This window comes from Crassostrea angulata, chromosome 1 (genome assembly GCF_025612915.1).
Source record: "Crassostrea angulata isolate pt1a10 chromosome 1, ASM2561291v2, whole genome shotgun sequence".
NCBI classification, from domain to species: domain Eukaryota; kingdom Metazoa; phylum Mollusca; class Bivalvia; order Ostreida; family Ostreidae; genus Magallana; species Magallana angulata.
Window position 1 is genome coordinate 39374471 of NC_069111.1, and position 72089 is coordinate 39446559.

At 35.3% G+C, this 72089-nt stretch overlaps 2 protein-coding genes and 1 long non-coding RNA gene across 9 annotated transcripts; 1 reads left to right on the forward strand and 2 right to left on the reverse strand.

The window, feature by feature from the left end:
- The first annotated feature begins 1932 nt into the window (after positions 1-1932).
- On the forward strand, positions 1933-43531 carry LOC128180706 (uncharacterized). 5 transcript variants are annotated; one of them, XM_052848852.1, is made up of 6 exons: positions 16796-16929; positions 19391-19520; positions 20469-20508; positions 39760-39811; positions 41867-42085; positions 42502-43205. In XM_052848852.1, exons 4-6 carry the CDS (start codon positions 39760-39762, stop codon positions 42852-42854), a joined length of 624 nt encoding a protein of 207 aa, XP_052704812.1. In that variant the 5' UTR covers positions 16796-16929; positions 19391-19520; positions 20469-20508; the 3' UTR covers positions 42855-43205. The 5 variants fall into 5 exon arrangements, with proteins under 5 accessions (XP_052704830.1, XP_052704812.1, XP_052704820.1 ...); XM_052848870.1 differs by lacking the exons at positions 16796-16929; positions 20469-20508 and adding an exon at positions 1933-2395; XM_052848860.1 differs by lacking the exons at positions 19391-19520; positions 20469-20508 and having other exon boundaries at positions 16802-16929; positions 42502-43531.
- Positions 16622-23096, reverse strand: LOC128180666 (uncharacterized). The gene is made up of 4 exons (XM_052848803.1): positions 21197-23096; positions 20615-20816; positions 17778-18019; positions 16622-17071 (listed from the first exon to the last, which is right to left on the reverse strand). The coding sequence occupies exons 1-4, from the start codon at positions 21267-21269 to the stop codon at positions 16752-16754; spliced, it is 837 nt and encodes a 278-aa protein (XP_052704763.1). The 5' UTR covers positions 21270-23096; the 3' UTR covers positions 16622-16751.
- A 3218-nt stretch (positions 43532-46749) lies between the features above and the next one.
- Positions 46750-50985, reverse strand: LOC128193197 (uncharacterized). Of its 3 annotated transcripts, none has more exons than XR_008244604.1 (3): positions 49206-50985; positions 48277-49042; positions 46750-47644 (listed from the first exon to the last, which is right to left on the reverse strand). It is a non-coding gene; the product is annotated as an uncharacterized LOC128193197 (long non-coding RNA). The 3 variants fall into 3 exon arrangements; XR_008244603.1 differs by having other exon boundaries at positions 48277-48662; positions 48866-50985; XR_008244605.1 differs by having other exon boundaries at positions 48277-48336; positions 48461-50985.
- Positions 50986-72089: the final 21104 nt, after the last annotated feature.

Below are 72089 nucleotides of genomic sequence, written 5' to 3' on the forward strand. Positions count from 1 at the left end.
CTATATTAAGGTGAGTTGTAGGAAAAGCGATTCTCTCTACCATTTATACCTATATACTTGTTAATTTTTTTTGTGGAGTTTATCTTTTCCCGAGGACAAATAAAAATACTGTCCGTTTCTTGTAATTTTTGGGTAGGATATAAACATGATCATGATGACATCATAAAACTGACATTTTTGATTATGATTATATCGGAAGCAATATTTGGTGAAAGGTAGAGAAAATACTGCCATACATTACTAATGGAGGCGAATAATACGAAATGCTTGTTTTCTACATCTAAATTGTAACACGTGTAACAAGAAATTCTTTCCAAGATCACTTAGTAATAATTAAAGCTGCATTTTTGTTCTGAAATTAATTAAGAAGCAACCAGGGCGCTGATTGTAATATAATAAAGGTCGAATCGATATTAATTGCTTCTGTGACGTGTACAGAGATAAGTGATTACTACAAACCATTACCGGCGTCCCTTAGAAAACCTGTTAGTCATGTAATCTACCAAACGAGTGGATCAGTTTGATGTAAGACGCTTGGTAATCATTAAAATTGCAGAGTTATTTACAGTGCCACATGGATTCAATCCGTTTTTCGTCATTAATCGTTACCGGAAAAACATTGCTTCACATGCATTACACTTATTTTTTTCTTATTAATCACGTTTCACTTGCAACCGGCAGAATAAACGATTACCGTATAATTTCAAAAATGATACACTTAATATATTTTTAGTTTCATTATATGAAAAACAGTTAATGTTTCTTGCGTTGCGTTCAATTGATATTACACACCCGATTCTTTTACGGGAAACGAATGCGTAACGTCTACACCTGTACATGGCATTACGAATTACGGCTTAAAATAGGTGCGAACACTCCATACATACTAAGAGCCAGTCGTGATTAAAATTAATCTAATAGAAGATAACTCTAACATAATACTCTTTTCAGAAAAAGTTTGCATCAATTTCCTTCGGAATTTTCATGTAATTTTAAGAAAATGCCTCACTGATATGACGCAGAATATATTTTCGGAACAAGAGAAAAGCTGTCACTGTAAAAGCAAACCGGGTTTTCCTTTGTTGAAGCGGTATCCATAACCCATTTGTCAACCCTGACTTAATAAACACTACCTATCCATAGAAAGGGGTCCTCTAATTAGCCTTAATGACGAACTTAAACAGGTGGTATTTGTTGCAAATTATTAAAAATCAAAAGCTCAAAAATGTGCAGATATCTTATCTATGTACAATTAATTGCAAAACAAGAAGTCTCAATCTTGAAAACTGTAGGAGGATTATCCGTATAACAGGGGTACCATATATGAAATATTATGCGCAAATACGAGGAAAATCAACAGATAGTATTTTTTGCAAAAATTATCAAAAATCAAAATCCAAGTAATGTGCACATCTCTGATATAAGTACAATTGAATTGCATAACAAACACTTCCTAACTTGAAAAATATAGGAGGAGTTATCAGTACAATAGGGGTTCCCTTTTGGCAGCCGTCCGCCCGCCAATTTCACTTTTTCAATAAACGGATTCTTCCTTTGGAAAACACGGTCAAAAATTGTCGAAATACACTTTTGATCCGATTCGTAGTTTATACTTTTTACACATACTCGCTAAATTTTGAGGTACCCCTTAACGTTTTTAATGCAATCATGAAAAATCTTATATTGATAACTAATACTATTTACAGCAGTATACATGAATATACTATATTAAACTAGTATTTTTTATGTAATCAGTAGATGAATTAGTCTTAGAATGAAAAATACCTAACCAGTCGAGGAAACTGTTCTGAAAATTCCGCTAACGCCCATGTATAATGTACAAATGAGTTAAAATAAATTTTGATACAGAAATAAACAGTTTAACATTAGCATTACGTGCTTGGATACTAATCACTAGTACTTTACCTTATAGATAACACAAAAATTAAGGTACAGCACAACCAGGGAGGCAATGAGCCCTTCAGCTGACAGAAATCCTAATAGGTTCCTATGCATGACCCCGCCTACCCCGGGGGAAAAGTCGTAGGCACAAATCCTATTTCCAGGATAAAACTTGTATTCGGCAGCAACTCCGAAGAAAGGAAAGATCAGCTGAAGTAATGTAAGACACAGTGTGGCAACCATGAACACGTGAATTGAAGAGCTTGAGACATGGGCTCTGTAATATAGCGGCTTTATGGTGGCCAAATATCTACATCCTGCTAGAATAATGACAACCCAAGCCGACCAAATCATCATGGACGTCGCAAACCAGCCGAGGACGTTACATAGATTTCGCCCCATGAGACATCCACATTTTATCCATCCCCCGATCCACATAACGGAATACAGGAGTGCTGTTACAAAGTCATTGATGGCCAGAACTATAACACAGGTATGGTCCACACTCACGCACTTTGGGCGGATTTTGATCAAAATGTAGACAGCCGCTGCGTTTAAAACTAAAGTTAACAAGAGAACGATTGGGAGCTCGGCTTTTGATAAGTCAAAGTGACACTGATGACACGAATTTATATTGGTCTGGTTCCAATGTAAAATCTTCGTGGAATTATTCATCCCCAACAATATCTAACGGCCTATGTTCTCTGACATAAGCTTAGTATGTGCCTTTACATCAAATTATCGAGCACACACCTTTCACAAATTGGAATTTATTGACAACGGTTTTTTTTTATAGGATAAGCTTTTGTCTGTTCATCAAGTCTTAAGGCATGGCTTTTAGTCGATCGATTATTATAAATATCTCATCAGCGAAATCTTTGCAACCAACTTTTCCATGATACGACAAAATTCAACGTTCGTATGTCCTTTTTTCTTTTTATTGTTTGATGGTTATGCATTTATTAGACAGAAATAAATTTATTTTCTTCGGATATATGTGTATATTTAAGTACAAAGGAATTATTCTTTTAGTATTATGAGGTGATGAATTACGTTCAGGGGTGATCAAACCAAATAAAGAATGGAGGGCTTTATGATATAAAGCTATTTGACTATGCCCGATCATATTTAATCAGCTCATTATATTCAAAGATATATTCCTTATTACTTATATATTTTATATTTTTCAGCAATTCCACGATTAAATATTTAATTTGATGGTAAACGTAAATTGTGGACGAATATTCATTAGTGAATAGTTTAATCGTTCTCGAAGACTGCCTGTGGCGTAATATCGCGATACCGTTAGAACTAAATATGCTGTATGTCTTCTCTTTTCTACATCTTGAATCACCAATAAAGCAATTCACATACTGTGGGTATAATTTCTTTACAAGTAATTAGCTTTCCAAAAAGCTTGCCTGACTAAACAAAATTATTCAATGGAAGCATGCATGTATCAATTAGGCTATCTTATCAGTATTGAATTTTAATTTTTGCTGCTGATCATAAATTTATAAACGGAACGTGCAAATTCAAGATGAAATGTCAGCGTTTTCTTCGACCTAGAACATGTACATATATATCACTTGAAATTCAATTATTTTATTAATTTAATTTTTTTTAGGAATGTACACATATCATATAAATGCATGCAAGTTTGAAAGCTGGATTTTAAAAAGTCATTTTTTAAAATTGTATTTGTTATATTAAGATGCAAAATCAACTGAAATGCATTTTTAAAAATTTTCAACCAAATGAAATATTAAAGGGTACACAAACACGTATTGTTTTTAAATGTGTGTGATCAGCTTCATCAAAATCATCTTGACAAGCATTTAAAAAAGGGTGAATTCTCAAATTCATGAAAAAACTGTAACTTCAATTCAATAAGAATTACTTGTTTGCAGTTTCATTTATTACATGCTCCTACAAAAGTGGAGGGGAGGGGAAGCAAATCCATGATATTTCCATTTATCATATAAAATTAAGAAAAGTGCCAGCTGCAAAAAAAGGTGGGGAGGGGGACGCAACCCCCCTCACCCCAACCCCCGATGCTACGTGCCTGTGATGTAAACACACGATGTGCTCTGGGGTATTCGCATGATCCCAAAGGACTCGTCCACCAATCGGCGTGCAAAAACTATGAATGAAACATTATGGCGCGAAGTCCTGCTATTACCCCCTCCCCATGGATGAGTTCATTCGTTTTGTGAACGGGTCAGATGAATTTTTTGACATTTATTTTGTAACAGCTACATGCATGTATATTATACTTTGGATTGGATGTTTTGGAAGAAATCTATCCAATTAACAAACACACATGATTAGTAGTTGTTAAATGTAGTAAAATGTAGTAATTTGTAATTTACACTTGGTATGACACGCGAGTTATGACCCCCTTTCAAGATTAATGAAATCGCCCAACTGAACACAAATCATTTGTCATTGATATTTTCCATCTTTCCAGGTTGTTTTAACTCATCCCTCCTAGCGATGACCCCCTCCCCCTTTTTCACCGTTCAAATATGGTGGAATGCTGATCTATTTTTAAATCAGGATTACACACGTGGTGAACATCCCTTTTACTTGAAAATTATTGCTCGCTATTGTTATTATATCCCATATAACATTTTCATCAATTGTGAATGTAAATGCTGACACCTTAAACATGCATCAGTTAATCTTTTTTGTGAAATATCATGATATTGCTTGATCCCAATGTCTGCACTGTTTCGGAGAATGTAACTTTTAAACCTTAGATATGCCTGACGTCATGACGTCAGGCAATTAAGTCAATATCAAATGAGACAATTTTCGTCTTTAAAATCACTGAGGATTTTTCTGTCCTCAATGTCCCTTTATTCAATTTCCTAACTTTCGCGAGTTTACATAAATGATATCATTTAGTTACTTCTTGGAAAAAGACTATAATTATGTGATTACAACCTATTCAGCAGTTCACATGCATACTTTATGTAAATGGCACAGCTCATTACAACCACTGTTAATGTTTATATCAATTAAACCAAAACGTGGTATTGGTGAATATTACGATATATAAATTTTGTGTATATAATGTGATTAATCCACTGTATTCAAATGCTGAATTACAAATATTCTATATGCGTATAAACAAAACTTAAGATAAACTTACGTCACCTTTACCGACTGTGTAAGTGTTGGGTAAATTGTCCTAGCTAAACACTTTCCTAGTTACAAACTTGAGTCAAAGAATGTACTCACTCAAATGCGATAAAAATTCCACTAATTGGAACGAAAAACTACTTATTCTAAATTGTAGCCCTACTACTGTGGTGCTGAGGTTCACTTTCAAACAACTAGGTCAATGACCTACTTTTTATGCCAGTGACCTCTAAATGTTTACTGAATGTTTATTGAAAAAAATGTAAAAATTGTCCACCCTTTCTAAGGTTTTCCTTTCTTTTTTTTTTTGTTTTTGTAATTATTAGATATAATAAAACAATTTGTTGGTTGCAAAATGATAAAATATGACTAGCTTTACTAGTTTCAGATTTTAAAGAATCGTTTTAAGCTCATATTTTAAATTTCCCTTAGTCCGAATTTTCTCTATCAATTTTCAAAATTCTACCAATTTTTGCTCAGAGTATTACCAAACACTGACTAATAGGAGCTCCAAACCATTGATTGCCTAAAACAACTTTTATTGTCTGTATTCTTTTGACATGAACATTATATAAAGTCAGTGATCATATTTTCCAGATATTCTATCTGGAAGTAATTTTAAGTATTTTAAAGATTTTTCCCATCGCGTGCCAGCTAATGATAAAAAAAATACACGATATAATAAAACAATAAAATATGTAAAATGATATGGAAAAATACGTAGAAACTTAACTTTTGCAACTACATTGCTACAGAAAGTTTTTAAGAGAAAAGTTTTTGAGAGAAAATAAGAACATGAAAAAATTAGTCCGAATTTCCTCTGTTTTAGTTTTCATCTTCCTTTTTAATAACATATCTTCCTCAAATTAACAAAACATGGATATCAATATTGATTTTTGTTAATTAAAGCTGCTTGGTCCGATTTTTTGGTAATTACAGTATAAAAATTTTTTTCATACAAATCATTTATCTTAGAAAGTTATGGACTTTCTCCTATTTACACCAGCAAACTCAGTCTCCTTTCAAAGTTAGAAATATTCAAAGTAAGTAAAAATAATTTCTCTTTGGGCAAACGAAAAAACAAACCAAAATGCATCACGGGAATGTTTAGAAAAGGAAACCGCTTGGTTTCGTCCCCCGAATGATTGGGGTTATTCAACACGCATGCTATGCATCGATTGTAAAGAAAGCAGACTTTAGAAATATTAGCGAACAAAACGTACAAATGTTTATTTGTAATTTGTCTGATCATTTCGACCTTTTATTCGAAGCGATGTCAAATTCGTAATACAACCATACCCGTCTCGTCGTCAGGGGTAAAATTTAACATGAGGCGAAATATTGCAGTACCTTTTAATGACGTTTGTTTTGTTTGCAAATTTTGTACGTATTTTTCTTTATTGAAATTTGGCATAATTGACGGGTAAAACTACTGCAATGTCTCTTATTATACATATACTAAGCATAGCCATCGTTTAAAAACGTGCATAAAATTTGATATAAAATCGGACCAAGCAGCTTTAATTAAATAATTATTGTTATTTTATGTTTTTAAAACAACATTTGACTTCAGGTATTGAACTTCGTAGAAATATTTCTTGAAATCTCAAACCCTGAGTAAACGTAATCCATAAGCACTATCTTGTAAGTATCTCCCAGGACGTTTGGGTATAGTCAAGATGGTTAGGTGGTTGAAATGATTTAGATTTTACCCTATGTCTTCTGTACTTTTACGTTCTTTTATTTATATACACGCGCCACCTTGAATATTGTATCGGTATATTTACTTCTACTCTCATGAAAGGGATCAAGCACTTCATTATATAAATAAACAACATATTAAGTAAAAAAAAATGATTTAATACCAATCCATTTATATTTGATCAAAGAAATAAACAATTTATTCTTTTTTACCTTTTAACATTAGTAAAGACATTTTTAACTTTGCATTCTGTTACAGTATCAGACATATACTTAAGCAGGACTTTAGCAAGTCTGCTTAAGTCCTCCTTAAGACCCTACTGAAGTAAAAATGCTTTATGTTACGAGCCCCTGATGAACTCGGCCATATATCATGATTTCACATTTTAGGTACATGTAGAGGGCTTCGGCAATATCGTAACCATGTATTCAGTTTATCTACCCTTGCTGTGGATGTAGAGAAGATTTTCTCAGATTTATACATTTTCACTACAGTCATTATTGGCCACGTCCTATGGCCTGAACCCTTGACCCAGGAGCAATGAATTTCTCAATTTTGGTAAAGTGTTTCATAAACTTTCAGCTTATTTCCAAGTAGAGTCAGGTGGAGAAGAAGATTTTCTATGATTTAATACATTAAACTATATGGTCAAGTGTACTATCTGATTATGTTAGATTGCGAAGATGTGCTCAACACCATTGAAGGTAACAAGGGACAGTTTCGAATAAAGTACCCGTCAATAATTTTGTAAAATTGAGTTGTTGTACTTGAAGGATTTTGAGTGTTGATAAAATTCATGAAATGATTTTTAATGATTATCGTTAGTTAGAGGGGTGTCTCTTGTTGAAATTGATATGCAATATGTAGGCCCCTTATGTTAGGTACATGAGAATCAGAAGTAAAATGCGAAACCTGCGGCTGACTGTTGTGCTGACTTTACACAGTGAAATTGCAAGTTACAGACGGGAGGTAAAATAACACGAAAAGTAGGTGGATGTAAACTATACACCGGTAAGTTTGTGACATGTGATAGTGCAACATGCACGCGGTACGGAAGGTCAACCCTCTGCAGGGAATTAGGTGGGGGAGGTCTAAAAAGCTGAAAAATCGTGAAAAATTAGCAAAATATGAAAGGGTCAAAATCTCATAAAAACCAGTATGTAGAGAATTTTACAGGCTTTGGTTAGTAATTTTCTTCAGAAATTGGTGAATGGCCTTATACAGAGTGAATTAAAGGTATTTGTGCTGAATGGGAACTGAGGAAATTCTAGTTACAGAGTTCCGAAGGCATGCATCCCTTGGCTACAATGAATTGTATCAAAAAAACTGTGCCTGCCACCTGAAGGTACATAAATTTATTAATTCGTACATAAAACGGATACAGACACACATTAAATCACGACAAGTATTCGTACAATACACGACACTACCATCCTCCCCTACTTGGATATAAAATTACATACTAACCCAATTTTCTTGATGCACAATACAGTTGAAAAGAATAACACCGTATTCATTTTCCAAAATAAAAGGTTCAGGATTTAACCTCAATTAATCTCATGAACAGATAATCAAAATAATTCTCACTTTACAGTCGACAACATTCTGAACACAATTGTCATTTCCCCATCACATACACCGGGAAACGCAAAGGAATATTTCGCGTTCTTTGCGGTCTGCTTGTAGTCTCTATGTCATGTTCACGTTCCACAATTCCAGGTTTCGCGGTATCACTCGGCCACATTTCGATCTTCATATCATCATCTGTAATTGCTTTGGATTCCACATCATTTTGCTTGTCTTCCTGTTGGTCATGTTTTTCAAGGAACTTTTTAACATGAGTAATATTTAGCTTGTGTTCAACCCCATCTGCGTCCAGAGTTAAATTGTTCCAATATTTGGCCTTCACAGTCATCGGCTCTGGTCGGAAAGTTGGAGTCATTTTGTCACGGTTTTGTGTTTGCTTCAGAAGAACTTTATTTTGAGGTGAAATATCGGATTCTGTACTTCCACGCTCAGTATCGCTGTATTCTCTTCCTTTTTTTAAGCTCTGAATCTCTGTCACGAACTTCAAAATCATCAATGTGAAAGTCAAATACTTGCGGTATTTTGGTTCTAATCTTCCTTCCAAACATTAACTCTGCTGGACTGATTACAGTAACTAAATGTGGCGCTGATTGGTAGATCAACAAGCAAGTTTCTAACTTCTTCCAGTTCTTCTTTTCACTCTGTGCAATTCTTATCCTCTTCATAAAGGATCTATTTTGCCTCTCAACTTCCCCATTGGCTTGAGGCCATACGTTTATACTGAATTTGATTTTCGTGCATGAAATATGAAAATACATCACTGACAAATTCAGGACCATTATCAGTGGTAATAGATAATGGCAGTCCATAAACACTTAAGATCTTCTACAAAACAGCTGACAGTTTTCTCTCCTGTTGTGGATTTCATTATTTCAACAATCTTGTATCTGTAATAGTAGTCAACAAGAACAAACAACGAATCTCGTGAAGGTAATGGACCCCAAAAATCTGCTGCTAGGTGCTCCCATGGTGCACTTGTTAACTGAGTTCTGTTCATCGGTTATGGTTTCGCTGGTACATATGTATGCTGACTAGCTGACATCCATAACATGTACGGCATTCTTTTTCAACATCCTTGTCCATGCCAGGCCACCATACTTTGAACCTCAGATTTCTCTTCATAACAACTATGCCGGGGTGTCCTTCATGTCCCAATTCTAATTCTAGTACTCTACTCAGTGATCTTGGAAAAACAATTCTAGTCCCACGTAAAATGACTTGGCCAATCGCACAAAGTTCATTTTTCACAGGTAAGTACTACTTGAATTTAGAACGCTCCTACTGGCCTGAAAGAAGACATCTACGGACATCACACAGTTCTTCATCCGTTTCTGACGCGCATTCAATTTCCTTGGTGGACAGCGCTTTCGGAGTAGCTGCTAACGCAATACTGTGCACACAGTCTTCGATTCCATTCTGTTCTGACGAATTTTCCGTTGGTCTAGAGAGCAATCTTGACAATGGATCTGCAATGTTTCGTTTTCCTGAAATGTATTTCACTACATAGTATATTGATTGTAAGCGCAGAACCCATCGTTCAATCCTAGCGCTCGGCTTGGACCTTGATGAGAAAATACACTCAAGAGGACGGTGGTCTGTCCGTAACTCAAATTTGGATCCTATGAGATAGATATGGAGCCTTTCACACCCCCAGACGATTCCCAATGCCTCTTTCTCTGTTAGCGAATATCTCCTCTCCACAACAGACAAACTTCTACTCGCATACATTATGACTCGATATTCTGAACCTTGTTTCTGAACAAGAACACCTCCGAGACCTACCAGACTCGCATATGTCACTACAATAGTTTGTGCAGACGGATCAAAATATCCCAAAGTTTCAGGCTGGGCTAATTGTTTCTTCAACTCTTCAAAGGCCTTAGTTTGTTCATACTTTCACTTAAACGGAACATTGTTTCTAGTCAGCTTTCTGAGTGGTTCTGCAGTAGTCGCCAAGTTTGGAATAAAACGACCACTGAAATTGACTAGATCTAAGAAACTCCGCACCTCTGAAACAGTCTCTGGTCGACGTGCGTTCAAAATATCGTCAAATTCGTTATGGCCATTCCAATACCATGACTCGACAGAATGTGTCCCATGAACTCTATATGTGTCATGTTGAACTGACACTTATCGGCATTCAACTTAAGTCCTCTTTCACACAATCGCTGAAGAACATTCTCTAATCTCTCTTTGTGTTCCTCTGTTGTTTTACCATGAACCACAAGGTCATCAAATATACTTTGCACTCCATCACATCCATCCATTGTTTGCTGTATAATCTTGTTATACATCTCTGTCGCACAACTTTCACCAAACATAAGTCTCTTGTAAAGATACATTCCCTTTTGCGTCATGAATGTGGTGATGTGGTGACATTTAGGATCCAGTTCTATCTGAAGATAAGCTAGCTTAATGTCTAGTTTTGAGAACACGGTACTTTGATTGAAATCTTGCAGAACTTCTTCCACGGTAGGTATAGGTATTGCTCACGCATGACAGCTTGTTTTGCTTTTCTCATGTCCACAAATAATCGAATGTCATTTCTCTTAAGCACAACAACAACTGGCGAGACCCATGGACTTGGTGCCTCAACCTTCGCTATGATATCCTGTTGTACTAGCTCATCAAGCTTATTCTCCAATTTTCCCTCAGATGACATGCGATTCGTCTAAGGGGCTGTACCACAGGTGTCACCCCCGGATCAATCGGAATCAGTCGATAGTCCTTCAGTTTTCCAATGCCGGTAAAACACAATGGAAACTTTGACATCAACTCAGTTTTTCTCTCATTCACACTGTTACCATTAGCTAACTCAAGTTTCAAAAGTCCAAGTTTCAGAGCTGTGTTTTTCCCCAGAATACCAGGTGCCTCCTCTTGAATCACAAAAAAGTCTGTGTTTACACTCTTTCCGTTGCACAAGCTCACATCTGCTTGGAAGCTTCCAATAACTGTTAGAGGTTTTCCACCATACGCAAACAATTCCTTCGAGGACCTCTTACTAATGCACTTTACTCTGTTGACCTTCAGAGATTCCCATAACTTATGGTCCATGACGTTGACTATTGTTCCAGAGTCAACTAACAAATGCACCTGCACTCCTCCTGCAGTTACATGAACAAAACTGTCCTTTGATCCACTGCTACTTGTACTGAATGCATAATGTTCCTCTGTATTATGGCTCACATCATCAACAGATCGTACTCTATACCTTGATGGCTTCCGTTTGGAATGTTTCTTTGAGTTTCCAGTTTTGCACATTTTTTTTCGAAATGTCCGACCTTCCCACACTTGTTACACGATCGCTTCAATGTCGGACATCCAGGGTCCTTCTTCATGCGTCTTCTCCTCTCACAAGCATAGCATATTGGGTTAATCATGTGTTTATTCTTGTGCTCATGAGGCATGATTTTCTGATGACTGTTGAGAATCTTTCCCCTCCATGACCTGAGCTTGCTTATCTTCAAATTCCATTGCCTGGGCCGTTTGTCTCAATTTTTCTAGTGTCAAGTTTTTGATCTCTAATAATTTCCTACGGAGTCTGTGTGAAATACACTTCTCAATCACTTGATCTCTTATCATTTCATCCGTCCTCCTCCGAAGTTACAGTACTCTGCTTGCTCGCGTAAACGAGTAATGAACTGTTCTATGGTTTCGTTTATCTGTTGGCCCGTTGATCTGAATAGTGATCGTTCGCAAGGAACATTTGTCATAGGTGAAAAATGGTCTGTTAATAACTTACACGCAACGTCCTACACAGTCTGGTTTTCACCTGGATCCGTTTCCGCGAGTGTGAAGTAAATATCTTGTACCTCATTTCCTGCTGAGTGTACAAGGAGAGCTTTCTTCTGATCTGCCCTCGTCACGCCTTTCCCCACTGCGTACAGCTCGAAACCGCGCAGCCATTTCTTCCACCGAAATTCCACATTGTTCACATTCGGGTGGAATCTCTGGATACCACCAATTTCAATCGATTTCATCTTCACCTCAGACAATTTGGTTTATCCTCGTCGCCAATGTACGATCTGATTATGTTAGATTGCGAACATGTGCTCAACACCATTGAAGGTACATACATTTATTAATTTGTACATAAAACGGATACAGACACACATTAAGTCATACGACAAGTATTCGTGCAATACACGACACTAAATCAAGGGCCATAAAGTTTTAAAATTGATGTAGAGGGCTATATGGACATCATAGTTATGCATTTCAGTTTTTCTCAAATGTATATAGGGAAAAGATTGATATGTTCACTATATGGCCATATTGGCCAGTCCTATGGCCTGGACTCCTGTTAATTCTAAAGTACATTATCAGGCTAATTTTTAAAAGTAACAATATTTTGGATTTTCCATATAATAGCATGCAAAAAGCAATTAATGCTTGTAAATAGTCATATTAGTATATATTTTCCATTGAAACTATTTATCTAAATAGGAAAATATCTTGGAACATCGGATAAAATTGTTGAATTGCGTAGTGGAAATCTTCACATGGTGGAGATAAACATTTTTTTTTAAGAATAAAGGTTGCGTCTTACCTTATCAATAAATCAGTAACTGTCTCTGAATAATTAATTCAATAATTCTAAAGCAGAAAATTAAGAAATTTATATACACTTTGATAATTCATGCGGGTTATGAATTTATTTTACATAACCTGCGTTATTTCTGCGAAGTTTCAACATTCATACCTGCAGACTTACGAAAGAAAACCTTTAATTGTTTAAATATAATTACATAGTACACCATGCATTATCTCCTCTAATACTTTTTTAAAAGCAAATCGATTGGGATTTAAAGGTCAATAGATGTGTGACTCTAACAATTGTGGGGATTGATTCCATTATATTTAGGAATGTATTCATTTTGCAAACGGTAGAAAAATATTTTTGTCCAAGAGATAATATTAAAACCCAAATATCTATTTATACAACATAACGAGATGATGAATACTTATATTGTAGAAAAACTAAAAATATTGTCAAGATATATGCTCTTCCAAAAACAAACTTATACTATGGAGGGTAATCGTGTTCAAAAATCCAGACCTGTAAACTTGTAAATCCGATTACGCAATCGTCTGGGTGTGTGAGCCTGAGTATGAATGAGTGTAATTTTGATCGTATAACCTATACAAGTATAAGCTTTCTAAAAGGCTTGCCTGACTAAACAAAAAAATTATTCAATGGAAGCATGCATATACCAATTAGGCTAATCCTAGTAATGCGTCAATGACACACTCACGATAGTTCTCGGAAGAAGGTTTTCCCCGTCTTACAATTGGGTGCAGGTTACCGTTTCATAGTCAGATGTACCCTTTAATTAACATCATTAGGCCTTACTTTCAACAGCTACTGAGAGACCGGATCAAAATACTTTGCCGGAATTCGTCTCCAATTAGAATGACGTTTCTTTCGGATAATGGAGAGCAGTACATCTTTAGACAAAATGTCTGTAATAATGAATTTATTCATAGAAAAAAAACACGTCGACCATTGCTACCCAGACACATCGTCATCCATTAGAAGTCACAGCATCCTCCAATTAAACATTGTGATAATAATGAAATAAAGGTATTTGGTCGTTATACATCATCGCTAAAGGACAATGATGCACACAGTCAACCATTTATTATGCACACATTCAACCATTTATTATGCACTGCAACCTTTACAGGCATTCAAGAGAGAGTGAGCGAGAAAGTGTACAAAGCAGAGGGTCAAGGTCATTGGTGATCATTGACTATGACATGAGTTACAGTAGACTAAATATTTGTTTAATGACGAAGATGGAAGTTTTAAGGAAACACGATTTGCAGAATTCGACACCTGTACTTTATAAAGGTACATAATTCATGCAAGGGTCCCCTGAGATCGTCAATGATCATTTTGCTCAAATTTCAATCATTCCTAAACCATTATTAATCACCAAATCAGGCTTTAAATTTCAACTTTCAACGTTGTGAACTGTACATGTAGTTTAAGTTTATTTAAAAAACTTACCAGAAGGAATGTAAAAACAAAAACTTTAAAAATGCTTAGAAATCATCTTTTATGAAAGTTACGAATACATTTGGTGTCAGAACCTATATATTCAATACGTGTCAGATTGTCCAGTTATCAGTGTTTATTGGTGTTTGCTAAAGCAAACGATGTATGTATCAATTATAGACTTAAAACTACAGGTAAGGGCCCATATCTATGCGTGAAAGTATGAATACCATCGTAATGTCAAAAGTACTTGATTTCCCTTTTGGTGCTCTTCCACATAATGTCAAAGAACGATTTGTTTGCATAGTTTGCGTTCAAACATTTTGCTGCAGTTTGATTCTCGTTTGTATTTGTATTTGAACTCACTTTGATTAAACAACGATCGATAACTCATATACAATTATGTACAGTATCGGTAAAATTAAAGGAAAAATGTTTTCTGATGTTCATTCAATATTCAATAATGATTGTATGTATCTAACTGTTAATCAAGGGTCACCCTAAGGGAAATGGCTTAACAAGTAAGAAGCAACAAAAAGTAACTGTTTAATAATAAAGAGCCCTTTAATTAGATAAACTGAATGTGAACCGTAACGGTTATGACAGCAAACAAATAGGGTACTACAACCATCCAGTAGATTAAAAAGTAGACCTTCTTATGCGCTTGTAGTGTACGCTGATTGTTAATCTGTCGTAAATAAAATCAAAAATGTTTAAAACCTAAGCATCCAGATAAAATCTTTTAAAAAGTATTATACCTTCTTATTGGACTATACTGCAAAGTAAATTGCTAATCGATCGTGAGTAAAATTCAAAATGTTATAAACCTATTAGAACCATCCATCTAGGTAAAAATTATTTTAAATGTAGACCTTCTCATATGCCTGTAGCGTAGTAAAATATAATCTAAAGATAAATAAAAGAAATAAAATTATATTTAACCTTATAATAATATACTCGACAGTATACTTTAATATAATTTAAGGTAAACGTTACTCAAAATGACAAAAAAATTCCAATGATGCGATGAAAAATCATCTATTGTATGTGAAAGACCTATCATGGTAGTGCTATTTTTCACTTTCAAAAAAGTAGGTCAATGACCTACTTTTTGAGATAATGGCCATTGAATATTTTTTGAAAATTTAAGAAAAGACCCTAAAAATTTTACACTATGATTAAGATTTTCTTAATTGTAAAAATAATAATAAATGCTAAACTCTTTTGAAAATAAAATACAGTTTATGAATAGCAGTGACACTTAACAGACATAAAACATTAAGTTTTCATTCACAATTTTTATAAATATTCCAGTCCGAATTTCCTCTTTTAGTTTTCAAATTCCTTCCCTTTTTCAATTTCACAAAAAACTGAATGATTATAATCCTAAAACATTTATAGCATTAAACTAATTTGTTGACCTTACTCTGCAGGCATAAACGATATATGAGGTCAATAATCAAAATTTTGAGAGATGATGTCTTATCGTTTTTAAGCATTTTTCAATATTTTTGTAGTGTGCGCCATTAATATATCTAAACGAAAAAGTGAGATAAAACCAACAGAAAATATACAAAATTATGTTAACTAACAAATAAAATCTTAACTTTTAATATTACAGTTCTAAAAAATATATCTCGGTGAAAAAAATTTTTGTTTGAATTTCCTCTGTTTTGCTAAAACTTCAACTTTGTTTGAGCCTAATACCTAATATAGTGAAAATATCGAATGGCTTGTCATTAATAATTCATTTCATAATTACTTTAAGTGTTTAGAACAAATTTTACTCATGACATTGAACTTTAGAATAATCCGAATTTGAGAACACAAACACTGAGTAAACAGCGTCCTTAAAGCTGAACACCGCTCGTAAATAGGCACTGTCCGCCATATTTCCCTTTAATCACTGCTGTCCCTACAACCCTTATATAAGGGACAGACCTCTAAACAGTTCAAAGTACTTCGCTGTAGAGGTCTCACCTGTGTGGACGTACATTTTGTCTCGCCGTGTTACTCGGTCGCGATGAAATTATCAAAATTTACGCACCTTTTTGAAGCCAGGAATATACTAACATCAAATAAATTGGTCAATGCATTATTTACGAACAGAAAATGAACATAAGAAAAGAAAAAAATGCATAAAATCTAAAGACCACGAAAGGAATACTACATGTCGGCCACGAGGTTCAGGTGTGCAATCGGGTGTAACGAAATCAAAGGGTCTATATACCAGGTATATGTGTGACGGTGCCGATTTACGAGCGGTGTTCAGCTTTAAGCACTAAAAAACATTCCATTTGACTATTGATTTATGCCAATATATACTCTTAGCGAGCTATTTCCCTACAATTTCAACAAACTAAATATTAAAAAACACTTTAACGGCCAGATGAAACATATTATAAATTTTTGCTATTTCCTGGTACAGCTTAAAAAGTTAATCACTCTGATGGAGTCTACTATAATCACTAATCCAAAGGTCACAGCCAGGAAGCATGCGCCGAGTACTCCAATCGTCTGCGAGGACGAGCGGTCATCCTCGGCACAAGTGAACTTGCGTATAGTACTCGAGAGGGTGGATTTCTCCACAGTAAGATTTTTCTTCATTTCGTTTATTTCCTCTTTCTCCTCAGCCGTTAGATTGATGTTCAGATTCGGATGGTAGATTTTAGAACAATGACAGGGGCAGCTGTTACCAGGGGGAGACTCTGTGGTTGTCTTGGGGGGATTTTCTATAATATTAATAGTTTAAACGATTAGAGAGTCTTCAATGTACTGAAAAACATAGTTATCGCGAACACGTCTATAATAAATACACACACTAAGTAAAGCCATTTTCACCAACCCCCACCTTCCATGTTCATTGAATGTTTTACTGTGGTTTCATTAAAATTCTTCAGTATAGATTTTCGGGGTTTTAATAAAATAATATTTTCATAATACGTAAATTTGTGGTCAATAATCTTAAGAGTAGCATACGAATTTAGAAATTGCACTTTAATGAACGCATTACTTTGTGGTTCATCTAAATAACGAAATTCAAGGAAATCAATATTAATTTATTAAGATAAAACCACATTTAATTTTAATCTTATCAGATAAACAATCACCATAACAAATAAGTATTACGTTTTTATCGATTCAGAAGCGTAAAACTTTGTCCTCGATACTATCCTATGACATGTACGTGTTAATCAGCTGAAATTATATATCAAAAGCGCCTATATAATCGCGTAGTCAAATTTCTCCATTTATTGTTAAAGTAACAATTTTAGATAAGTAAAAAAAAGTGTCTCAGAAGCAAAGAAATCTTTCATTTAAGAACCACTTTTTTTTCTTAATAAGTGATAAATAGTCCAGTAGAATCGTTTGCACCCATTAAAGTATTTTAGTGCAAATCGATTTCTGATCAGTTCTTATACATTGTATCATACACACCTTGCATATGTGTTCCCTGAACTCCTGCGGAATTCGGAATAGTTGAACATACTCCAAAGTGGTTAGAATTGCACGCTGTATCGTAGTAGATTCCAGAGCTCCCGTATATAGTAATGCAAGTTTCTGATGCACTGCTGGGCTGTGTACTTGCAAAATTTTGAAAATTTACAGGGAGACCCTCTAACGTCAACAGGTTGCCACTAGTTTCTGTCATGCCTAAGTAATATTCCTCATAAGCGCCTCTACAATATGATAATGAATAATTGCTATATCGCCAATAATTTAGACTGAACTATTTTTTTTCTATTTTCAAAATAACAATAATAATATTACTAAAGTAAGACAAACACTTTAAGTCTTTATTTAAAATAGTTAATATTTCTTCATTAGTACAGCTAAAATAAATTATTATATCATAAATGTACTCCCTTGCACTTATTGAAAAGGTGGAATACTCAAATAGGAAATATTTTTCTCATATTTCTTAAATTTCAACATACCTGTTATGTGAATATGTTTTAATTGATAAACTAAACATGGCTTGAAGACTCGTTTATTTAAAACAATCCTCTACCCAACTCCAGCCACGGACCAGACAAAATCTTACCCTTAAGCATAAAAAATGGTAAACGGCCTTCACGTCTTAAAGGGGCATGGTCACGATTTTGGTAAAATTCTTTTTTACAATGCTTTAGAAATTCATTTCTAATGATCAAATACAATTTGAGAGCCATTCGTAGAGTTATAAGCAAGATACAGGGCTCACAATTCTTCGTCATGTAAACAAAGCTCGTGCCCTATTTTTGTTTACATAGGTTAAATATACCAGTAAAAATCTTTTTCCACCTTTTTTGTCTATCTTTTTATTCATTTTAAGCATAGATAAGCAGTTCCTATTGTTTAACATTTTCGTGTTAGGTTTAAAACTGACATTTTTACTTCACGTTCAAAATGTAAACAAACGCTTTGTTTACATGGCGAAGAATTTCAAGCTTTGTAACTCATAACTTAACAAATGACACTCAAATTTCGGTTGCCTATTAAAAATGCCTTTCTGAAGCATGGTAAATATTAAAATCGGAAAAATAATTTTTGACCAAAATCGTGACCATGCCCCTTTAATTCCATTACTTCAGTTTTTCAATTTTAAACCTTTAAAAAGTGTGACACCAAATGTCGAATGTCATTGTACATGTACTTTAGATTATTGCCTAGGCAATTATTCCTTTACTTTTTAACAAGTTTATTTGTTTATTTACAGACTTCAAAAACTTTTTTATTGTTTTGTTTTATATAATAACATAGTTACTTTGTTATTGAATAACTCTTTTAATCAATTTCTTAGATATTTTATTCACAGTAATTAGTTATCAAATATGAATCAATCTTAAAAGTTTAGTTTAGAGCTTCTGGTCTATATAAGTATAAATTCAGTTTTTCTTAGAAGAGATTAGGGAGTAGAGAAAAATAATATTTTTAAAAATTGGTCCAATTTTAACGATTTTTGCCTTGTCCCTAGGGCCTCTATCGGACAATAAGAACTGAATTTACAATTTATGATGCATCATACTAAATTTGAATAAAAATTGACACATTATGTTTTTAATTTTCAGTTCTTAGAGCACGACATACGAAGAGAGATGCGAAAACCAATTGCAAACAGAACAACAGACCAAAGTCGTGACCGTGCTCCTTTAAAACGGCCATAAATGACCGTTTCTGACAGGCAAGAGCCGCTAGAATGTTAGTATTTAATTGTTTTTGCAATGGGATGTACTCACGTTTAGTTTACTGTCGAATTCGTTTTCGACATTGTTTTGAATATTTTGCAATATGTACACAAAATATTATTTTAAAATAAACTCCTTTTTTCAAATGCTATGTTATTTTCATGGCACCCCAAAACATTTCGAAAGAGATTAAAGGGGCAAGGTCACGATTTTGGTCAAAAAATATTTTTCCGATTCTAATATATACAATGCTTCAGAAAGGCTTTTTCAATTAGCAACTGAAATTTGAGTGTCATTTGTTGAGTTATAAGCGAGTTACAGAGTTTGAAAACCTTCGGTATGTAAGCAAAGCGTTTATTTAAATTTTGAACGTTAAAGTAAAAATTACAATTTTAAACCAAAAAAGAATGTATTGAACGTTAGGAACTGTTTATCTATGCTTAAGATAAACGAAAAGATAGACAAATAAGCTGGAAACATTTTTTTACTGGTATATTGAACCTATGTAAACTAAAACAGGACACGAGCCTTGTTTACATGACGAAGAATTGCGAGCCCTGTATCTTGCTTATAACTCTACGACTGGCTCTCAAATTTTATTTGATCATTAGAAATGCATTTCTACAGCATTGTGAATAAAAATAGAATTTGACCAAAGTCATGACAATGTGATTTCCAGTAGAGATCTCGTTTGCGATCGGTCAAGATTACTTCATCATTATTATCTACAATGTACTTAAGAGCTAGGTGGCAATCTCAACGGCTAAAAACCGTTTTCCATATCCAGAAGTTTAATTTATCTCACTATTAATTTTTATTATAATTTTGAGGGCGCATCGTGTCAAAATGTGTTTGAACTAAAGTCTTATGCACATCAGGCACTTTACCGATTGTCACTCAACAAACATGGAACCACGCATCATATTGTATGAATTAAACCTCTGCTTTTCGTTTATTTCAGACGATCAAAAATGTTTGGGTGAAGTTCAATTCAATTTAAAGTATGTGTGAGCTTTCTTTTAGTTTTAAAAGTAGCAAAGTCTTGAATTAGACCGATATTAGTACATGTATATATAACATTAAATTTAAAAATTAAGGCGATCTTACCCATATATATCTAACAGAAATCGGACCGTAGAGAAAATGTCCACGTCAGGAATGTAAGCTAGATAACCATTTAATGCACGGCAGCTGGCTTGGTGTTCTGTGAAATTCTTTGCAGTAAATGATAACCAAAAGCAGGCTGTTGTTTCATCTTGAAACACGTGAAGTTTGCTGGGTCCGAACGATTCAGCACATGGGTTAATCCCTAGAGCACCGTTAGTAGAAAGTTTTCATATAGTACAAGCAGTGTTACAGAGGATACAAAAATAAATACGTCTATTGAACCATTTAAAATATAGAGACATTACATTTGATATTAGAACAATCTTTTTTATAAGAAAATATCCAAGAAATAATTTTAATTAAATAAATGCTCTTCACCAAGTTATCCATTGAAATATGTTTAACTTGTTTAATTTCAACATAAACGATAATGATTTAAACTCACAAAATAATTATTTTTTTTTCCAGATAGCCCCATTTATCTAGTTATCATGAAATTGTGATTAGGAAAATTAAACTTTTTTTTCCTTTTGTATTAATGCACATTTTATAGTTTTGATTACATTAATATCTTAGCCTCACCGTGAACTATATTAATGTATTCCAAGGTCCGTATGGATATCCACATAAACGCAAAAGCCTTTGAATTGGTCATTGTAAAATCCCTGCGACTCTTTCCGATCACTTTTCCATGGTTTTATTTTCAAATCAAAATCATTAAAATTTACGTAAAAAATTGATCCGGTATCCATTGTTTGTCAAATGATTACTGTAAATTGAACAGTCAACAAGAATTGCGTCACAGGTGAAAATTGTCAATATCAGGCTACTATGTTCTTCAATAACCTATTTCCAGAATATAAACTTACCGAAAACTATCACAATATAAATTACATAACTATAAATCTAATGGCAGAAAGAACAAGCAAGAGACCGTTTTTGGATTTTCAAAAAAAATGAATTAGGAACACTTTGATATGTACACAAACATGAAACATGCTTCAAATTTATTTGCAAAACAGATGTATTATTCATCATAATAAACATTAGTTCGATCATTTCAACAGAGAGCACAGATAAACAATAATTGAAAATAAATGTTATTGCAAATTTAATTCAAGTAAAAGATTAGTTTTATAAGGAACCGACAGAGAAAAGTTTTTCATTCTCTTATGGGCTCAAACTTTATTTTTGAGGATTTTTTCTATAAATATATATTTAGCCAAATTTGAACGCGTCAAAACTTCCTCTTCTTATACATTTCATTAACCTGTGCTCATGTTTATTTTATTCACTATATTACGGTGATTTTCAGAAACGTTTTTAATTGGCAGCCTAATTCAAAAAATCTTCACAGGCAGAAAATAAATATTTCTCAAAATTAGGAAAATTCTAATCAGTGGTGAGAAATGAGGAGTGCGTAGTATGCCTTCAGCTCTTTAGCTGCTCAATGATATCTTTTTTTCACTTCCATTTGTTACATGCTCCCAAGGGGGAGGGGGGGGGGGGGGCTCAATTTTCTTTATATGATCAGCAACTCTATGATAAAGCTGACAAAAATTCATAAAAGCATTTGGTCGCCATATTAGTTTCGATCGCTCCTCTACTGCCACTGGGGTATATATACCCGTTGAGAAAGTTACTGTCGGTTGCTTTCCGATCGACGCATTCAAGTTGCATGGACTTCTAAATGCATGAACTACACACTGTAGTAAAATGTAGTAATAAAGAAAACAACAATCAATGATATACAAAATATATTTATTCTTTGAAAGGATGTCAAAGGTATCCGTATTTTTTTGCACAGACAGTGCTGCCTAACTTCGCATGTACATCGAACACGTGTGTCGTTCATACAGAGTGCATAACGTCTGCATCTTCGGCGACACTACATCCAACACAGTAGCTAAATGATAGTAAATCCAAGAAAGTAACAACGTTTCCATTCGTTCCTACACGCCCCTTTTCCGTATCTAAAACACCCCTGCGAATGTGTTCAGAATGTTTTCTGTATCGTTGCTAAGTATATAATAAATCCAGAGGTGCTCGAATGAAAGTTCACGAGACTTCACCGAGATTTGTTCAGTTCCTGTGAAATTTCGAGCGGAAGTATATGTGTTCGGATAATATTCTCAAAATACGTAAGTTTTAGTCGTTTTTCATATCATAGCATACTTTGATTTATGTTAAAACATGAAAATCGTGTTAGATGTATGTTTTATTTCACCATCTAGCAGTTATTTAAATTAAACGATGATATTCAGAACAGAGATATCGTTCGTGTTCAACCACGTGTAGAGTGGTTGAAAATATAAACATTAGGTTGCTTAATAAAATCATAGCCATGTTTTATGCTTGTTGTGTGCAATACCATGTTTTCAAAAAAATAATTGGTGTCTGTTTTGTATAAAAACTTAGTATATCGAGCCTTTTTCAAGGAACATTCTGCATAAAATAGTATACAATTATTTAATGCTTGAGCAGTCAATAGACCAGAATATTTTTCCCGAGGTTCAGGGAACAGCTCAGTACGATCTATTGCCCGAGGCCAACGGCCGAGGGCAATACATCATACTGAGCTGTTCCCTGCACCAAGGGAAAAATTCTGGTCTATTGACTGTTCAAGCATTAAATAATTGTTTTATTACCTAATTCCTTCTTAAGTTTTCGGGGTTTACAATTTGCATATTGCAGATGGTTTTCATGCCATTATGCAATGTATTAAGATTTTTTTCATTTTTTACATGCACAAAACCTGTTGCATGCATTACAACATCTCAATTTAATATAAGTTTACACAAAGAAGGGGGGGGTCTTCAACATATTATCTTTTAAAAAGTCTTTTACCTTATCTGAGGCTTTAAAACTGTTAATTAGTTGATTATTTGATACTCCATTTTAAATTTGGTTTCACCAAGTACTAAAAACAGCGTTTATGTAAAGGAATATACATTCCTTGAGAACTATCGAAAGGATGTAACATTAATTAACACACCCGCGTACTGAAATACGTTGCCGGTCCAATAGATCGCAGTCTATTGACCGGCGGTCCAATAGATCGCAGTCTATTGACCGGCAGTTCAAAATAGAATTTGTAATAAAACAACAAAATATTTTTGATTAGGTAATAATATAGTCTGTTTCACTATTGATCAGAGGCTATTACTAAGTCAGGCGCGGATCGAAAATAAACCCTTAGGGGGATATCTACTAAGCATGTTAATTGTTGCAACAGCAGAAAAAAACTATTGTCACATTAACTTCTAGAACACATTTATCCATCAATTAATGAAGATAAAGTTTAAAATCAATAAACCTCTAGATTTTATATTTGACTGCAAGTACCTAGATTCTATGAAATAGACTATGAACACGAGGCACGAGTTTTACTGTGAAACTGAAAGGGTCAAATAAAAACACGTGGTCTAAAATTTAAATGACAATAACATTCGCATGGGGTGTAAAATCCATGCGATAATTGACATTGCTCGATATGCCACAGTGTGTGGTTTGCGCATGTGCGATGTTATAACATACACAGGGAAACGGTCTACAATTATCGAGGAATTTTCGAAGTACCTGCGCCTGGATTTCGGTCAAGTCTTTTCGTACAATGTAACGTGTTGGGGTGTATGAAATTCCTGAATGCAGTAAAGCATGAATAGTGCTCTCGGCCTTATATAGGAGGTGTGTAGCAATGAGCAGAACATAGAAATTGACAACTAATATGGCGGTAGTCGGAGATAAAACGGAAATAATGCGTATTTATGAATTCATGTCAGCTTTAAGTCATTTTTTTCTATGTAAGTTTTAAAAAAAATACTGCTACAAGAAAAGAGGATAAACTGCAATGAACATTATGATTAAATCTCTATTATTCAACAACATTATATCTGAGATAAATTCTACTGATAAATAAATAAAAAAAATCTAATAAATTATGAATAATGAAAATTCACTGAAAAAATAGGTATGTTTTTATTTCGAATTCAAATTCATTTAAGTTAGTACGTTACGTTGCTACTTTTACTTTTATTGATTCATCATAATTCATTACTTGATCACATGCTGTGGTCGCCCCAACAGTCGCATAGTAAAACATATTAAAAACAACGCCAATTAGTTGAATATTGTGGCTTTTCCTCTCTCATTAAAGACAAAACCCAAGACAATTACGGCAAAATTAAATCATGTAGCTGGATTTTTCACCAAAGAAAAAATCCTGTGAAAACATGTTGTAATTAATGATAATTCTACAGGTACATATAATTTAAACCTTTATGATAAAAATATTTAAATAAAAAATGATACCTCCGCTTAATATGGAGATCCAAAGATATCAATATTTTATCTTTGTAATTAACCATAATATGCACATCTGTTTTCTGAATGCGTTACTCGCTAAATGTAAATAGAGAAATGTAAATATTACTCTATTATATGTTCTTCGAACAATGTATCTAGCCATTTGTAAATCGTCATTTTTCCAAATAGATATGACAGAGTACACGAAGGCAATAAAAAAAAAACGTGAAATATTGTTTAAGAGAACGACATTAAACACTTTATACTGCTTTACCCCGACAGAAAGCATGGCTGCTCTTGTAAGCTAAATTTAAAAAAAAATAGAGTTAGCTATAATACTACTATAGAACTAGTATTATTATATAATCAATCACATCAACTGCCTTATGTGGATGATATTCATGTTATACTTCTTCAGTTAATGCTAAAATTTCAAACTTTCTTGTCAATACTTATAATTACCCGCATATATTTACACCCACCAAATATGGTTCCTTGCATTTTTTTACGGAAGTTGATTCTGATTCATAACTTTTTTGAAAATGATATAACTGAAATCTACACGCCTTGTTTTTCGATTTGTCGATACTTTCATCGACCTAAGAAAATTCACGGGCTGGACTAAAAAATCATGATGATGTCTTATTTAAGACGATTTGCTTCTTTTCCTGATGTATATTAACAATAATTAAGCTAATTTTGCTTACTTTTTACATCGATTTATTTATTTGTTAAAATAAAAACAATCAAATGCTTTCTTTGAAGACATATGCGTGTTATGAAGGGAGCGGTTGTTAAAAATAACATAATCCGCTAACGTGGATTTTTAGATGAAAACTGAGATAAAAATATCATTTATCCATAATTGATTGTTTTCAAAATAGACCATGCATTAGAAACTGTAACTGGTAAAAAGTCACAAATTTTTAGACGGGGTCACGTGACCCCGTCTATTAGTTTACTGTCAACCGAAGTCTCAAACCGGAAGGCATGCGTAGAACACATGAATTGAGTCTACGCGTAAGAAAATAGTGCAGAAACTTTTCATTCATTTCAGTAAATATATACTATAAAAACACGCATTAAATCGTTTTAAGTCCTCTATGTATATACCAAATTCTATAAAGAAAATAAACAAATAGCTTTATTGATCAAAATATTCTAGCTCGGGTTCAATAGTTGTAGCGATTTGATTTGTTGGAATGAGTTACGTAACTGAATGCACAACGCCGTCGCCGATTCAGTTGGTGGACCAGCTCATTAATCAATAGAAGAGGCTGACGGATGAATCGAAAGTAAAGTTCCCACACGCAATGTGACATTTTTGAAAAGTTGTGAATTCTATTTTAACAACCTATCTCCTGAAAAATACGCGAGCCGAGGGGGTCTTACTTATTAAAGAGACGGTACGGCGCATCTTATCGAAAAACCGACTTGAAAAAATTTTCCAATCGGGTTCGGTATTTTTGTGCTACTCATGAATGTATAAACTTTCAGAAAATTACAAAGTTTTCAGTGCAATAAATCTAATTCTTTCATTAAAATTAATAATTACGTATAACCTATCACATAAATACATCGCAACGTGTTCGGGGTTTAGCCTTCTATACTATTACGCATGCGTATTCACTGTAAACAAAACACGTGCAGGACTCGCGAAGAATCTCCTGGACAGGTTTGTTGATAAAAATATGTCTTTCCTACTTCTCATAGGTAATAACTGTTCAAAGTTTTTAAAATAACCACAATTATTATTTTGTAAGCATTTATTTTTCGTGTTTATCATAGGAGTTCTACAACCGAAATTTATTTTTATAAATCAGGCCCCTTGAGGGGTTATTTGACATATTTATGTCTATTCATTTTAAAATGAACCTAAATTGGTAAACCATATTTAAATTATCGAGTAAGTAAGGATGTGTTTCATTAGAGAACCGTTTTAACCTCGTTTTCCATGATGACCGTAGTGGGACGAAGATCTATTAGTTTTCAGCACGTGTCAATTACTGTCAATCAAAGTCCACATGGTGCAAATAAACGATATAAGATTATTCCGGTTTGTACAACCCTTGAATTTCCGAAAGCTCATAATTACGTTAAAGGGATTTTCATGTATTTCAACTATTACAATAAGTTATTTCTTATTTCCTAACTATACAATAGGTAAATCTGAAGTTATTGACACATGTGTTTTCAGCTGTACTGTCTCTTTAAATAAGTGTTTCATTGGCTTCGAGTCTACTTGCGGTATGACTGCTGTTCATCTCTAAAGGAATAAAAACAAGTCTGAATTTGCCCTCACGTTCACTGACTCTCTAGTTAATTTAACTGAATTTAAATTTTGAACAATGCATTGTAAGCAAAATCTATAAAGATTATACATTTTGTTTGACCAATAGATCAAATAATATATACAATCTTATCGATTGAAGAACCAAGTTAAATGTTAATGTTCATGTTGTCCGGCTTAGTTGGAAAATATAATCATTTTTTTTAATGTTACGAGACATAAATTTACTCTTTTTTCTATACTTTATAACGGACAAATCAGTCATATTCATGATTAAACAGAATTCTTCATCAATATCTTAATGTCTCTCATCAGAATCTCAGCTGATCTTTCTCCCATCGGTAAATATCTCGCACCAATATTAAACCTATGAATTCAGAGATAACGCATGGTTATGTTTTAAATTTTTAATTTACCGTGTGGTAGTATATGTAAATAAATAGAATTTATCTCAATTTTAAGAAGATTAAAAACTTCAAGTTTTTATCATAGTTTTAAAATCTGATTTACAAATCCTTTATTGTAGCTCTTCGAAAAATTTGAAATTAAATCGCTTTCGAAATTAAGTTCATTTTTTCCAAGACACACATGGAAATCTGCGCTTAATAGACGAGAGTGTATTGAAAGGACACAGATCCCTGAAATGACAATGTCCTACAACATTTGTTAATTTTGCTGTTAAAAGCGTTAGTTTTGCATATGTTAGAAATTTTAAAATCAAATAATTCTGAATTAATAGCTAAAATTATTAATTTACAATTATCATACAATAATTATTGCTCTATCAATTGTCAATGAACATTACCGCCATGTGAATATTTTTTCCTAGACATGATACCAACTCTCCTTCATTAGCACTGAGTAACTGATCTGGAAATTTTCCTTATTTTTTTTTCTAACCAGTCCTTTAACTGACCTATCTCTGTAAATTTATCAGTTAATGTCTTTATTATTCTGTTGCTTTATTTTTAACGATAAATATAATAGCCTATCAGGAAAGGTCTACCCCAAAATATAACGTGATTCATTCACTTCTGATCTCCATTTTCTAGTTTTATCAATTTGAAAAGCAGTTGACTGAATTCGGAGGATGATTTTTAATGAAAGGAACAGTTGTATCGTAATGCCAGTAGATGATCCACGAGTTTACACAAAAAGTAGTAATTGGCGAACGAACTTATTTTTACCTATTAATTTTATATGAATCGCTGCAAGAAAATCGAGACAGATAAGTCGGTCTAAAAAATCAAAATGGCTACCGTGACGAACTTTTTAAATTGTTATAGTACTTGGAATAATCTTATTGTAAAAGGAAATATTTCTAACGTCAGGTACCTTTTTTGGTTATCGGTTTACAAATGTTCACTTTGTTCGGTAATTCAGCAGTTTGAGAGTTTTCGGAGTTTTCATAAACCTTGTATAACAGATAGCGCCCAACTTGTGGATTTTCCCTTGGATCACAAAATTAAATAAATCTAATGATTTAAATTATCTACCTTGAAATATTTGTTTTGATTTTCCCGGTTAGTTGTAGTTTTTAAAATTTTTCCTTGGGGTCTTATTTTACGTAAAATTCTGAAACATACGTATATTATGAAAAACAGTCCCTACCGGGAATTAGTAAAATTTAGACAAAGTATCAGGCAATTGCAAAAAGCTGAATTTTAACATACTAGATTGAAACAACTTATTCAAACTCATAATTTTTGGAACATATTTGAGTAAAACGTGGATACTTTCAAGTCTTCAGTACTCTCAGTACTTTAATTTGTAGTAGGTACTCTTACATCTTGAGAAGGATCAAGTTTGCGTGTTGATAAGAGCAATTTTTGTATTTAAAAGGACGAGCATGGATCCCCAAAACTGTTGAGCTCATGGATGTAACTAATAGCAGAGAGATATGATGAAATAGTTGTTGCAGCATAGTCCTTTGAAAATAGGTATGCAACATAGTATACTAATATGTGTTGCTTCACTGGAAACTCAATAATTAACTCGTATTTCTCGGCAAAATCTTTAAAAACTGTCCAAGCATGGGAGTACGAAGCTAATGAGGAATTAGTAAGGCTCGCATCGAATAGTCTTTGTATGTCAGTTCTCAATTTGGAAATGGCGGCAGTGGAGGTATGTTGACTGGATTGCTGTCGGCCATGCAGGGTGCCAGTTGTAAAAACTGATTTACCTTTGAACGAGAAATACAATCACATAGTAAATTTTCTTTTGAAGTCAAATGCTGAGCTTTAAAATAAATATTAAACTTCAAGCATATCAATACCAGTTTTCTCAAAAGAATGATGTGCTTATCTTTTGCAGTTTGTTTATTAATGACATGAACCAGTGCTTGATTGACTGTGTTAAACAAAATCCACTTATTAGCCATATATTAGCCAGACATCAACAGCCAAAGCTATTGGGTATAATTCTAAAACTGCTATGATCTGATTTCGCCAAAAGTCATTCCATTCTCCTTTGAACCACGGACTACCAAAAACAAAAACGCAGCATTCCCTGTAGTGTTTGTAATTTACATTACGTATTCTAAGAGAGACAACTCTATGCTATCCCCTACTGTGTTATGTTGGGTTATTGCCCCTGTATTATGTGTGACGTTGTTTCCGGTTTTAATAAAGGTCTTCAATGACGAACCTGTTTTATTCATGGTCTAAATCTGGTTTAATCCGTGTGTGTAGCATACAAGGACGCTACATAAAATTGGCGACAAGGATAATTAACGATTAAGGATCACGATGGCAGGTGTTTTGAGGCATGATTTGCATGGACTTCCACATTTTGATGTTTCTGATGTAACTGGCATCGCATCCAAATGGCAAAGATGGCGTAAGGCATTTGAATTATATGTAACAGGGAAAGGGATAGAGGGTGCAGCTCAGGCAAAGGCTTTGCTTCTACATACAGCAGGCATGGACGTGCAAGACATTTTCTTTACGTTACCGGAAGGTACGGGTGATAACGTTTACGCAAAAGCGCTGAACGCTTTGGACAAATATTTTAAGGCCCAAGCAAATGTTCCCTATGAGAGATCTGTTTTTCGAAACATGGCACAGTCCACACAGGAGACTATTGAACAGTACTAGTATATAACTCGATTACGTCAGCGTACAGAAACGTGTGAATTCGGGAACCGTGACGCAATAGACGAGAGGATACGTGACCAGATTATCGACAAGTGCGTACGTCATAACTTGCGCCGTTAACTATTTGAAAAAGGTAGAGAACTTACTCTCGACCAAGTCCGTGAAATCGCCAGAGCTATGGAAGACTCTGAGAGACAAGCCACATCAATTGAAAATCATCCCAAGGAGCCAGTAGCAATGTTGTAAACAAGGTTAGTGTTCAGCATAAGAGACGTTTTGTGAAAAAGACTAACATGTTACAGTTGCGGTTATGAAGGGCACTTACGGAATGATCCTAGATGTCCTGCTAAGGGGAAAAAGTGTCGTAAGTGTAATGAAGTTGGACATTTTGAACGACAGTGTAAAACCAAAAATTGGAGTGCTAAGGGGAAACACGGGAGAGTTCATAGCATAACAGAGCAGCTAGATCAAGGCGATGAGGACAAAGCTTACGCATTTAGTGTCCGTTATTCTGTGTTAGATGATGGCCTCGTTGTGAATATTTGGGGTGTTGACCTCAGCATGAATATCGACTCAGGAACAAGTTGTAACATTATGGGGATGCCGTTATGGAACAGTCTGAAGGACAAGCGCATCGAATGTGTTTCATCCAAAGCTGACAAGCAACTCTTCGCTTATTGAAGTCAAGAGCCCCTAAAGGTAGCTGGCATATTTACAGCAACCATGAAATATAACCAAACCGTTATACCGGATGTGGAATTCGTGGTCATCGACGGGAAGGGACAGGCCCTACTTGGTCGTGATACAGCTCTACAGTTGGGTATCCTACAGATCGTGCGCAGCGTTAGTAATGCCGTCAACGCAGATAACCGTTCAGTGTTTGATAAGTACCCTCAGTGCTTCAAGGGGGTAGGGAAGCTGACATCGTTTCACCTAGAAATTCCGATTGATCCAGATGTTGAGCCAGTGATTCAACCAATGAGGCGGATACCGTAAAGTTTGCGTGACAAACTCGCAAACAAGCTAGATGAACTGCTCGACCTGGACATCATTGAACGCGTTGAAGAGCTGTGTTCGTGGGTGTCGCCCGTTGTGTGCGTTCCAAAACGTTCAGGTGATGACACCAGATTGTGCGTATACATGCGCCAGGCCAATACCGCCGTCAAGAGAGTTCGTCATCCTATTCCAACTATTGATGATCTTTTGCATGAAATGAGCTCTAGTACTATTTTTAGCAAACTTGATGTTACATGTACTTGGGCATATCACCAAATTGAATTGAAACCTGAATCTCGAGAAATTACTACTTTTGTAACACACAAGGGTTTATTAGATACAAACGTCATATGTTTGGTATTAGTTGTGCCCCTGAAATGTATCAAAAGGTCATGCAACAAGTGTTGCAAGGTTGTGAGGGTGTACACAATATTATGGATGATATCATTGTACATGCAAGTAGTCATGATGAACATGATAGATGTCTTGAAAATGTTGTCAAAGTGTTTATGAGAAAGGTTTTACCCTTAATAGGGACAAATGTCAATTGAACATGTCACAGGTTGTTTTTATGGGTCATGTGCTGTTTGGTCGTGGCATAGGTCCGGCGGATGTTAAAGTCAAAGCTGTCGTTGACGCGCGCGAACCGAAAACTTCAGCAGAAGTTCGTAGTTTTCTGGGACTCGTGAATTACAGTTCTAGATTTATTCCGGATCTAGCAACAATTGCTGTCCAATTACGCGAGTTGACGCGAAAAAATGCAATTTTTAGATGGGGAAAATCGGAACAAGAAGCATTTGATGAACTGAAGCGTCGTCTTGCGGATGCCGAAACGTTAGGCTACTCTGACAAATCTGCGCCGACCAAGGTCATAGCTGATGCTAGTCCCGTTGGACTAGGGGCGGTACTTGTTCAAGAGCAAAATGGTGAATTTCGTGTTATTTCATATGCGAGCCGTAGTTTGAGCGATACGGAAAGTCGTTACTCTCAGACGGAGAAAGAGGCGTTAGCTCTAGTGTGGGCATGTGAAAGATTTCATGTTTATCTGTACGGCATAGATTTTGAGCTCCTCACTGATCACAAGCCGCTTGAGCACAGGGGCTCGTCACGAAGTTTTTTCAACCTTTTATATATACCACCTCTACACTATAAAATACGCGTACGATTTATCTTGATCAACAAAATTAACCAATGAGAGCGCATGAATAAATTTGGTGCGCGACATCTGATCGAAGAAAGTGTCACCGGAGAGTAAACTGGAAGAAAATGCGTGAAAACTTCTAAAATTGTTGCCGATGTTTAAATTTTGCAGGTATTCCTTAAAACTATGGTCCTTTCCCGATCTAATGATACCTAGAGTGCAGGGTTTAACGTCCGAGAAGAATTAATACGCGGCGACCGAAATCGGGAGGTAGCGATTATTTCGAGTTTTGATTCCTCCCTTGTGTATTTTATAGTATAGAGGTGGTATATATAAAAGGTTGAAAAAACTTCGTGACGAGCCCCTGTGGCTTGAGTGTATTTATTCTCCAAAGTCAAAGGTTTGCGCTAGAATAGAGCGTTGGGTGTTGCGCATGCAACCGTACAATTTTAAAGTTCGGTACATTCCGGGTCCGAAGAACATAGCAGACACGCTTTCACGTCTTGTCAAAAATGACATTCCGCAGAAGTCGCACAATATTGTAGACGACTACGTTAGGTTTGTACCTGTAGAAGCAACACCGATTGCTATGACAACTCGCGATATTGAGAGAGCGTCAGAGGATGACCCAGAACTTTGTTCGGTTAGACAATGTCTTGTAAATCAGCAGTGGCATCGCATCGAGTTCAAGCAATATTTGCCAATAAGGAGCGAATTGTGTTCGATTGGAAAATGAGTATTACGAGGTACGCGAATCGTAAATCCAGCACAATTGCGCGATCAGGTTCTTCAACTTGCGCATGAAGGACATCCCGGCATACATGCAATGAAATTGCGATTAAGAAGTAAAGTTTGGTGGCCAGGGATTGACAAATGTGTTGCAACGTTTTGTAGAAGTTGTAACGGGTGTCAGCTAATAAGTCAACCTAGTAAACCCGAAGCGATGAAGCGCACCGAGTTGCCTTCTGCGCCTTGGCAACATCTCGCCGCAGATCTCTTAGGTCCATTACCGAGTAAGGAGTACATATTAGTACTATTTGATTACTATAGTAGGTATTTTGAAGTCGCAATCACGAAAAATATCTCTTCTGAGAATATTACAGCATTGATTTCAAAGTTCTTTCTAACTCATGGGTTGCCGTTATCAATCCATACAGATAATGGTCCTCAGTTTGTGAGTCAGCATTTTAAAGATTTCATGTTGAACAACGGTATTGTCCACCACAAAACGACTCCTCTATGACCGCAGGCGAATGGTGAAGTTGAACGCCAAAATAGATCAATACTGAAACGTGTTAGAATTGCTCACGGTGAAGGTCGAGATTGGAAAGCGGAACTTGATAAATTTCTTGTAATGTATCGCAATACGCCGCACACGACGACTGGTGTTAGTCCTTCTCAGTTTTTGTTTGGTCGCAAGCTTCGCACAAAGTTACCTGAACTTTTTGACTACAATGTTGATGATCTTGAAGTACGCGATCGCGATGCGGAACAGATGGAAAAGGGCAAAATGTATTCCGATAAACGTCGAAGAGCGGTTGAATCCGATATTCATACGGGTGCTAAAGTTCTTGTTAAACAAGATCGCGAACACAAATTATCCACACCATTTAACGCATCACCGTTTAAAGTTGTTGAGATGAAAGGCAATAGTGTAGTTGTTGAATCAGATGAAGGTGTACAGTACAAACGAAATGTTACACATTTAAAGAAATTCAATGAGAGAGAGCGTAATTGTTTGTCAAATGAACCAAAATTGAGTGAAAATGATGAGAGAGTTGATGAAAACTGTGAGACATATCCAAGTACCAATGTAAGTTGTAACTCAGAAAGTCAGTGTAGTACTGAGTCTGTCAGTATGTCCAATGATACAAGTAGTGAAACTGTTGGTGTTCAAAGTAGACCTGGAAGAAATAAGAAACTGCCATCCAGATTTGAGGGATTTTCTTTGTATTAATAACTTCCTGGGAAATAACTGAATTGGCATTCTGGTATTGGTAAAATGTAATAGGAAATCTTCATGTTAAATTTGGAATTTTTTTTATTATGTCTTTGTCAACACAAGTTAATGATTTGTGCCAATGTACAAATTAGTATGGCACTGCATATGTGTTAAATTGATTAATTTTTTAGAGGTTATTTCATCTGGTACATAGTTGTATTGCAAGAAAGGAAGGGATGTAGTGTTTGTAATTTACATAACGTACTCTAAGAGAGACAACTCTATGCTATCTCCTACTGTGTTATGTTGGGTTATTATACCCCCCGCAAACAAAGTTTGGGGGCTAAATAGGAATCACCTTGTCCGTCCATCCGTCTGTCTGTCTGTCCGTCTGTCTGTGGAATCGTGTCCGGTCCATATCTTTCTTATGGAGAAACATTGGAAGTAACATTGGAAGTTCTTACTTCACACAAAGATTGCTTATGACCTAAGGGTGTGTCATGACCATGACCTAAGGTCATTCGGGCAAGGTCAAGGTCACTGGCAGAAAAAATGCAAAATTCGTGTCCGGTCCATATCTTTCTTATAGAGAAACATCGACATTGGAAGTTCTTACTTCACACAGATTGCTTATGACCTAAGGGTGTGTCATGACCTTGACCCAAGGTCATTCTCGCAAGATCAAGGTCACTGGCAGAAAAAATGCAAAATTTGTGTCCGGTCCATATCTTTCTTATGGAGAAATATTGGAAGTTCTTGCTTCACACAAAGATTGCTTATGACCTAAGGGTGTGTCATGACCTTGACCCAAGGTCATTCGTGCAAGGTCAAGGTTACAGGCAGAAAAAATGCAAAATTCATGACCGGTCCATATCTTCCTTATGGACAAGCATTGAATGTTCTTACTTCACATAAAATATTGCTTATGACGTATGGGTGTGTCATGACCTTGACCCAAGGTCAATCGAGGAAGTTTATGGTCATTGTTTCGAAAATGCAAAATTTTGTCTGTGTCATTTCTTGTATTAATGGAAATATTAGAAGCTAAAATTTGACCCAAAGCTTGCTCTTCTCAGGCCACATAAAATTATTTTCAGATTTTCATCCCCGTTTCTCTGAAAATGGTCTGCCCCGATGAAATTATTATTTTGAAAAAAAATGTGTGGAAAAATTTTTCCGGAAAAATCGGGCTCAGTATACCAATAATTCCAAATGTTTAAATATTAAATGGCTGTTTGACATGTGGATTTCGTTTGATTTGAATCATGGTTGTTAAAGGAAGGATGCAAATGTCCTCGTGCATTAACAGTTAACTTAAAATAAAATGGAATTAAAGGATAGAAATTGGTTTGTTTACTCCTATAAGCATTAACAGTTTTAAAAAATAGAGCAGTTGTTATTTATAGAAAATGGTCAGTGAAATAGAATCATCCAATATTTTCTATAATAGCAAAAATACACGCGTTATGATTTTTTTCTTAGCGGGGGTATCAATTGTGAGCTTGCTCACAGTACCTCTAGTTGCCCCTGTATTATGTGTGACGTTGTTTCCGGTTTTATTAAAGGTCTTCTATGACTAACCTGTTTTATTCATGGTCTAAATCTGGTTAAATCCGTGTGTGTAGCATACAAGGACGCTACATTCCCCTCAGCTCCAGATGCATCTGTATATAACCATAGTTCAGTTGAACTTAACCATATATCTGGGGAAAACATTGAAGAACCAATAGCTCAATCATTTCCTTTCAACCAAAATGAATTGATACTTACAAACCGTGTCAAGTTTTTTTTTTTTAAATGGTCAAATAAAGACTTGACTATTGATTATTCAGTTTACCTAATTAAAGTTCACCTCGTTAATTCAAGATATGTAATGTCATTACCAATAATCAATAGTTTTATTGCACTTACAATGACAGAAGTGTTCTGCTCTGACATCGAGTGAAGTCTCTAGATTGGGGTCAAGGTCATAACATACCTCCTTTTTAAAATTCTCCTTAAGAGCATTTGTACTTTTTTGTTGGCTCTCTACTTATGTTTTGCCACAAATGCATGAGAATAAATTTGAAAGTCCTTAAAATTTATAATAACCAATTCTTTATTTTGTTTAAGGACACAAATTTGGTGCGGTCGATCTTTTGCTTGTTGCTTGCGTCACATCAAATTTGAATAAATTAATTATTATTTGGTCAAGTAGATTTTAATTTCCTCAATCTCGAAATAAATTATAATCGATTTTTAAAAAGAAATACTTTAGAGGGGAAATGTTTGCAAGATGTAAATATATTATGCGAATAACAAGCTTTTTAATAACTGCCAAGCAAATATATACTAGGAGAAGGAAACATTGATGGTACATTTTGGTAATTAACTAGTTCAAAACAGGATATGTATGTAACAGAATAAGGTATTTAAAGCTGCTTGGTCCGATTTTTTTTGTTATTACAGTATCAAATTGTTTTCCAATACAAACCATCTTAGAAAGTTATGGACTTTCTCCTATTTACACGAGCAGAATCAGTCTCCTTTCGAAGTTAGAAATATTCAAAGTAAATAAAAATAATTTCTTTTGGGCAAACGAAAAAACAAACCATAGTGCATCACGGGAATTCTTAGAAAAGGAAACCGTTTGGTTTCGTCCCCCGAATGATTTGGGTTATTCAACTCGCATGCTATAAATCGATTGTAAAGAAAGCAAACTTCAGACATATTAGCGAACAAAACGTACACATGTTAATTTGTAATTTGTCTGATTATTTCGACCTTTATTTAATGCAGTGTCAAAGTCGTAATACAACCATTCCCGTCTCATCGTCAGGGGTGAGTTTAACACGAGGCGAAATAACGCGGTACCCTTTTATGTCTTTTGTTTGTTAGCAAATTTTGTACATATTTTTTTCATTGAAATTTGGCTTAATTGACCAGAAAAAACTACTGCAATGTCTGTTATTATACATATACTAAGCATAACCATCGTTTAAAAGTGTGCATAAAATTTGATAAAAAAATCGGACCAAGCAGCTTTAAAGTATCTTAATTTACAATGAACAATACAATCAGAAGATCAATACAAGAAAATAGATGGCATTTAAAACAAGAGGCCAATTGGCCTTAACGGTCACCTGAGTAGCATATAACCCATACACAAACTTGTCGAGGAGTCTTATATATGCATTTAATTAATTAGGTTTCATTCTGGAGTAGAAATTTTTTTAATTTGCAATGACGACCACCTCCCTGCCTGAAATCTTTCAAAAAGAACTATGAAACCTATAATTTTGGCAAAAAACTTAAAGATCTGGTCTACAAAACCATGAATTCAGTTTTCAATTCATGTGTGTTGGAGTAAAGAAGATAATTTTTTAACATTATATGCATTAACATCTAAACATCCATTTTGCCCCTGCCCTAAAGTCAAAACCCATACACCAGGGGTAACGAAAATAAAATTTCAGTAGATGACTTCCTGGTTAACATATCTATAAGTCAGTTTTAATACAGATGTGTGAGAATAGATAAGAAAATTTTTAAACAATATATGCATTAACACTATATTGCCCCCCCCCCAATCTCATGTCCTGAACCCCTGACCCAGAGGCCATGAATTTCACAATTTAGGTAGAGGAGTTAGTGGACATCATTACCATTAATTCAGTTTTTTGCCAACATGAGGGGGAGTAGAAAAGAAGATTTTTTAAGATTTCATACATTTTTACTATATAGCCATATTGGCCCCACCCTAGAGCCTGAATCCATGACCCAGGGGTCATGAATTTCGCAATTTTAATAGAGGGCTTCATGGACAACATAATCATGCATTTAGTTTTAAACAAATATATATGGGAGTAGAGAAGAAGATTTTCTAAGATTTAATACATTTTTACGATTTGCCCTATTGGCCCCACCCTAGAGCCTGAACCCCTGACGCAGGGGTCATGAATTTCACAATTTTGATAGAGGGCCTCATGGACATCATAATCATGCATTTAGTTTTAAACAAATATATATGGGAGTAGAGAAGACAATTGTCTAAGAGATAATACACTTTAACTATATGGCAATATTGGCCCCACCTTAGAGCCTGAACCCTTGACCCAGGGGTCATGAATTTCACAATTTTGATAGAGGGCCTCATGGACATCATAATCATGCATTTAGTTTTAAACAAATATATATGGGAGTAGAGAAGATTTTTAAGATTTAATACATTTTAACTATATGGCCATATTGGCCACACCCTAGAGCCTGAACCCATGACCCAGGGGTCATGAATTTCCCAATTTTGGTAGAGGGCCTCATGGACATCATAATCATGCATTTAGTTTTTAACAAATATATATGGGAGTAGAGAAGAAGATTTTCTAAAATTTAATTCATTTTAACTATATGGCCATATTTACCCCACCCTAGAGCCTGAACCCGTGAACCAGAGGCCATGAATTTCACAATTTTGGTAGTATGGACATCATAACCATGCATTTAGTTTATTCCTCACATGTGTGGAAGTAAAGAAGAAAATTTGGCTTTTTTTTGCATATTTGGCCCCGCTCATGGCACCCCAGGGTTGGTAGAGCCATGAATTTCACAATTTAAATTCTTCTTACCAGAGATGCTTCACACCAAAAATTGTAGCGATTGGCATGGTAGGTTTCAAGAAGAAGTTATAAATGTAAAATTGTTTACGCCGGACGCACGGCGCACGACGACGGACGAAGACCAATTGCAATTGGTCATCTGAGTGACTCAGGTGACCTAGAAATTAATTTTTCAAAAGTGAATATGTTGTCTTGGATTTCTAGATATTACTTTGGCTTTAAGAAATTAAGTTCAGCGGGTTTTTTTTAAAAAAGTTTTGTCATGACTTTACTCGAACGTCTTTAGATTTCAATCGTAAACCCAATTCCACAGCTTTCATAAATTTATAGAAATACATCTAAGAGTACGATTGTTCTACGAAAACGTATCGGCGTACCCTTTTAACTTGAACTTTAAATATTTCTTGTGTTTGTACAAAACAAAGCAATGGTCAGTTTCTTCTTGTTTGTGAAATTCCAAAATGTACACGGTAAGCTATTTAAAAAATCACCAGTTGTTTTGACGTTACCTCAATGGTTTAAGAAAATGAATGGACTAGCAATCGATTCGCAGCTATAACTAGCTTTACATAAGAAGAATTTTCGCATTGTTGTTGCATGGTTGAAATGCGAGGTATTCTTTTCTTACATACCTGCATATCGTTATTATATATTCTCATACCGTTTCATAACTGAGAACTAAATTTGACATTAATATATCAAAGTTTTCGTGTATTATTTTAAATACAATTTGCAGTATTTCAAGATGTCTAAAAGTACGTATTTTCTTTTATTTTTAAAGATGTGGCATCATTATGGAATCTGGATTTTTATATCATTTCGGATTTATCAAGGTAAGAAATTATATATTGAAAGAAGGCTTAATGCACTTGTTCATATTTTAACTATTTATCTATCACAAATTACATACAAGTGGTGAACATATGCTTAGCAAGTTTCTAATGTGATACTCATATGAGCTTCTCAGGAAATTCCACATTCTTTCCATTTTTGGGATCTTTCAAAAACATTATTAACTAAGCAGTAATTCATTAATGAAAATTGCATTATGGTAAAAGGGGACAAGCACATTTTTTAAAATAAAAAAGTAAATACTAGGAATATCAATAGATGCCTTGGTGGAAAGATCATTATGAGTACAAAAACTATTGAAAATAAATTTTATACCGCAAAGATTTTTTTTAGAATTATTTGATTTAGAATAAAAGCAAAGGGGGCAACTCTTCAAGAAAAGGAAAAGGTCATTAATAAGGACACATGCCACTCTTACATACTGATACTTAAACATGGAAATTATGTCCAGGGATACCAAGCATTAAGCCCATACATATCTGTTATGCAACCAGATTCATTGAATCTGGGGCTAATGAATCTGGGGCTATTATGGATCGGATACCTTAAAGCATAACATACTTTTGAAAACAGTAAATGATGCTTTAAAATTATGGGACATAAAATTAAAGAGGTACAATGAAATGCCTGAGTTCTTTAGAGGTTCTTCGACCTAATTATGGATATCAGGGCAAAATGAGTGTGTGGTGTAAGGATAAACGAAACACCAGGCGTTTCTCAAAAAGGCGTTAATTTGGGGTTAAGTTAGTCCGACCAACGAAGTAACGCCAATATTTAGTCGGGTCTAAATTGGGTTTCTGAAACAGGTGTAAGTTGGGTTTAAATGTCGAAGAACTTGGATATCTCCACTGAGTACTAAGCATGTGCATACCATATTTTGTTTTGCATTGAGGCTATGATTATATGTGGTGGATCAACTTTCCAATTCGTAGTACATGAACTCGAAAGTACATGTTATACTATACCACTGAATGTGCATAGTTCAAGTTGTTCAGAACAGTTTATATTAATGAAGGCAGAACAAATGCATTTGCATTTAGATAAACACAGATGATATCTTAAGAGGTTGCAAAAACTAAATATATTTCAATATTGAGGCACAATTGTACATAGAATTGAACTAAACAATGCATAGAAATATTCGTGTCAACATGAAAATATCTATAGAATGCAGGGTATTGTAGATATGACTGCATACATCTGCTGAACGATAAGTCATTTTAGATATTTAGACATTTTCAGATGCTGAGATAAGGCATGCTTCTCTTTTATTCATATCTTTAATTTACTTATAGAAAATAATAATAATGTCTATGATTTATGAAAAAGAAAAGTTCCATCCTCTGTTCCAATATTGTAAGAATTTAGATAATGACAAGGAAACGATTCTTGATTTTCTGCGAATCAAATAATTAAAGTTATGAAAGATATTCATTTGTCTAAAACACATTATCTACATCAGGAATTATCAACATTTGAGGCCAGGGCCTCCCCAATTCCCTTTCCTGTTTTTGGTTTACAAAAATGTAATCAATTGATTGTTTTGTTTTGGGTTTTCTTTCGGGGGGGGGGGGGGTACTTAATTGAAATTAATATATACTGTGTACTGGGAATTATTCGCCCTGTTTAATTTATAACCATTTCACCCTCGGTTTCAGCGGGCGAATTTATGATTTGGCGATTTTCAATATCTAATATTAAGTAACTTTAAACACAACTGTGACTCGGCGAATTCACAACGGACCAAGCGCAAGTGTGTAAGGGCGAAAATAACCCTATATACAGTATCTTGATTAAAATATAGATATAAAAGCAATCATCTAAGAACCCCTCTCTATTTGAAGAAAGTTTCATAAATAAAAAGTTTCTAAAAGTCCAGGAATAACATATTATTTTTTCATTTGTAAGAAGATGTTTTATATGTATCCTTACGTCAATAAATCGCATTCATTAGACTGATGCGTTCATCTATAGATGGTATATATGGTCGAGTGTGACGAGTAGAAATTAACGTGTACAATTTCATACTTTTTAAGCTTGCACATACATTGATCATGGCAGTTATCGAAAAGGATCGAGTTCAAATCTTCTATACAGTACTTCTGGAACGCTAGAATTTTGCAAAATGGAATGTTCATCGAATCCGTCGTGTAAAGGTTTCGGGAGGATGTCGGGGAATTGTTATTTCTCAAGCTCTTCTGTTCCAATGTCAACAACATGTTCTGGATGCTCTTTCTACACTAAAGACAACTGTGGTTCGTTTGAATTAATACGCTTAATATTTTAAAGATAATTTCTTTTAATTTAATATCTCTCAATGTTAATGCAATGACAGGTAGATATGTTTGGATACAATGATCTTTTTGCATGCACGATTCTTGCATAACATGGTTTTTTGTGAAAACGGTATGAAATGACAGAATTCAAGGAAAACGTCTGATTATTTAGCTTCCGACGTGAAAAATATAATCACGCTTCTGGGACAAATCATTAAGATTTCTGTTTTCCGTGCGTGATTTAAATAAGTATTTACAAAGAATCTTCCACTCCAGAAAATTTAATAGCTATTGCCTCGGAGGACGAATAAGCAAGTAAACTTTGCATTGCACAAAAATAATCTTACTAGATATCAGTTTAACCAAAAATTATTTTAAATTGTTCTTCACGACAGACACTACAACGGAAACAGCCATGTCATCTACAGTTCCGGTATTCCAGTATACCACTCTGCAACCGGCAGCAACCACAAATTCAATACAGAATGGGACGGGACAGGCGCTCTGTGTGTGCTCATGCAGTCAAAACGGCACCATCCCAACAGCGACTCTGGCACCACACGAAAGTCTTGTAATAGACAAGAAGGGGTTGTCGTCCTACAGAAACTCTAGGATTTGCATTGCTGACAACCGACCTTCCGCCGTAGCTCTTGGCTCCCTAGGGGTCGGAATTATCGTGTTGTTTGCTTTGCTTATTGTGCTCCCGGACGCTGTAAGGCTCCTACGGTTTATTGTGAACAAATGTTGATTATTTAGAATAAAGTGATCTGCATATCCGATTGAGAATATTCATTACATATAATGCAAACAAATACAAACGTAGTCTTCTTAATAAGTAATAACACCGTAATACAAAAGTAGTTTAAATATATATCGCAGCGGTGTACTGACGTGAGAAAAACATTGTTGTAACAGATTGCCATTGCTGCTTGATTAGAACTAAACATAAGAATTGTTAAATGAAATAGACACAATCTTTGCTTTTAAACGAAATCAATTATTTTTATAGACATGTTCAAAATGAATAATTCATTCAATGTAGGTTTTTTAGTTTTAAAGTAAAGAAAGACTCGATGATTTTGCAAGACTTACATATTATTCAATTTTCCTAGTAGTAATTAACAATCATTCCGCCTATTGAAATAAGGGATATTATCTGATAAGTCTAATTTAAAACGTAGACTGTAAAAGCACTTGAAGTTTTCAATTGCAGAACTGATCGAGGTTATGGATCGAACTCCAAATGATGAAAAATTTCGGTTAAGCACATAAAATACATATAGTGGCATGGTAGGTAAATACAGTAGTGAACTAGACAACATAGAGATTATAACAGTCTCAAAAGACCCCGCTTGAATAATGGTCTACAGGACAAAAGGATTTCAGATAATTTGTCTTTAACCTAGACATATAACTAATTTTCAAGCTGGCATAGAACTTCTAATTCAATCTCATTACACTTTACAAATATGTATATTTGTTCAATTTTAGCAATATTAAGCAAATGGTCTAAAACTTATTATAAAGAGATCTGTTTTGACCTTTACATTGACTTGGTTCAAGGTCATTGCACACAGTTCACCAAATAGTTCTAATTAAGTAAAATATTAGCCACCTAGGGATAAGTAGAGAGTATATAAATGCTCTTAAAAAGATTTTGTGTATGATCCGATATGACAATGACACTTAACCTACAAACATAGTTCAATGTCACACCATGTGGAGGAAGTGTTGAGTCAGATTGGAGCAAAGAAAAAAAAGATACTCTCCGGACATGTTTTTTTTTCCGTAAAATCACGCTATGACCGTCACATGTGACCTTGAAAATTGGTTCAAGGTCACTACACACCCTTTCTTCTAAAAAATCATATGAGGTATAAACCATAAAGGGCTATGTGGAAAGTATATATACTCTGATAAAAAGATTTTGGATGGTCCGATATGACCTAGCCCCTTGATCAAAAAGCTTCAAAACTGCAGGGCTGTAGCTTTTGGTCTGAAAAATTCGGATGGATGACCTGGGAGCTACAGTGCCATCAAGTGAAAAAAATGTGTATTGATTGCGCTCAAAAACATGGACTAGTTTTGGACTCATTAACGTATTAAACAGATACTATGTGAAAAAAAAATAGTACCATTGAATACTTCATACGATTTACAACTTATATCTTCTCTTTACTTGCCTAAGACTTTTTCCAAAACTCGCTACCGACCTCGGTAAATGAAGTGTCAAGTTGAGAGTCGCCGTTTTTACAAGTAAAAAAACTGAAACACCTCACTTTACGGGGCTGATTATGGTTTTTAGCTCACCTGAGCTGAAAGCTCAAGTGAGCTATTTTGATCACATTTTGTCTGTCGTCCGTCTGTCTGTCTGTCCATCTGTCTGTAAACTTCTCACATTTTCAACATCTTCTCAAGAACCACTGGGCCAATGTCAACCGAACTTGGCACAAAGCATTCTTAGCCTCAGGGGATTCAAAGTTGTGAAAATTAAGGACCACGCCCTTTTGCAAAGGGAGAAAGTTAGGAATTTATGAAAATTTTCGAGAAATTTTCAAAAATCGTCTTCTCATGAACCATAAGACCAGGAAAGCTGAAACTTGTGGGGAAGCATTTTCAGGTAGTGTAGATACTAAATTATGAAAATCATGACCCCCGGGGGTAGGGTTGAGCCACAACGGGGGGTCGAATTTTAACACATGAATATAAAGAGTATATCTTTAAAAATCTTCTTCGCAGAAACTAATCGCCCAGGAAAGCCGAAACTTGTTCGGAAGCATCCTCGGCCAGTGTAGATTCAAAGTTGTGAAAATCATGACCCACGGTAGTAGGGTGGGGCCACAAAGGGGGGTAGAAGTTTTACATAGGAAAATATAGAGTAAATTTTTAAAAATCTTCTTCTCAGAAACTAATCAGCCAGGACAGCTGAATTTGTGTGGAGTTATCCTCAGGTAGTGTAGATTCAAAGTTGTGAAAATCATGATCCCTGGGAGTAGGGTGAGGCCACATGGGGGGGGGGGTGTTAAAGTTTTACATAGGAATATATAAAGTAAATCTTTAAAAATCTTCTTCTCAGAAACTAATCAGCTAGGAAAGCTGAAACTTGTGTGGAAGCATCCTCAGGCAGTGTAGATTCAAAGTTGTGAAAATCATGATCCCTTGGGTAGGGTGGGGCACAGTGGGGGGTCAAAGTTTTACATAGGAATATATAGAGAAGTTTTACATAGAAATATATAGAGTAAATATTTAAAAATCTTCTCAGAAACTAATCAGCCAGGACAGCTGAAACTTGTGTGGAAGTATCCTAAGGTAGTGTAGATTCAAAGTTGTGAAAATCATGATCCCTGGGGTATGGTGAGGCCACATGGGGGGGGGGGTGTTAAAGTTTTACATAGGAATATATAAAGTAAATTTTTAAGAATCCTCTTCTTAGAAACTAATCAGCAAGATGATTCTTTGTAATTGTTAAGACTTTGGCTCCAGGACAATTCTTTGGTCTCACAAGAAGGTTCAGACTTAGATGTAGCTAAATATCCCATATATAAACAATTGTAAAGGATCTTTTTGTGAACTGCAATACTCAACATGTGATATGACTTTAAAATTGAAGCAGGCAGCTATTTTTTCAATAGAATCTTTTTGTATTACTGTATTGAGTTATTGCTTTTGATTTATTGATTCTTGATTATTTTAATTAATGCATCCACTGTTATCCAATTATTGTGATGATTATTTTTATACAATAATTAATATTCAATATATATAAGTTGTTCTGCATAAGTATTTTTGGGTTAGGACGGATAAGTTTGTTTATTTTTGATTTCCAATTTTTAGATACTATGAATTATTTAAGGCCGGCATATATATATGGACAGTGTCTAATAAGTTACATTGAGCGACTGTTTGGGGTTAAACTTGAACAGGTTGTGATAGATTTAGTGTGTGGAAATCCCTGCTGTATCTTATTTCGTGTTTTCTAACCTACAATACAGAGTATACGGTCATCCCTGCCCTGTATCGCATTAATAAAAGAGTGCGGTCATCCCTGCTTGTAATGGTGGTGGTTGCGGCGGAGCACTAGTGTGTGGTCATTCCTGCTGGTGTTCTGGCCTTTCTAGCGCAGTGTGCGGCAATCTCTACTTGCGTTAACGTTGGTACCTATTGAGTTGCATAGGTGTGTGGTCATCCCTGCCTGCGTAGCGTTGAGTTCCTATATATGTGCAGGGGCGGTGATTAAAGTCTGCTCTTGTAAATATTGGCAGCAATCAGGGCTATCCCAGTGTATCTCCGGTACGGGCCCGCTGGGATCACAGGCAGTGACCCCCTTGCACGTTACAAAATCATCCTGTTAGAACGTAAGAAAATCCAGGGGGGGAATGGATTTTATTTATACAGGATCTACATAGTACATTGTCCAGATGGTTTGTATTATGACTCCATTAAGCTGACTTTATCATACCTATTGTTCCTCAGGTGAGCGATATGGCCCATGGGCCTCTTGTTAAATGACCCGCAGCTACAAGCTTCACTGCACATCTTTTACCATAGACACTCTGTGAGTGAAATATGGGCCAGATTGGACCTGGGGGGAGGGGGGAGGGGGGGGGGGAGATAGGCCCCCTTATAAGTGATCTCGCAAAGACGGATGGACTGATCACTGTAGGGCGCCTGCATAGCAGGACCCTTATTACCAAACTGTTGACAATAGCTGATATAACGTGCAACGTGCGAATAGTGATCTCGCAAAGACGAATGGACGGACCGACTGATCACTGTAGGGCGTCCGCAGAGCAGGACCCTTATTACCAAAATGTTGACAATAGCTGATATAACGTGCAACGTGCGAGTACCCATTATTGCCGAACGATACACATTTTTTGAAAATTATTCTCTTCATATTAACTGTCATGTAAAATTTTCTATGCAGATCTCTGCAGTGTTCATTCATACAACTTATATGATGTTTTTTGTTGCATACCATTCGATATCGACTTACTTCTGACTAAAAGTAAACCATGTACCTTTGATAAACAGGAAGTCGAGTACCCATTATTGCCGCTTTTATCTTTTCACTAATTTACTTATTCACATTCACTAATTAATAGACATACTACCTAAATTACGTAAGAAAAATGACAAGATAAGACAGATGTAAGTTTATGAGAAAAAATAAATTTAATCAGAAACAAAATAAGATTAAAATTTGATTTATTTTTTTCAATGATGCAACCATCGCATGCGCATTGAGTTTTTATCGAACGTGGAGTTGGACGTGGTGGTATGAAAACGTTATTTCTCCCAACGAGCACAGCTCTGGCATACTGGAGGAATGACAACAAAGTCCTCATCATTTGTAAAGCCTTGGCATACACAATGATACCAATCGTCACAAACATCACATGAAAACCAGCCATCGACAACTGGATCTGATTTGCTGGTTGATGGGGCCTCGTGACTTGAGCAGAAGAAGCACAATGTCGTGTCTGGCGTTTCATCAAATGTGACTTCAGGATCTTCTACAAGCTGGTCAGCGAACTTCTAAAAATAATCATTTAGAGTTATAGTAAATACTTTTTTTTGCCCCTCCCCAGACAGTTAGTGCACCACCCCCATTATAGGTCCTCCACACAGTCTGGAAAAGTTTGTATTACAAGTCAGATTTATGCAATTTACCACTGGTATTGTCTCTTTACTTGCCTCAGACTTTCTCCAGAACACACTACCAACCTCGAAAATTAAGTGTGTTAAATTTACATTGCAATTGAGAGTCCACATTTTTACATATAAACAAAACTGCACCACTTCAGTTTACGGTGCCGGTGCTAAGACTACCAGAGGCAAGTAAAGAGACGATATCAGTTGTGAATTGCATGAAAAATTTAATCTTACTGCTATATTCGAACTTCGGACCTGCAGGTTAGTAGATTAAAGTTATACCCAGAGATAGACACCCAATTTTGGCAACACAAAAAGTTTAACAATGAGTTGAAATAGCCTTCTTGTGACTTACTGTCATAAAAAGTAAAAGCGGCATTGTCGTGCACTGTTGCATTAGTCAATCATCAGACTGATTAATCTATGTATATATGTTTGTAGGTTTGGTGGGAGTTATAGGTTCGTTGTTTACTAAATTAAGGCAGAATGATGTTTGACAGACTCTGGGTAAGTACCTTTGGTTTTATTATCCTTCGCTTGGGCCTCTCTAAGACTGGTAAGTATTCCTCATCCTCCTACAATGGAAAGTATGATAAAATTGTAAAGCATTGAAATTAAATCCTATTAATATGACAGCCAATTTTATTAACCCTGGTATTTTTTATTGTTTTAACAAATACTGGTTAGTGGATTAAATACTGTTGATTATCTTTTTCTGCATTGTTTTAGGCTTTTCTCTTCCCTTTTCCTCTCGGCCTCTTTCCTCTTCTTCCGCCTCTTTCCTTTTCCTCTCAGCCTCTTTCCTCTTATTCTCAGCCTTTTCCCTCCTCTCCTCCTTTTTCTTCTTTTTTTTCCTCCTCATCTGCTTCTTTTTGTGCTAGTCGAGTTATGATCGCATGTCCTATATGACATGACAAGTGGATAAGATAACAATCATTATTTGATGGTTAAAATTTAAAACAAAATGACTATATTTTATAAGATATTGAATAGACAATTGTTATCATTTTAGACTTGATCTCTCTCTCTCTCTCTGACTTTTTTCTCTTTCTCTGGTTTATAAAAAATTATCATGTCTTTTTGTATTCTTTGAATATTATTAACCTGTTAAAACTATGGATGTTGTTATGATCCGCCTTTTTTTATCAGAAGTTTGCAGAAAGATGGGGAGAAATATCTCAGAGAGGTTTTCACGAATGAGACCCTGCTTTACCAAAGGATTTTGCCCAAGAAAATGACCACAGGCGTGGCAAAGAATGTCCTGTTTTTCAGATGGATTGTCTTTAAAAAGAAAATAGATTAATAATGGTATGAAAAGTTTAAACTTACTTCATAGAAAACTGTTGGTTGAAAAAGAAGTTTGATGATTTAAGCTGTCTTTTGACTTTTTTTGTGTAATGTGGTATGTACATATGTTTCATTTTGATTCATGATTTTGAATTACCAGGAGTTTCTTCTTTAAGAAGATGCTGTTTGGGTTCAGCAGGGGCAGATTGGTTCTGGTCAATCACCTTAGGATTGAAAGGGAAAATGACTGTCTTTCTGAAAACCTCCTTGATATGGTGTGGAATGAAGCACTGATCAATGGCGGATGACAACACTAGTGCAAATCTAATTAAATGAAATGAAAATTGTAATTGAATGCTGTGCTATATTTTATTTTTAAGTAATTAATTTAAAAAAAAAATGTGATTCAAATATGTACCAGTAGGTGCAATATATTGTATTCTCAGCGAATTGAAATTTACTGATGATTTATTTTAATTAAGTAGTTTATATGGAGTTTTATAAAATTGAATTAACTACAGAGGTGTTATATTGTTCATATAGGTAGTCGTGAGAAACATGGCCTTACTTTGCCTTGCCAATCATCTTTCCTGGCATACCCCACAATGACAGCAATATCAGAAAATTTGGACTTGAGATGTTTAAAAAGGGCCGCATCCAAAGGCTGGGTTACATGTGTTGTGTCGGGAGGTAACCCGTACAGCTCCACATTACCTGTTTTTTGCCCGCTGTAGAAGTTTGAGAGTGAGATCACTCTCGCGGTTGTCAAGGACCAATGAGGCAGGACGTTTATGTACATTCGGTAGGAACACTGATTCAAACTATTTGTAGAACAGTTCGCCGTCCATGTAGCCGTTTGGTGAGGTACCAAACGACCAATCTCTAGGAACACCTGTCAATGTAAACATTTCATTGCCTTAGTTATTAGAAATTGTGTTTGTATGTATTTATCATCCACCGCGTCCCTCTTATCATTTTTAAAGTATTAATTATATGTGTGAGCGAGTCATATGTGTTAATTGTACATACTTTGATTTGTAAATGATTTGAATATGTTTTTGTTTTTTATTTTGTTTCGTTTATTGGAATTGATTTTTTTAATATACATTCATGGTAAATATGTTGTAGTTTTTAAAATGTATATTATATCCTTGAACTGACTGTATATGGTTTGTTATTTGCAATCTCTGTAACTTCCACTTGGGGAGCTGTTTTCGAAAATGAGAAATGTTGGAAGTACATGTCCATCAGCTGATACACAGATATTTGCTGTGATGTGGCAGGTTGATGAAACACTTCTTGCATAAGTATGTTTCCTTGACCTCTCTGTTAGAACCTTCTCTCGTTTGTCCATTTTGCTAAACCCAGTCTCATCCACATTGTATATGCTATCAGGTTTGTCCATTATCCCGAAGAAAGTTTTTTTGTAGTAGTTTCTGGTGGTACATAATTTTTTTCCCTCAAAATTGAATTCAATTGGGAAATTTTGATTATATATATATTTTTTACTTTCTTTATTTGTGTTATTACTACATGTAAACTGTTCTCTTTTCTTTTGTCCAGTATAATTTTCCATTCAATAGCATACAGACAGTACAATTTGATAAATTGTGATTCAGAAGTTATTAATTTTTAAAGCGCTAAGCATAGCTCAGCGCTTTATTGTCGTTAGACTTCTATTTCCGGTGCAAGGAATAACTGCCCTCTATGAGCAGAAATATACATCATTTAAACTGGTAAGAGGTATAGGGAACCAGTTATCTGGGTGACCGAAATGGCCGAGTAGATACGATTGGTTTGCGGGGCTTACGTACATCAGCACGGGATGCTACGCAGTGATGAAAAAATATAGTGCGTATTCAGAAGCTAAAATATAGAAAAATAAAATCGATTCTTTGCAAGAAAATGTCAAAAACTGTGATAAATTACTGTTCAAAAGGTATAATCTTTTTTCAGGCAAGTATCCATATACAAGTCGTGTTCAGCTTTAATTCACATCATCTTCAGAAAGTAACATATATTTAAAGAAATCTGGCCTTCGATACTTTAAATTGATATTCATTAAACATAAACCAAAATTTCAATAAGGCTCATTTCCGCCTACGCTTGCACACAGTAAATTTTCTTAGAACCAAGCTAGGTTAGCGCTTTTCAGTACTTTCAGTACTTTGATTGAATATTTGTTATCCTTTGATTAGTTAGCAGAGAGCTAACTGCCATTCATTAGCAACTAACACATGTATTGCATTACCATCTTTATACTAATCCATATCTTTCAAGCATTTTTCCAGCAGTTGGAATTGATTGTTGATAACTGTTGTGTTGGCCATATCATATCGACCCCGGTCGAATTAATCTGGTCCTTATTCTTAAAGCTTTTACACCACTTTTTGATGACGCAGTACGCTAAAAAGTAAATCTGGAAGCATGGTATTCCGGTACTGGCTGATTTAAACTGAGGCGAATTTTGTGGGGACCGCTCTTTTGAAAAAGAATCTGGGGGAATAAGCCAAGGCAAAAAACCACATATGTCCATTAAAAAAACTTTTCTAACAAATTTCACTTTTGTTACATTTATTAAACATATGTAATCATATACATTCAGTGCTGCCATAACCCACAAAAAGTAACTTCACATTTAATTGTTATTAAGACAACAAAATTGTTATATGCTAATTTGGCAACAAAATGATATACAAATCGGATGTTCAAATTATATTTTTTCATAGAGTGGGTCATCGTACCATTTTTAAAGAAAGAATATTGATAACACATATTAACGTCTATCTTTTTCGATTTTCCAAAAAATGGTACGAAAACCCACTCTATGATAAAAAGTAAGTTTTCTTCTTTTAATTTTTAAGATTGGTCTTTAAATGGCTAAGTCCAGTTGTTTGCGTAATACTGATAACAATACAATCAGCTATATCATACCCTCGAAACAAGCTAAGCGAATCGGTGGTGTTGTGGTAAGCGAGGAGTTCTTTGAACAAATTTCACTGTAAAAGTGGGTGTTCGAATCGTACGCGTTTTGGGTTTTTTTTTTTGTTTACATTATTAAAATGTTATTTTCTTTTTATACTTAATAATATACATATATCTTTCTATACTTAATAATATACATTGTTAAAATTTGTTAATAATAACTTATTAGTCCCCTACCGCTTTCACCGGATGGGACTATAGCTTTCCTCTGCGTCCGTCAGTCCGTCTGTCCGTCCGTCCGTCAGTCCGTCTGTCTGTCCCACTTCAGTTTTCCACACTTTTTTTCTTTATGCATTTGAGGAATAATATGAAACTTGCTGAACAGCTTCAAACTGTCAAACTACAGATCAAGTTTACACTATTGTAGCGTCTGATTGACATATTTTCGAGAAAATTAATTATTTATATTCCAATTTTTTAATGTTCGGGTTCGTTATCGGGTTCGATGTGTAACTGAATAAACGAGGTCAGTATGTAGTCAGTATACTGTACCATTCCTTTTCCTGTACCATTCCTTTTATCATTTCTTACAAACAAATGAATTCTATAAAATAGTGTCAAGCATTGTGTTGTAAATTTAATCGGCAGGGTTTTTTTGTATTATTATTACAATCGGGTTCGTTGTCGGGTTGGGCTGTTTAACTGTTTGGTTTGATTCGGGGTACAGAAGACGGTAAGAAATGATATTGTGCATAACACTGCATTGTTTTCACAAATTTTTACCAGCGAATACAGAATAGACTTGGCGAAATTACAGGAGATGAAATAAAGAGTATTATTTTACCTATTTCCTATTTAATTTCTATATCAACTATGTAGTTTTAATTTCCTCTGTTCTTTTATCTCTGATTAAAGCATGACATCTCGTTTACAATAGCTCTGAAATAGTTGTGTGCTTGGAAGCTTTCATAGAATAATACAAACCGGTAGGGGACGTGTATTGCTTATGCAATACTCTCAGAATGCTTGTTTGATATGCGTTTTCTACTACTTTTATAAAATATGAAATTTTAAGATTGCACGATTTCATGTTGTAAATAAATGGTTGTTGTGCATGCAAGAAACTATTAAATGGCAAGATAAAACGCTCCATCTCTGAATCCTTGAGAGTCTTGTTAACAGAACAGGGACATAGGCTGGACAAAAGCATGTAATTGTGCTCAAAATGCAGAATACAAGCTAAGTCAAACGTACAGTGTGCGCCTAACGAAAATTCAACGATTAACTAGGCATGTATTTCACTTCCAATTGTATCGGCAGGAAAATCACATTACAAATGCGTGTTTTGTTGTGAAAGAAAAAGCATAGTAGTTGAACCAGAAGACACATCGACCACTCGGACAAATGACCAACACAAAGTATGACCAGTGACGAATAACAAGTCCCTTTGTTATACGTTAGTGGTTTGACTACCGCAGTCTTCGTGTGGTATATATCATAGGCGTCGGAACCGGGGGGGGGGGGGGGGGGTGCTAAATTTTTTTTGCAAATTTATACATACCAAAGACCTTTTTTTGCTTGTCAATATTTTGTACAAGTCTAGCCCCCTCCCCCACACTTTCAATTTGATTCCGACGCCACTCATTTTTTTTTTTTTGAAAAAACTTGTTTTAAATACCTACAAAAGGTGTTACCTAAATCCCTCGAAGCGGAAAAAATCGACTACTACAAATGGTGGAATCGACTCCCCTATACTCTTGGTCGACTCCCATTGCGTTAGGGGTTGTATATGATGACTGAGGTAAATTAGTGAATAAATTATTTTTAGAAAGTAATCAACATTTTTGTATTTAAACTCTTTAAATGAGTACGTGATTGTCATTTCAAATTTGCCAGTTTTAAGTATATGTAAATACTATAAAATTTAAGCCCAGTTACGCCTTTTTGGACGTTTTCATTTGGACAATACTGTCCACCGTTTCAATGCCCTGTTAACTCGTACGTTTGTTACTTCTTATTAAAGGTATGAGATGGTCGTGGACATTTGCAACGGCTTATTCCCCCAGATTCTTTGTTATATGAATAGATTTAATTTGATAATTGGAAAATTTATTACAAGTAATGTCATATATGACATCTTCACGTTGTGTTGTATTATTCATCGAAATAAACAATAAAATCAGGTATAATTTTTTGAATACTTTCATTCCCATCATCGACATCTTACAGCACGGCGCAGTGGGTTAGTTTCAAACCCATAGGAAATACATGTAAGTTCGAATCCCGTTGAGAACAAACAAATTTTTAACTTTACAAAATTTTCTAAACCGTTTTTATTTTGGTTGAATACTGTGAAAGAAAATTTTAAACCGGTGAAAGTAATTATAATTATAATATACTTTAATCCACATTAATATCGACAGGTGTTCCTTACCACCAAAAAGGGGCATGGTCACGATTTTGGTCAAATTCTATTTTTATGTTTTTAGTGTTTACAATGCTTTAGAAATGCATTTCTAATGATCAAATAAAATTTGAGAGTCATCTGTAGAGTTATAAGCAAGATACGGCGCTCACAGTTCTCTCTCAGGTAAACACGGCTCGTGTCCTGTTTTTGTTTACATAGGTTCAATATAACAGTTGAAGTCTTTTTCCAGCCATTTGTCTATCTTTTTATTAATTTTGAGCATAGATAAGCAATTCCTAACGTTTAACACATTCGTTTTTAACTGGATTTTGTACTTCAACGTTCAAAATGTAAACAAACGCTTTGTTTACATAGCAAAGAATTTCAAGCCCTGTAACTCGCTTATAACTCAACAAATGCAACTCAAATGTCTGTGGCCTATTAAAAATGCCTTTCTGAAGCATTGTAAATTAAAACTAGAAAAATAATTTTTGACCAAAATCGTGACCATACCTTTTTAAGGGGATAGGATGGTGGCCTTGAATTTCTCTCAGGTTGGGATAAATAGATCCTATTAGTTAATTTTCCCGTTTTGCATTAAAGCAAATATACCTACTTACATAGGTCTATAATATGTATGTATTTATCATTCCAACATGATGTTTAGGAAATTTTATTCATCTCAGAAATAAAAAGTCCCCAAGGTGTGTGGGCCTTGGGATTTAGGAACGATAACTCTTACCTGAGAAACTTTCATACCAAATAAAATTTAAAATATTTGTTTGTGTTTATTCGCAATTATTCTCATTCAATTTTTTATGTCACATGTATAAAAATACATTTTCTTATAACACCAAGCAGCTTTTTCAGATGATTTATCAACAGTAAGAAAAAATGAAAAATTATGTTTTGAGGAAATACTAAAAAAAATTGCAATAATAACATTTTTCAATGTTAAGAAGTGTTATATCTCTTTTAGGTGTCCTAAGGACATATCCATCATATGACAAAAACATTCTCTTAATATGTTAATAGTTAACTTTTTAAAAATTATTTTACAAAAACACGAAAAAACATTTAAAAATTCTTAAAATTACCTATAGTATCCCCATCATCACTTTAATATTTGATAAGTATATGTTTTGTGGTCTTCTATTGAAAATTGGAATAAACTGTGGGTGTATAGAGCCACCTTAATTATGGGTGTCTCTTCATGAACCCTCTGAACAATTTATTGGATGGACCGTAATTAACATTGACTGTCAATTCATTATCTTGACTTTGTTCCTTGATGATAATTTCTCTTGCAAAAGCCTGTTGTATTATGAGATAATTGTAGATGTGAATTTAACTTCTTAGAATTTTTTTGTTATTTATGTTGATTGGCATATCATTTTGATGTAAACAAAAAGTTGTTATTCATTAATACTTTTTTTTCGTAAATTATACAACTTTCATAATATTTTTAACCCATGTAAAAATGTTTGTCCTTCTTGACAGGTTGTAGACATCTTCGCTAGTTAAGGGTTTTCGGTCCACATTGCTCCCCATAAACCCTTGGCGGATTTCATTACGAAAACTCGGCTATGTGGTGGCGCTATCTAGCGAGCAACTTGTGTTGCACCCCTTGCATATTTACATTTTAATCGAATTAAACAACGGGTTATATACACATCATGGTATTAATACAACTTGAAAACATGTTCACTACCGAATATCGGAATGTAATAAACGATGTTATTAAATCCATATTAAGTTATAACCTAGGGAAACTACGGGATAATTTATTCATAGTGTTTTGTAAGGACCTGTACCGGGAGTGAAAAAGTCGCCGATTCATACGAAAGCTTTCATGCCATATAACCAGGCATCAAGTGTCGTGAATATTGCGGAACAAAGAAATTCAATAAAACGCAGTTCATTGAACCTTTAAAAGCAACAACCGTAAACAGGAACGTATACATAATAACGTGATAGGCAACTTCTACATTCGCCATGTTTACTTCCTATGCTATCACGCGAGCCTTGACAAGTCAGGCACGTAGCATCAGGGGGGGCCAGGGGGGGCCTGGCCCCCCCCCACTTTTTCTCCCAGCAACAAATTTTTTATAGTTTAGTCTACCCCCCCCCCTCCCCCACGGATTAGGATTTTGAAGATTTTTGGAAACTTTTTTGTTTTTGGCTTGTCAAGATTTTTTGGATGGGTCTGGCCCCCCCACTTTCAAAAACGATGCTACGTGCCTGCAAGTTTGTAGAACTATGTTCAATCTAAGTAAAATATATAGGTTTTTAAAGCGATCTGGTAAGACCATCGTTGGGGAGGTTGTGTCGAGAGATTGTGTCTCAACTTGTTAAAAGCACCGAATGTTCTACCAAAGATCCCACATGTGTTTTCTTTTAAAGTTTATATTTACAAGCACTGCGATTGGATCAGCTACTCGCAGCTGCAACCAATCATAAAACGGAGCTTGTCACCGAGTTTTCGTAATGAAATCCGCCAAGGGTTTATGGGGAGCAAAGTGGACCGAAAACCCTTGGCTAGCGAAGATGGGTTGTAGAAAGCACTTCAAAAATATCAGCCATTTTTGGGGTAAAATAGAATTTTATAATATGTAATAAGTTATTTGTAAACTCATAGTGTATTCAGAACATTCTTAATTTCACTAGAAGAAATTGCTAAATTTTAACAAGCGTTTTAACAAATTGAGTTGTTTGAGAAGGACAAACAACTTTACAAAGGGTGCTATTGTGTGTGTGTGTTTGCGTAAGGGGTGGGGATACCTGGATTATTTCCGTGTCAAAGGAAAGGCTCTTTCTGCACAGTATTTTACATATTGTACCAAGTTCATTTCCTGGTTCTGAGTAAGACACCTGTTTGGAAACCCTTTAAGTTTTTGTTTACTTCTGTAGCGTAGGATACGGACAGGTACACCATGTTTTATGGAAGCTTTTTCAGCAGACAACTTGTTCTTCCTCATGTCTTCCAATGCATTTTCCAAGTAAATCCTACTATATAATTTCCTTTTCCTCATCTTTACAAATAAAAAAAGTCAAAAACCATAAACGAATCTTTTTGATTGAAACATATCAGAAAAAATAACATGCGCTGATCCACAATTGTTTTCCCGGGGGAGGGGGGAGGGGGGATAAAATTCCCTAAATCATGAAATACCATATTTGCGATAATTTTACTTTGTAAATTTAATAAATTTTCATTTTCCATTTCCGCCCCCCCCCCCTTAGATGTATAAGTATGTATAAATTATTGGGCTTTTTGAGCAAGTGAAACAACTCTTCAACTCTTGCAAGTATAATTTACGAATAATGTCCCTTTTAGTTGACTGCAGGTGCGTGGTATAAGATCTTTGATCCGCTTCCGGTTGCAGAAAACATGGCGTTTTACGTGCGAGGTGACGCGTGGTATTGATAGTGAAAATTTTTTATATAGAGGCTTTAGCTTGGATAATTTTGTTTCGTATCATTACTAGTAGGAAAATATCAAGTGAATTCTGACCATTACAGTATTGATCCTGTCATCAAAGTGGATATTTAGTCAAACATTCAGAGGGATGTGCTATCGCACGTCTACAAATGGACGTGATTTCATATACATACCTTTCTACCGGTGAGTTTCTTTGAATAGTGGATTCTTTTTTGTTTTCCAAACACCTGACGTCTACGTTAAATGACGTAATTTACGTATCTTACGTCATAATTCAGAAACAACAACAAATTGGCGGATTTTTATTCGTTTTATTCGATCGGCAATAATGGGTACTCGGCAATAATGGGTACTCGCACGTTAATGATTGAAATACCAAAATTCTGATTATACTTACTAATATATATCAAACTCCATATCAACTCATTCTCTTAAATTCATATCAGTCCTTTACAGGAAACCTTTTCCTACACTCAAAGCCTGGAAATCATACCTGTTTAAACTATGAATATAAAGTTTGGAAAAGATAATCATACATAGTTGTTGTTACCGCTGGAGAATGCATAACCCATAAATGGTGATAATTTCTGTTTTGAGGTGGAGGTCGATGGAGCTGACGCAAGTACAAATTGACGTATTTATGACTTGCGAAATGTTTTACACCTATATACACAGACTAAGTGATTTTCATATGCAAGCGATTCTAATTAAGCAATGTAAGGTAATTTATGTCGTAATTGAGAGTGAAAAGACGAAAGCCAGGTTTGGAAAAAAAGTCATATATACTGACAAAATTCAAAAGTTATATACATTTTAAATATACTTTCTACGAAGGTTTTCCATTTCTTGGGGTTTTTTTTATCTAGATATTTAGAATATTAAAAAGTCATCAGATATCGGTTATGCCTCTTTCTTTTCAAGTAAAAATTGATGGTGCTAAATTGTTTGGGGAAATTTTTCACTAAAAACGACACTTTCTCTTTATTAACCTGACTCAAACTTCGACCAGAAAGATCAGAACGAGTGAAATGGCAAAAATAGTAAATTTTCAAAATGCATGATCAAAATCAAAACATCGTTTTGCTAAATTCTAATCTATATCGTTTGTTTCCAATTCCTTTCATCTTCTCATTAGCCACTTAAAATTCGCTTTAAAACAGGGATGTCATGCAGTGACGTTGCGCTGTTACTGAAGGGTATTTCTTAAATTTAAACATGAAGTACATTATTTTGACTTTGTGTTATAGAAACACATTGTGACTATAATTAATGAATAGTTTGAACCAGGTCGGACACGTATTTCTTAGCTAAATATAGCATCAAAATATCTAAATTTTAAAATTGAAAATTTTTCAAACCCATATTGATAAAAGTCGCAGATAATATAATAATAGTATTAAATATTATTTTTACATTATCAGGAGGTTAATTTGCATGCAAACAAAAAGGTACATGTAGCTTTTACTCACGATTGAAGTTATCCGATCCATAGCCTCAAAGTATTTTTTTTCACAGGATGAATGACCATCTTTAAGTTCTCCATAAAGATAGCTTAAAGGTAGCTTAAAGACGATCTTTAGGCCACTTTTAAGCTATATGTGTTGCTTAAAGATGGTTTAAAGAAAGCGTAAGGATGGTTTAAAGGCAGCTTAAAGACTATCTCATTTAAAACACTTATTTAGGTGTATACGAGTATTTTTCAACAATAAACATACACAAAAGGTGGCGATCAATACCGAAAAATTAACGTACCCGCGTTCTGTAATGTGGCTATCTTTATAGCCCGCAGGTATTACCGAAGAAAGCATTTTATTGTTAATATATACATCTTTCTTTTATTAAATTAATGAATTGAATTGATCGTAAAAAGTAAGTTAAAGTCACTAAATTATTTTTAATGTACACCTGTACGTTAGATATGGGAATTTGAGTTGTGCGTCATGATTAGTTCGTTCAATCCGTATTTTTCTTAGCGCTTGCTAGATGAAAGCTGTAGCCAAGCGTCTTATATAGGAATTTGAGTTTGGCATTATCATGGTAAGTTCGTGCAATCCGTGATCTTCGGTTGCTGAAGATTTCGACCGATCGATAAACTGCGTGGTTAGAACTGGAGCGAGTAGATTTCAGTCCTGTCTGTTTTTATGTACAGCTGTGAATTACAATCAACTTTCGTAAGAAATAGAGGGATTCATACTTAATGGATGTAAATTTAAATCTATAAATATAAGATGCATTTTTTGTTATACTCTGTCCCGAGTTTTTGCTTCCACCGCTTTTTGCATGATATTTCAATAATAGTAAATACCTTTGTGCTCAAACTACGTTCATCCACTAATATGAAAAATGTCCAGATTTTCTGTTTTGAAACGCCCCCTCTACCGCTTCAGGTTTTAATACACATCCAAAAATTGAAAGTCTACGGAGATTTTGCATTGCATCAGCCATTAAAAAGCCCGGATGATAACGTTAAAAAATTGCGCGATGTATTCCGAGTGTATTCCGAATGGAGAAAAGTTGTAAACATTTCCCATTATAAATCTCCGTAAGAAAATTGTTTTCGTTCCTGTGAAATTTCATGAGTGAAAAGGGAAAATTGTTCAATGAAGATATCTTGGATATATTCCCTTTCATCGATTTCAATTGTATTTCTTTCACAGGTATGTGTATTTTTTTTAAAAATCATCTAAAATTGATGGAAGCAATAACTTGGGACAGACTATAATGTTTTTCTGTCCACATTTTTGTAGTCGTAAATTTTCAGTGAGACAGTCAAGGCCGATTTTTTTCCAGAGGTAATTTTATGGGAATTAAGTGTTGATAACGTATGAAAGAGAAGAGAAATCACGATAATAATTTAACACCATAACTTCCGAGTTTCAAAAAACAGCTATTGATTTTAAACTTAATTCAGAACTGTAAAGATACTTAAAAAGTATAATAAGTAAATGTGCGATAAAATTTCCGTGCAAAAGGTTAATAATAAAGAATAAATATTTCTCTTTTTGAAAATAAACTCGGGTATATAATTTGATAATGCCCCAAAATTGTGGAAATATAGGCATCGAATTTGACATCTTTATCTATGTTTGTTACATGTTTGCTTATTTGCTTCTCGGCAGCTTAAATAATTTTGATGTACTGAGTATTTCAAGGTTGGGGAGAAGTTTGATATTTTTTCCTTTAAATATCCTTCATCTATTTTTCTTTTGTTTGAAGAGGTGGGGGGGGGGGGGGGTTGCATGTGGATTAATCGGAAGTGTATCTGGATTAGCTGCAGAATTTTAATTATATATGGATATTCAATTTGTTTTGTTCTCTTATGTTAAAATTGTAATAAAACTAGAATTGTGGAAAATAATTAATTAATCTGTTTCAAATGATTAAAGACGATAAAAGAAAGTATAGAAGAAAAAAAATAATGCAAAACAAAATTTGACGTTGGTGACGCCGTGACGTTTCGACGAGCTACGTTAAAGTCGTGCTAACATCTCTTACTAAAATTATCATAAAATGCTTAAAACACACATGATCTTGGATATCTTTGTATATTTGCGTTCAAAAAGAGCTGACTAATCGGAATTGACAAAAAACTGAGTTTGTAAAATTTTGACCTAAAGGGCCCTTTTTTCTCATGACGGCAGTCATATATAAAAATCATCGCAAAAAAGGTATATTTCCAAGAAAGGTAACTCTCAAAATTGGGGGCTGTCACAATTCCACAACAATACCATTACGTAATTTCCCACATTTTTATAACAATCAATTTGTTAGCCTTGAAGGCACTTATTATGCAGATTCATATCATCTGCACTTTTGAATTATGTTACATGCTATCCATGATACTGTCTTCGTGAGAGAGGCTTCATACAATAGCAAATCCGGGTGCTGATGTTCTAGTTGGGAACACTGTGCCGGATAATTATGCCAGTGCCAAGGTGGCATTTTTGCACCCGCTTAAAATGCAGTTTCGGAAAAATCCATGTATACCAAATGATAGACCATTGTCTACAGAGTATAAAACCAATTTTGTGTTTAGTGTGCTTCACCTGACAGATGAGATATTTACCTTTAAAAATTAATATCCTATCGGAAAATGATATTTCCCATTGTAGTATTGATTCTCCTACAGGAAATATTGACAATCCTACAGGATTTTTTAAAAGTCCTATGGGAATTATATTTCCTATAAGAAAATGGTATTTTCTGTAGGAGTTTGATTCAGACATGTGGTTTTTCTATAGGATATTAAGTTTTTCCATCGGATTTTATCAAATCCCGTCGGAATTGAAATTCCTATAGGAAGTTCTTGTATTCCGATATGATATTTCAAATTACCTATAGGAATATTGTTTTTCCTATGGGAAAAATTATTTTCCTTTAGGAATTTATTTTTGAAAGGTAAATATCTCACCTGACAGGTGAGATACAATGATAACAAAGGTGGTTGTTAATTCTTTAAGCAATGATCTATCATATGGCGTATTTGAATTTTTCGATATATGCAGCTTATGCCACATTGGCACTGGCTTAATTATGCGGCACAGTGTTTGGGGCTCAGTAAAAAACAAAAGCAACAACTTTGTTTTCATAAGTCATTTACTAGGTACTAGTTTGATTCGAGCTTCGAAAGTATGTAACGCATTTGACGCTTCGTGATATAGTACAGACACAAGCCGAAAATGGCGACATGCAGAAGTAACGCGCTGCAGACGACAGCAGCAGCATATTAATTTCAACTTAAATATCGCTGTCAATAGTTTTCCTCTACTTTTAATAAAAAGAAACAAATACTTACCACGCCAATATCTCATAATTTCACATCTTGTTTTTAGAAGGTAATAGGTTGTTAGTTTGACATCCATCGTTGTATTGACAGTGAATATCTATTTTTAGCTACTGGAAAATCCCTTTTTAATGTGGTAGCTCGTTCGTCGGAATCAATTCGAATAAGAGATTCGAATTTTTATTTTTTCGTAAAAACGCAAGAATTCTCCTATAATCAAGAGTTTAACTATTTGAATTTGGGGATAAATTCAGTTAATATTGTCTTAACAATTATAAAACGCAAATCCGGATTGCATCATTGATCAAAGTATTCAAAAATAGTTTAATAAAGTATGGCGCCACACTTGAACCAACACAAAACCGATTAATTATTGTTCGATTTTCATCAATGTATCTGTATATAAAATTTTATTTTGGTTTAAAGTTGGTGGCCATATGAAATCAATAGAAATAACTGAGCATATCTGTAAAATTTGGCTGATTTTACCATACCGTGTCCAGTTTTAGCTCATATAAAAGCGTCTGTGGTGTTTCCTGTACTATCTGATTATGTTAGATTGCGAACATGTGCTCAACTGTTGAACACCATTGAAGGTACATACATTTATTAATTCGTACATAAAACGGATACACAGACACACATCAAGTCATACGACAAATATTCATACAATTCACGACACTAAATTCCTCCCCTACTTGGGTATAAATCGCATACTATCTCAATTTTCTTGATGCATAATACAGTTGAAAAGAATAACACCGTATTCATGTTCCAAAATAAAAAGTTTCTTAAAGTTCAGGATTTAACCTCAAATAATCTTATGAACAAGAATCAAAATGATTATCACTTTACAGTCAACAAAAATCTGAACACAATTGTCATTTCCCCATCACATAATTCTGGAATCGCAAAGGTATATTTCGCGTTCTTTGCGGTCTGCTTGTAATCTCTATGTCATGTTCAGGTTCCACAATTCCAGGTTTCTCGGTATCATTCGGCCGCGTTTCGATCTTCTCATCATCATGTAATTGCGTTGGTTTCCACATCGTTTTGCTTGACTTCCTGTGGGTCTTCATGTTTTTCAAGGAACTTTTTAACATGAGTAATGTTCCGCTTGTATTCAACCTCATGTGCGTCCAGAGTTAAACTGTTTCCATATTTGGCCTTCAATAACATCGGCTCTGGTCGGAAAGTTGGAGTCATTTTGTCACGGTGTTGTGTTTGTTTGACAAGAACTTTACATGTATCTCCAGGTGAAATATCGGATTCTGTACTTTCACGCTTAGTATCGCTGTATTCTCTTCCTTTTCTCTTTAAGCTCTGAATCTCTTGTCACGAACTTCAAAATCATCAATGTGAAAGTCACATACTTGCAGTATTTTGGTTCGAATCTTCCTTCCAAACATCAACTCTGCTGGACTGATTCCAGTAACTAAATGTGGTGCTGATCGGTTCATCAACAAGTAAGTTTCTAACTCCTCCTTCCAGTTCTTTTCAATCTGTGCAATTCTTATCCCCTTTAGAAGGGATTTACTTTGCCTCTCAACCTCCCCAATGGCTTGAGGCCATAATGGAGTAGTACGTTTATGCTGAATTTGATTTTCGTGCATGAAATTCGAAAATACATCACTGACAAATTGAGGACCATTATCAGTGGTAATAGATAATGGCAATCCATTAACACTAAAGATCGTCTTCAAACAGATGACAGTTTTCTCTCCTGTTGTGGATTTCACCATTTTAACAATCTTGTATCGGGAATAGTAGTCAACAAGAACAAACAACGAATCTCCTGAAGGTAATGGACCCAAAAAATCTGCTGCTAGTTGTTCCCATGGTGCACTTGGTAACTGCGTTCTGTGCATCGGTTCTCGTTTCGCTGATATGCTGTCTAGCTGACGTCCATAACATGTGCGGCATTCTTTTCCAACATCCTTGTCCATGCCAGGTAACCACATTTTGGACCTCATAATTCTCTTCATAACAACTATGCCGGGGTGTCCCAATTCTAGTTCTCTGTGATCTTGGAATAACAATTCTAGTCCCACGTAAAATGACTTGGCCAATCGCACAAAGTTCATTTTTCACAGGTAAGTACTCCTTGAATTTAGAACGCTCCCACTGGCCAGAAAGAAGACATCTACGGACATAACACAGTTCTTCACGTTTCTGACGCGCGTTCAATTTCCTTGGTGGACAGCGCTATCGGAGTAGCTGCTAACGCAATACTGTGCACATAGTCTTCATTTCCATTCTGTTCTGATGAATATTCAGTTGGTCTAGAGAGCAATCTTGACAATGAATCTGCAATGTTTCGTTTTCCTGAAATGTATTTCACTACATAGTTAAATGATTTTAGGCGAAGAACCTATCGTTCAATGCTAGCGCTCGGCTTGGACCTTGGTGAGAAAATACACTCAAGAGGACGGTGGTCTATCCATTACTCAAATTTGGATCATATGAAAAACATATTGAACCTTTCACATCTCCAGGCGTTTCCCAATGCCTCTTTCTCTGTTTGCGAATATCTCCTCTCCACATCAGACAAACTTCTGCTTGCATACATTATGACTCGATATTCTGAATCTTGTTTTTGAACAAGAACACCTCCTAGACCTACCGGACTCGCATCTGTCACTAAAATAGTTCGTGCAGACGGATCAAAATATCCTAAAGTTTCAGGCTGGGTTAGTTGTTTCTTCAACTCTTCAAAGGCCTTAGTTTGTTCATACTCCCACTTAAACGGAACATTGTTTCTAGTCAGCTTTCTGAGTGGTTCCACAGTAGTCGCCAAGTTTGGAATAAAACGACCACTGAAATTCACTACACCTAAGAAACTCCGCACCTCTGAAACAGTCTCTGGTCGACGTGCGTTCAAAATATCAACTTTCGTTTTGGCCATTCCAATACCAATCTTCCCAAGTCAGGGGTTTCTGATCCGCTCTGCGCTACATAAACCCTTGATCGAAAAGACAATACATATGCGGGTTAACGATTACGCCATCTAGTGAGAGTACTCATTTTTAAACTTTTGTGACCTCTTGTTCTGACAATCAGAGAATGCTTTATAAACAGAAACAGTATGGCAATATGGCTGCTCCCATGAACAAAATCAAATTCGTAGAATATATGGATTCATTCGGACTAAAAACCGATAACAGTAAGTCAAATACTTACTATTCCGTCTCAAATTTATTTGACAACGGTTCAACATTGATCAATTCACAATTAACATCATTATTGAAACAATGTTTTTTATTGGATCATGCAAACTTGTATGACACCAACCAGCGTGCGAGGTTTCTAACCCGTCAAACTCTGCCTATTCAGTCAAGAGTTTATGTAGAGCAAAGCGGATTAGAAACCCTTGACTTGGGAAGATGTCCAATACCATGACTCGACAGAATGTGTCCCATGAACTCTATAGGTGTCATGTTGAACTGACACTTATCGGCATTCAAGGTAAGTTCTCTTTCACACAGTCGCTGAAGAACATTCTCTAATCTCTTGTTGTGTTCTTCTGTTGTTTTACCATAAAACACAAGGTCATCAAATATACTTTTCACTCCATCGCATCCATCCAGTGTCTGCTGTATAATCTTATTATACATCTCCGGCGCACACCTCTCACCAAACATTAGTCTCTTTGTCGATACATTCCTTCATGCGTCATGAATGTGGTGATGTGACGATATTGGGGATCCAGTTCTATCTATGATAAGCTAGCTTAATGTCTAGTTTTGAAAACACAGTACTTTGCAGAACCACTTCTTCCACGGTTGGTATAGGATATCGCTAACGCATAGCAGCTTGGTTTGCTTTTCTCATGCCCACACATAATCAAATATCATTTCTTTTAGGTACAAAAACAACTGGCGAGACCCATGGACTTGGTGCCTCAACCTTCTCTATGATGTCCTGTTGTACTAACTCATCAAGCTTCTTCTCCAATTTTTCCCTCAGGTGATATGCGATTCGTCTAAGGGGCTGTACCACAGGTGTCACCTCTGGATCAATCGGAATCTTCAGACGACAGTCCTTCAGTTTTTCAATGCCAGTAAAACACAATGGAAACTTTGACATCAACTCGGTCATTCACACTGTTAACATTAGCTGACTCAAGTTTCAATAGTCCAAGTTTCACAGCTGTGTCTTTCCCTCGAATACCAGGTGCCTCCTCTTGAATTACAACACAGTCTGTGTTTACACTCTTTCCGTTGCACAAGATCACATCTGCTTGGAAGCTCCGAATAACTGTGAGGGTTTTTTGCTACATACGCAAACCATTCCTTCGAGGACCTCTTACTATTGCACTTTACACTGTTGACCTTCAGAGATTCCCATATCTTATGGTCCAGTTGCTCCAGAGTCAACAAACCAATTCTCCTGCACCCCACCTACAGTTACTTAAACAAAACTGTCCCTTGATCTACTGCTACTTATACTGAATGCATAATGTTCCTCAACATCCTCGGTATTATGGCTCAAATCATCATTCACATCAACAGTTCGTACTCTATATTTTGACGGTTTCCGTTTAGAATGTTTCTTTGATTTTCCAGTTTTGCACATTTTTTCGAAATGTCCGACATTTCTTCACTTGTTGCACGATCGCTTCAATGCCGGACATTCAGGGTCTTTATTCATGTGTCCTCTCCTTCCACATGCATAGCATATTGGGTTAGTCATGTGTTTATTCTTGTGCTAAATTCGATTTACTGATGAGGTCAACAAAAACTAAATACCTTCTAAGGCTGTCGCTCGAGCTTAAGGTTATCATCACTTACAGGATATAGAAAAATGTATTCCTGAGATTGACGAGAGTGTTAATATTGAACTTTTGATAGGTCGTGATCTGATATCTGCACACTACGTACTGAATCAAAGACTAGGAGCTCATGGATTGCCTTTAAGTCAAAGACTACACCTTGGTTGGGTGATAATAGGAAACGCTTTCCTAGGCAAGGCCCTTCAACCTGAGATCATTGTTGTTTTGAAGACCCCCATATTACCCAATAGAAGAGCCTCACATTTTGTTCCCTATGAAAGTGCAATATTGGTGAAGGAGTGTTCCTCAGATATCTTCGAGCGTTTACAGTGTGATGAGAAAACATGCCTATTAATAGAAGACAAAAAGTTTCTACGCATCATGGATTCAAGTTTCCATAGATCTAGTGATGGGTTTTTGGAGGCACCGTTACCCTTTCGGATCAGTAGACAACCTCTACCGGAAAACCGATCCATGGCTCTGCGTAGAGCCAAATCATTTAATTCCAACTTGCGCTCAAATGTCGTAAAGCAAAAGCAAGTTATTGATTTTGTAGAGAAGTTTCTTCCGGAAAGAAAAGGTAGCCATTACCATGGATGTTCAACACATGTTTTAAAGTGCCTGAAAAACAACGTTCTTATTTGCGATTTTATGGCACTAGAATAACAACTTTCATGAGCTCCTTGTAGATTATCAAATGAAAAGGCACGTCTTTGGTAATACGGCATCACCGGCAGTGGCAAACTATGGGTTCAGATGACAATGATGTAAAGAATCTTATCGGAGAAAATTTCTTTGTTGACGATTGGACTCTCTTGCAAAACCATCGAGAAGACCTTGGACCTGGTACTTCGTACAAAGCAAGCCCTGCATGACAACGGCAACATACGGCTTCACAAGTTTGGTTCGAACAACAGGATAGTACTTAATGCCCCGGAGCCAGGAGACCTGTCAAAAGACTGTATACACCTTGATTTAGGAACAGTTCTCTTCCGACCCAGTGAAGTCTAGTGCTACTTTGGATACAGACACAGATTGTTTCAAATTCAAGGTCAACTCTGCTGAAAGATCCTAGACTCGACATGGACTTTTATCGGTTATCAACAGTGTCTTCGACCCTATTGGCTTCTTCCAACCTGTCGTCTTCGAAGGAAAGCTTCTACTTCGTGAAATGATGTCTGTGACCACCAAAACTGATTGGTATGACCCCCTACAAGAACCATTCTACAACAAATGGATCCCATGGATGGACTTATTAAGCTATCTTGAAAGTCTACGCATACACAGGATGTACAGCAACATCTCCTTAGAGGATGCTAACCATAGGGAGGTCTTGGTATTCGCATATGCTTCAAAGAATGCAAATGACAGCAGTTGCATACCTCAAGTTGTATGATGGGAGAAAATCTACAACCAGATTTTTGATGGGTATAGCGAATCTTGACCCGATGCATGGGCACACAATTCCTCGTTTGGAATTGTGTGCAGCTGTACTTGCCACTGAAATAGCAGAAATCATTCGAGATCAACTGAAGATTCCTCAGGATAACTTTCTCTTCTTTACTGATTGTCAAGTTGTGCTTGGGTATATTTCCAATGAAACAAAAAGATTTTACATATACGTCGCTAACCGTGTTGGGAGAATACGTTTTTTTTTCAGAACAGAATATAATCCTGCAGATGCTGCTTTCCACAGTATTGATGCGTCACAGCTTGAAGATTCAGCATGGCTTCGTGGCCAAGGGGAGTCGTTTAAGTACCAACCAAATCTTAATTCAATCTTCTTGATCCAAAACAGGATAATTAACTTAGGGCTGAAGTAATCTGCTGCAAACAGGAGGTGGAACAGAAGACAGTCCTATTAAGACAAAACCATTCTCCAACCGCGTATCACGATTTTCTTCCTGGAATAGACTAGTGCGTACAGTTGCTCGTATTAAGTATTGGGCCCGCAGTAAACAGAAGGTTGCATGTTGTGAACATAAGGATGAATGTTCTTATACTCGATCTGATCATCCCAAGTTACTTAGAGATAGTGAATTAGCAATAACTGCATGTGTTCAAAGAGACAGCTATATTGAAGAATTGAAGTGCATAAAAGAGTCTGACAAAATTCCACACAACAGTACCATCAAATCTCTCTACCCAGTATTGGACAGTGAAGTTATCCTTAGAGTTGGTGGAAGATTGAACAAAATGAATGATGCTGAACTGATTGGACTTCAGCGCAACCAAATTGTTTTACCCAAAAATAACCATATCACTCACCTGCTTATTGGTTACTTTCATCTGAATGTATGTCACCAGGGACGCCATTTCACCGAGGGTGCTGTGCGTGCAGCAGGGTATTGGGTTGTTGGTTTGAAAAGGATGGTTTCTTCTTTCATCAGCATGTGTGTGGTATGCCACAAGCTTCGTGGTAAACTCAGTCAACAAAAGATGGCAGATCTTCCAGAGGGTGGCTGCAAACCCAGTCCACCCATTTCCTACGTAGTAATTGATACGTTTGGTCCCATGAGTGTTACATTCCGTCGCACGAGAGGAGGAAGCACGAATCAAAAACGATGGGGTCTGTTATTATCCTGTCTAGTCACCAGAGCAATCCACATTGAGATCATAGAGCAACTCACAAGTTCATCATTCACCAATGAGCTAAGACGTTTTGTTACCATACGACGACCTGTGACCCAATACCACTCCGACCGTGGAACTAATTTTGTGGGTGCATCAGTCGATATAACCATCGACACAGAGTTTATTGAGAAGGGACCAGTGTTAGACTTTCTCTCCAACAGTCGTACTACTTGGAAGTTTAATCCTCCACATGCTCCACACATGGGTAGAGTGTAGGAAAGACTTATTGGAACAGTGAAGCGTGTATTGAATGCCATGTTTTTGCAGCGACAAGGATGGGGAACTTACTACGTTTATAACAGAAATATGCGCTATTGTCAACAACAGACCATTTATGGAAGTGTCGTGTGACCCAGATTCATCACACCTACTAACTCCATCAATGTTACTAACCATGAAGACTTCACCTGATTCAATCCATTCCCACCACTTGGTACAAAGGATGATCTTAAGTCGACTTAGGAGAACGTTCAAGTTATGGCGGAATATTTTTTGCGACGATTGAAGACAGAGTACTTACATCAATTAGAGAAACGCGAAAAGTGGCATGAACAATCTAGAAACATCAAGTTGTGTTTAAGCCCTCAAAGGAGCAAGTAATTATCATTTTATTTAAAAGTTCATTGTAAATTAAGTTAATCAGTACCTAAGACTGTTGTATATTTAAGATATAGCGAAAATTACATGTTTAAATATTCTTTAAAATTCGTGCGACGGAATTAAACAAATTCTTGTTTAAAAATTATCGGTCTGCTCAGTTGAAATTATTCTTGTCAGTGTCCATTACTATAGAACCATTTTAACAAGAGCTTGGACTTTGGGTAGTTGTGTCAAACGGCATTATGACGTAGATTTGTCTATTTCATTGCTGGCCACTCAGTCATGGCCGTTTGAAATCAACAAGGTTTGTCTGGCTTTTGAGCGTAGACTACGCAATCGGTGTATATATCGCTGAAATCAGCGTCATTTTTAACTTGTTTGGGCGCAAGAAATTGATAGTGACCTCTTACTGAAAGTCCAAGGCTTTGTTTAAAAGGTTCTACTGTGTGTTTGGAAAGTAAATGTAATGTGTCATTTTGTTTTGTTGAAGTTTTTTACCCTCTACACGAGGAAGAATGTTTCGTCTTAAAATAAAATATTGAAAACATCACAATATATGTATTGATCGATTTGTTGTAGAATATCACCATAGCTCAGAAAGTCAATGTTCGGGCTTCTGACCTACAAATTCCGACCTCGCCCAAGGAATAAGTTCATATTGATACCGAATTTTTTTCCAGAAAATAATACCCCTCCCCCAATTGCTAATTTCTTGACACTAGTGAGCATTGGCTCACAGATATCTTGTTTAATAAGAAACTTTTTCAAGGTGTAGTGAGCCTCCTTAATCTGGCATGTTTTCTTCTAGCATCTTTGATTTTTTAGACAACGTTTATTACCTTTTCAGAAATATTAACCTACTTCTATCCATTTTTAATTTGCTGGATGTATGTGCAAGAAATTAAATCGTTAAGGTAACTCAAAATTATCATTTAAGTATGATTGACATTTTACTAAAGATAAAAATACTTATATGAACGATAATATCTGTTTAAAATTTACAGACAATACTAGAGTGTTAAAAAACATAACAAGGGTATGTTGCTTATGATCTGTAAAATATTAAATATTAATTGAAACTTCAGAGCTGTTTCGATTGGTTCAAGATCGACTTGACATCAGAAGCCCAGGATATAAATGAAAATGAAAAAGCTATCGATTTGCAACTTTTACTAGATCTATCTAAAATGGTCTTCGCATTGGACAATATTACATTTTTTAAATGCAAGGTATTTTTTATTCAGCATGTTTGTTTATTTTATACACTGAAACAACTCATCTTAAACTACTTGAATGCTTCAATATTTCCCCATATGTTTTAATGTATCATAGTACTTAATGGTAAAGGACTGTATCTTTTTTGTTTATTTATACAGATGCATCATTATGGAATTTGGATTTTTTTAGTATTCAGGCTTTATGAAGGTAAGTATATTGTTAAAAATGGGGCTTTCAATGACTTAAATTAATCTTAAAAAC

Bases quoted from the DNA above. Each gene is read 5' to 3' on its own strand.
- LOC128180666 (XM_052848803.1), bottom strand. From the start codon at position 21,269: ATGACCAATTCAAAGGCTTTTGCGTTTATGTGGATATCCATACGGACC. The intron at 18,020-20,614 runs GTAAGATCGCCT...ATCATATTGTAG, and splicing joins TTTCTGTTAGATATATATGG to AGGCGCTTATGAGGAATATT. The intron at 17,072-17,777 runs GTGTGTATGATA...TTAATATTATAG, and splicing joins TCAGGGAACACATATGCAAG to AAAATCCCCCCAAGACAACC.
- LOC128180706 (XM_052848834.1), top strand. The intron at 39,812-41,866 runs GTAAGAAATTAT...ATACTTTTTAAG, and splicing joins ATCATTTCGGATTTATCAAG to CTTGCACATACATTGATCAT. The intron at 42,086-42,501 runs GTTCGTTTGAAT...TCTTCACGACAG, and splicing joins CTACACTAAAGACAACTGTG to ACACTACAACGGAAACAGCC.